This window comes from Papaver somniferum, chromosome 9, assembly GCF_003573695.1.
Source record: "Papaver somniferum cultivar HN1 chromosome 9, ASM357369v1, whole genome shotgun sequence".
Taxonomy (NCBI): domain Eukaryota; kingdom Viridiplantae; phylum Streptophyta; class Magnoliopsida; order Ranunculales; family Papaveraceae; genus Papaver; species Papaver somniferum.
In genome coordinates this window covers 133,681,679-133,753,767 of record NC_039366.1, presented here as the reverse complement: position 1 = coordinate 133,753,767, position 72,089 = coordinate 133,681,679, and the positions used below count along the sequence as shown (strand labels likewise).

The window sequence follows — 72,089 nt, the reverse complement described above, 5'->3', positions numbered from 1 at the left end:
AGTTGTGAAGCAACCTAAGCAAGTTTGGAGAGTAGTGACAAAAAAGAAGATAATTCCTCAAGTGGGTTTTGACATCTGTAATTGTGTTATGTCAGTGGAACTAAGCTCTGTAGCTGAAGAACCAAGTACTCCAGTTTTACAAGTGGTTGAACCTTCACAGAACATACCTAAAAATTCAGGTAAATTTCAAGTATTACAGGATTTGAATGATGAATTTTTTAATTCAAATTTTGAGTTACCATCTCTTTCAGTGGAGAGACTACTAAAGGCAGCTGCTGGTGCTCCTTCCATTAATAATTCTAGCACAATTATACCTCCCATTGGAACACAAGCCTCAAGTGAAAACGTTCATAAAGTTAAACAGAAGACAACCCAGGTGAACACAATTATTACAAGAAAGCAAGCTGCAAATTTGGTGATCAATGGTGGAAAAAGAGAGTTATTGAGAAGAAACTCTTCTCAATCTCAACCTTATAAATGAAAATAGTATTCTGGATCTCAGAGGCCTTAGAAGAATAAGGGCTAGATAAACTTAGGAGTTTAGTAAAATCTTTTAATCCTTCTTTAGTTATCCTTGCAGAATCAAAAGTGCACTATCCTTCAGATTTCTGCAAAAAGTTGAAGTTATCAGGAATGCATTATGAAGCAATACACAATTCTAAAAATGGTAATAAAGGTAATTTATGGATCATGTGGAGTTCTTCAATTCAGAAATCAAAAATAATTCTCTCGTCTGAACAAGCAATAACAGTGGAAGTAGGGGATTCTTTAATAACGGGTATTCATGCTGCATCTTTAACAATAAATAGAAGAAGTTTATGGAATGATTTGGTTACAATCAGTACTTTAGATAAGCCATGGTTGGTAATGGGGGATTTCAATACTATTATGAGAGAAGATGAAAAGAATGGTGGATTAAAGCCTCTGCTTATATCAATGTTGGAATTTAACAACTGTCTTCATAGCTGTAGTATGATACAAGCACCTAAAAGTGGATTGCAGTTCTCATGGTGTAATAATAGAGCTGGTAAAAAGAGAATTGTTTGCAATCTAGATAGAGTTGTTTTTAATGATAAATGGTTAGAAAAGTTCTCAAGTTGGGGGGTACAAAGTTGGTAATAGAGGTATTTCAGATCATAGTACTCTACATGGAGAGTCTTCTGACATTCCAAAACCAAAGAATACTCAATTTAGAGCAATGAAAGTTTGGAAAATTCATCCTGAATTTTTGAATATAATTACTCAGTCTTGGGAAAATGTCTGGAAGGAAATCCTATTTTTGTTTCTATGAGTAAAATGAAAAGATTAAAAATTGACTTGAAGGAATGGAATGGTCTGTATTTGGTGATGTTAGTAAGAAGTTGAAGCATATAGAAGATGAAGTAATGAGAGATACTGCTGCATCAGATACTGATCCTTCAGATACCACTTTACTGAATCATCTTGTTACTGCAAGGGGTAAACAAGAAATTTTACTTCAGCAACAAAGAGATATTGTGCGGCAAAAGTCAAGAGTGAGTTGGTTAAAAGATGGTGCATCTAATTCAAGGTTTTTTCATATTCAGATGAAACTAAGACAAGCTCAAAGTATGATAACAGAACTTGAAAATGAGGCAGGAATTATTCTCTCTGATCAAAAAGATATTGCAAATGAGTTGGTAAATCACTATGAAGCAAAATTCAAATATCAGGATGTTAATATAGATGAGAGTATTTTTACATGTATTCCAAATGTTATTACTAGTTGTTTATGGGTAAAAACTGTTTCTACTGGTTTTGGTAAATTTGAGTGTGTGGATGAGAAACAAATCTAAACCCTAAACAAATGCACTGCACGAGAGTGCTTTTGATTCGAGAGATCAATCTATACAATTCTGGCCTAAACCAAGAAATGGCCGTTCCAGACTTGCTTCGGTCACAAAGTGAAGGAGATGGGGTTGATCTTAGGGAGGGAAGCGAAGAAGGTGTTGAGATTGTGAAGGTGTTGGCTGTTTATGACTTGTATCAGAATGATGAACTGGCTTGCACAATGAAAGCTATCCGTTCTGGGTGTTTTCTGAATACTATGACAACACTTGGTTTCTCTCCGTCTGTGTTGGAAATAGGTGAAGGACCTATTTATACAAGTCATTGAGCGCAGCCCTCATCTCGTAGGAAGTGGAGGAGGCGAAGTGATGGAGTAGTGGGGTCGTGTAGGAGTGGTGATTGTCACACGATCACACATTTTCCCACTTCCCTCATCACTTTTAACCGTCCACCTTTTCCCGACACGTTCTTGTAATGGCGCGTTGCACGCTGTAAACCGCCAGACCAATACCCCAGTAAGTATCCCCCAGTTTGTGACATGCTTGATGTCTCGAATGAGCGGATCGTGGGACCCACGCAGGAAATAGCATACGATGATATGTTATTTAAGGAGTTGGTATCCGTGAAATATCGTGTACATGCATCGAAAACAATCAATATGTATGAAGCATCACTGTTTTAAAGCTTAACCGAATAAGTCGCGGATTAAGCGTCTTAAAATAACATCACGTCCAATCATCTTCGAGTGATTGTTTGAAGGCCGCATGGGCGGGCCATCCCCTGGTCGATCACTCCCTGTGGAAGAGTGGTGGACGGTGATCACCGGGGTGGTTCATTGGTCATCTAGCTTTTAACCTTGGCTGTCCGTCCAAGCTGGCAAAGTTGGACAGACGAGATGGTTTACGACATATATCTACGACCATTAATGGAATTTTAGGGTTTTTAAGAGGTGCGCAAGCATCCCTCTTTGGCTTGATCGAATTCAAGCATGGGCGTTACTTTTGGTGGGACTGATCGGACATGCATGGAGGCGGTCCGTTGTTGTGCACGTCTATACCTCTCAGTCTCATGAAGGCTTGATCTAGGCCACTCAAATTGACTGGCAAAGATGAGTGGTCGTGATCGATTTGCGACAGAAATCCATTGTCGCAACGGATTTGGAAGCCGCGTGACATGCCACCTTCGGGCGTGCGTTTCGAGGCGCTCGGCCATGGTTCGCCTAGGCCGGCCGGTCACACGCACAGGTGGGACCACGGTGATCACGTCGACATCCTTGGGACCTCTTGAGTCTGTATCTACACCCTCCGTTTAGGCTAGCGAAGATGGATGGACGCGATCGAAATGCGATAGATATTCATCGCCGCAAACCCTAATTAGGGTTTTTAAACAGTCATACACGCGTGACTTTGGCCAAAAAGTTTGGCAAGCCACGCTTCCCCTTTGGGAGGACCGACCGTGTGGGTCCCTTGTTGGGCTGACGGTGAACATATCTGCACCTTCCTGATGGTCCTAGATGCGATCTAAGCCATCCAAATACGCTGGCTAAGTTGGATGGTTGTGATCGATTTAAGACACTAGTGGAATTTCACGACCCTTTAAAGCATCACGCCAGCCATGTTTTGAGCAAACGTTTCATTGCTCCATGGCTTTGCCGTGAGAAAACCGATCGGGTAGGGGAGAAGTGGGCCGCTAACGTGTGCGTTAGCGCTTCTATGATCATTCATGGGATGATCTAATCCGTCCAACTAGGCTGGCGAAGTTGGACGGTCGGGATTGTTTTAAGACTATTTTGGACAGTCCATGCTCGATCGAGCTTTCTTCCATAGCAGCGCGGCCACCTTATTTTTGGGATGGCGTTTGGTGCGCTAGGAAGTATGGCGTGGTGTTCGACCGGCTGGGGCATAAGTTGGCCCGCCGGCGGTCATCATGGTGAACGCCTGCTCCTGCTAGGGTTTGGCTAGGCTGGTTAAATCATTCGGCCAACTTGCGCGGCCGTAATTATTTCTGAGACTGATACGGACAGTCCATATTTCCTTTAAGGAAATTAAATACATTCGATCGAGCTGTTTCGCGTCGATTCGAAATTCTCTTTGTCAGAGAGTGATGCAGCCTGTACGGGTATTTCGTGCATGTCTCAAAATTAGCACTTGGAAATTCATGTTACTCTGCGCTGAGAGTGAACACTCAGTCGTCATGCCATGCTAATAACGAGAGTTCGGCTAGGAACAACACATGAAATACTAGGCAAATCATGCATTAATTAGTAATGCTAAAATTCACAGAATATTTGGGATTGTTGTTGCATGCACCATTCTGGGTGAATTTTGTGTATTTATTGAATTGCTTCGAATAAATAAAGTGAAGAGGTACTCATCACTTATCAAACGGCTTTACCCTTTGCAGGATGTCAGCGCATTATCAAACGACTTTACCCTTTGCAGGATGTCAGCGCATTAAATTTGGTTTTACAATTTTAACCCTGAACTAAAATCCACCATCAACATTAAGTCCCCTGCCTAGCACGCAATGGTTGCACTATTGTGGGGTAGGCATTAGATGGTGATAAATAAAGATAAAACTTATGAGACAAAGTTAGATGTTACCAGGAGAGATGGGTCATCCTGTCCTTGGAGCATGTCACGTTTAAGAGGCATCCAGGTGAGCGTTCCCCTAGCATGATGTCGGTTGTCCCCAGTTAGATTAGGCATATGGTTGGTTGGATTCTCAAAAAATTCATGACGAGGTCGAAATCCTCGACTCTGATGAGGACGATCCCTATCATGAGTAATATCCTTAAAAGGTTGTTGAAGCAATTTCTGAAAAAGATGTTGATACAGCTCCCAAAGAGAACGTTGATGTAGCTTCCCGAGCGAACGTCGAGGCGGATCCTGGAGAGAGCGTTGAAGCAGCTTCTTCTGGAGAGAGTGTTGAAGCGCCTTCTTCCTGAGAGAGCGTTGAAGCGGCTTCTGCTGGAGGGAGCGTTGAAGCGACTTCTTCTGGAGAGAGTGTTGAAGCGGCTTCTTCTTCAGTTTGACTTCCCCTTGCGAATTACATGCTTCTTGATTGACCATCTCTCTTGTGTTGAAGAAGTTCTTGACTGACGGCGCAGGAATTTCATGCCGAGCCTCAATCCCCAAGCGTGATTTATATGGTTCCATCTTGGATGGTCGGTGGGTTTACCATAATAAAGATATCGCCATCTCGCCTCCATGACTCTATTATTTCTCCATGGGAAAATAAAATATGCAGAAGTTCGGATTACCTCTGTCCATAGTGGTTTTTTCTATGGTGAAGCTCGGGATTGGCAGTCTTCATATATTGGTAGAGCTTGTCTCGTTATTAGAGGGAAAAGCTAATGATGGAACCGATAGCTTCCTTGATATTGCCTCATGGAATGAAAAATAGGGAGACAGTCCCCTACCCACGAGTATCTACTGAGCTTTCGGCTTGATAGACGTTGTCACGCTGGGTTCATGAGGCCGTCTTTACATCTGCATTGTGTTTCATAGACGTCCAGGAACATCACCGGTCTTTGATAATACGTATGCTCTCTTGAGTATATCCTCGTCTTTGGACATCTTGGAATCATAATGATAGCGTGCTTGCATCTCTCTAAATTCACCATCTTTGAGATGGGCAGTCCTAAGCAGTCCCCAATCACACTCCTTTGTCATTATCATCTTTGGATCGTGTCTTTGAGGAGTAGGGAAGTTCCTTCATGCGAATGACTTAACTAATAGGTTCTGCAAATATGATGAAGCTCTTTTAATGGAGAATCTGTATGTACCTCTTAAGTCCCAGGTGCAATCTCCTTTGGTAACGTAACTACTTCTTCTATGGAAGACGAAATTCTGAAAGCGTCTCTCATTGATGTTTCTGTCGTCGATACAGATATGGAATATCTTGGACGTTGTTTCATCATTGTGGCAGTCGTGCATGTGGTACCGGAGTTGGAGTTGGAAATTTTGGACGCGCAGGATGTTGTATCTCGGTGGTTTTCCTCTTGCTGCTTCAACGAAACTACTTACAGAAGGTTGAAGGTTGTATTGCCTGTTGGTGAGATGTATGCTTCCACGAATATCATGAGGCTCTTCATTACTGGCAGGCTTGTTCTTTCTAGCAGGGCAGGTGCTGTCACAACTGAGCGTTTAGCAGCTTCACGGAGTTCATAGGATGTCTGAAATCCCAGGTTCTTCGACAAAGCACGATAGACAGGTACCATCCTATTGATGCACAATTACACCACTTGTTGTTCAGTCATATTTGGATCGTGACCCTCCAGTGTCTGAATTCGGGACCTCTTGACATAATCATTTGGATGTTCGCTGTTTCGCTGAAGCATTCCTCTTAAGTCTGACAGATTGATTCGCCCAAGCTGCGGATTCTTTCTCGACATGATGATGCGGACATCGCTATCTTCTTGAGGCTTCTCCCTTGAGGTGTCGGCTCCAGTAGATCTGAAGATGTCCCGGGATCACTCTCGTCTGGGCTGACATAATAGGCGAACCTTTTATGATGATTTGGAGATGACAATATTCGTTGAATCTTCCGAAACGCTTCCTGTTGTAGCGCGGTCCAGACGAAACTTGTTCCTTTCTTCAGCAAGGGGGTGAATGAAGCAACGAGCTGGGCCAAACCAGGTATAAAACGTTGAATGTAGTTCACCTTGCCCATGAAGCTTTGGAGCTCCTTCACAGTTCGCGGTGGCGGCATCGTGAGGATAGCCTGAGTCTTGGATGGGTCCACTTTGATCCCCTCAACAGTTACCTGGAACCCAGAAATTTTCCTGACGAGACGCCGAAAACGCATTTTAAAGGATTCATCTTCAATCTGTATTCTCGACACCTTTCGAATACTTGCCGTAGGACTCATGTGTGGTCCGCCCGAGCTTTTGATTTGACTACTATGTCATCCACGTAGTCTTCTACTTGCTTGTGCATCATGTCATGGAAGATTGCCGTCATAGCGCGTTGATACGTTGCACCGTAATTCTTCAAACCAAAAGGAATTACAGTATAGTAAAAATTTCCAAGAGGAGTTCAAAAAGTTGTCTTACTTGCATCATGCTCATACATCCTTATCTGATTATAGCCGTTATATCCATCCATGAAGGAGAACATACCATGTCCGCTGGTGGCATATACTAGCATGTCGATGTTAGGTAGAGAAAAATCGTCTTTGGGACATCATTTGTTCAAGTCTCTGAAACCCACAGAGCACCTGATCTGCCCGTTTTCTTTTTCACCGGAACCACATTAGCCAACCAGGTCGGATGATGAATGGGTTTGATGAATCCAGCAGCTAGAAACTTCTGAATTTCAGTCTTGATTTGCTCTTCTACCTCGTGTCTGAATTGTCTCGGAGACTGTTTGACCGGTTTGGATCCAAGTATGACATGTAGATGATGGGTGACCAATTTTTCATCTAAACCGGGCATATCTTCATACGTCCAAGCGAATATGTCCTGGTATTCTTTGAGAAGTTGCACAGGCTTCGTGCGTTCATCCGTGGACAAAGTTGAGCTGATGGAGATAGGCCCGAGAGATTATTCATTCCCGATATTAACGATTTCGAGCTCATCGGTCGTGGAGTTGGTGTCGTCTTGCAGCTGTCGTGGAGCATCCAACACCTCTTCCTGTGGTTCGTCGTTGTTGTAGCATTCCATTGGGCGGAGAGACTGGGTAACGGTCTCCCCTGCTAATTGCTAACAGCGGCGTCGGTACACAATTTCCTCTTTTTGATCACGGTTCGCCGCAAAAGTTCGCTTCCTCTTAGTATGAACGTGGGTCGTTGCTTCACCAGACGAGGAAGAACGCCTTATCAGCAAAGATGCATCGTGGGGCTTAGCCCTCAATGATGCAAGTCGGTCCTCCTCCTGGATTGACGCCCACGTGGGGAGTGGGATGCAATGAAATTTTTCTGATTCTTCCCGCGGAGCTTCCCCTGGTTCAAACAATTCCACTCCACATATCGGTACGTAAGGAGACAACGATGCAGGAATACGAACGACTTCTTTATTCAGCATAGTCTTCAGGCACTGATGATACGTCGAAGGGACAATCCTATTGTCATGAAGTCACGGTCTCCCCAGTATCATATGGTAGTCCGAATCCTTTTCTATGACTTCGAACTTCACCTTTGACTGGACGGGCCCTAAAGATAAATTCAGATTGACGTACCCGTACGTGTTGGTTTGGTTTCCTTCAAAGTATGTCATTGTAGTAGGCTGCCGTACGATCTTTCCTGGGCGAACCTTGGCCGTCCTGAGAGTCTTGAGAGTAATCACATTCTAAGACGCTTCCGTGTCGATGAGGGCCCTCTTGAACTTTGAATCCTTGATGCGTGCAGTAACATGTAGGGCCCGCTTGTGACCTTCTTCCGCCATCATGTCCTCTTCTGTAAATGTAACATTATTCACAGACATCTCTGGTGTTTTTGAGGCTTCTGAGCGTAAAGGAGTCAAATGCACGTCCAGGGCCATCTGGTTGATTGCAGCTAACGTCTCCGCCCGCTGATTCTTCGAGAGGTGTAAAAGTTCGCATAAACTTTTCACTAGAGAAGCCGCTTCCTGATCCACCGGTCTCTGGTTCATAGCGAAACTATTGACTTGAGGAGGATCGTTGCGAGGATCAGTCTCCAGTGTAGAAATCTCCGTGACAGGAGAACCACTCATATCTGATGTCATTTTGACGAGGATATCGAGTATGTCGTTTATTGTTTCTTTGATCAGGTCCATGTTCTTCGTGTGAATTTCCTGTACCCGTGCAAAACTCGATCAATGTTGGGATTCTTCCGGTTACACCATCAGATACACCATTGGGAAGAGGGGTATCTTCATTGGAGGAGCTTCGACCAGGATTTGAAATTGTTGGGGAAGTCCTAAGACCAACCATTTTGAAACCATCCAAATGGGATTGGGTATTGAAGAAATTGACTTCATAACCGAGAGATTAATCTCTCACTGTGGTCGCCAATTGTTTATGGGTGCAAACTTCTTCTACTGGTTTTGGTAAATTTGAGTATGTGGATGAGAAACGAATCTAAACCCTAAACAAATGCACTGCACGGGAGTGCTTTTGATTTGAGAGATCAATCTATACAATTCTGGCATAAATCAAGAAATGGCCGTTCCAGACTTGCTTCGGTCACAAAGTGAAGGAGATGGGGTTGATCTTAGGGAGGGAAGCGAAGAAGGTGTTGAGATTGTGAAGGTATTGGTTGTTTATGACTTGTATCAGAATGATGAACTGGCTTGCACAATGAAAGTTATCCGTTCTGGGTGTTTTCTGAATACTATGACAACACTTGGTTTCTCTCCGTCTGTGTTGGAAATAGGTGAAGGACCTATTTATACAAGTCATTGAGCGCAACCCTCATCTCGTAGGAAGTGGAGGAGGTGAAGTGATGGAGTAGTGGGGTCGTGTAGGAGTGATGATTGTCACACGATCACACCTTTGCCCACTTACCTCATCACTATTAACCGTACACCTTTTCGCGACACGTTCTTGTAATGGCCGTTGCACGCTGCACGCTGTAAACCGCCAAACCAATACCCCAGTAAGTATCCCCCAGTTTGTGACATGCTTAATGTCTCGAATGAGCGGATCGTGGGACCCACGCAGGAAATAACATACGGTGCTAAGTTATTTAAGGAGTTGGTATCCGTGAAATATCGTGTATGCTCGATGCATGTAATGCATCGAAAACAATCAATATGTATGAAGCATCGCTGTTTTAAAGCTTAACCGAATAAGTCGCGGATTAAGCGTCTTAAAAAAGCATAACGTCCAACCATCTTCGAGTGATCTTTTGGAGGCCGCATGGGCAGGCCATCCCCTGGTCGATCACTCCCTGTGGAAGAGTGGTGGACGGTGATCACCTGGGTGCTTCATTGGTCGTCTAGATTTTAACCTAAGATGTCCGTCCAAGCTGGCAAAGTTGGACGGACGAGATGGTTTACGACATATATCTATGACCGTTGATGGAATTTTAGGGTTTTAAAGAGGTGCGCAAGCATCCTTCTTTGGCTTGATCGTATTCAAGCATGGGTGTTACTTTTGGTGGGACCGATTGGTCACGCATGGAGGCGGTCCGTTGTTGTGCACGTCTATACCTCTCAGTTCCATGAAGGCTTGATCTAGGCCACTCAAATTGACTGGCAAAGATGAGTGGTCGTGATCGATTTGCGACAGAAATCCATTGTCGCAACGGATTTGGAAGCCGCGTGACATGCCACCTTCGGGCGTGCGTTTCGAGGCGCTCGGCCATGGTTCGCCTAGGCCGGCCGGTCACACGCACAGGTGGGACCACGGTGATCACGTCGACATCCTTGGGACCTCTTGAGTCTGTATCTACACCCTCCGTTTAGGCTGGCGAAGATGGATGGACGCGATCGAAATGCGATAGATATGCATCGCCGCAAACCCTAATTAGGGTTTTTAAACAATCATACACGCGTGACTTTGGCCAAAAATTTTGGAAAGCCACGCTTCCCCTTTGGGAGGACCGACCGTGTGGGTCCCTCGTTGGGCTGACGGTGAACATATGTGCACCTTCCTGATGGTCCTAGGTGCGATCTAAGCCATCCAAATACGCTGGCTAAGTTGGATGGTTGTGATCGATTTAAGACACTAGTGGAATTTCCACGACCCTTTAAAGCATCACGCCAGCCATGATTTGAGCAAACGTTTCATTGCTCCATGGTTTTGCTGTGAGAAAACCGATCGGGTAGGGGAGAAGTTGGCCGCTAACGTGTGCGTTAGCGTTTCTCTGATCATTCATGGGATGATCTAATCCGTCTAACTAGGCTGGCGAAGTTGGACGATCGTGATTGTTTTAAGACTGTTTTGGACAGTCCATGCTCGATCGAGCTTTCTTCTATAGCAGCGCGGCCACCTTATTTTAGGGATGGCATTTGGTGCGCTGGAAAGTATAGCGTGGTGTTCGACCGGCTGGGGCATAAGTTGGCCCGCCGGTGGTCATCACGGTGAACGCCTGCTCCTGCTAGAGTTTGGCTAGGCTGGTTAAATCATGCGGCCAACTTGCGCGGCCGTAATTATTTCTGAGACTGATACGGACAGTCCATATTTCCTTTAAGGAAATTAAATACATTCGATCGAGCTGTTTCGCCTCTATTCGAAATTCTCTTTGTCAGAGAGTGATGCAGCCTGTACGGGTATTTCGTGCATGTCCCAAAATTTGCACTTGAAGTTTCATGTTACTCTGCTGAGAGTGAACACTCAGTCGTCATGCCATGCTAATAATGAGAGTTAGGCTAGGAACAATACATGACATACTAGGCAAATCATGCATTATTTAATAATGCTAAAATTCGCAGAGTATTTGGGATTGTTGCTGCATGCACCATTTTGGGTGAATTTTGTGTATTTATTGAATTGCTTCGAATAAATAAAGTGAAGAGGTACTCATCACTTATCAAACGGCTTTAACCTTTGAAGGATGTCAGTGCATTATCAAACGACTTTACCCTTTGCAGGATGTCAGCGCATTAAATTTTTACAATTTTAGCCCTTAACTAAAATCCATCGTCAACACTAGTGAAGACAACATCATGATAAATGCCATCCCTTCTGATGAAGAAATTAAAGCTGCAGTTTTTGATTTAAATCCTGAAAGTGCTCCAGGCCCTGATGGTTTTGCAGGATAGTTTTATAGATTCTCATGGGAAGTAATTGGTCTTGAATTCATAAAGGCAGTTCAGTTTTGCTGGAGTAAAGGCTTCATTCCAAATGGATTAAATGCTAACTTCTTAAAGCTCCTCCCAAAAGTGAATAATTCAAAAAAAACTAAGCAATTTAGACCAATGGGTCTTATGAATTTCAGTTTCAAAGTGTTTACCAAAATTTGGCCTACAAGGTTGGAGAAGGTGATAAATAAAATAGTGTCCCCTCAGCAAGGAGCCCTTCTTAAAATAAGACCAATTCAAGAACAAGTTGCACTTGTTTCTGAGATGATAAATGAAATTGAAAAGGTGGAAATTTTGGTCTAAAGCTTGATATAACTCAAGCCTATGATTCCCTTAGATGGAAATTCTTGTGTCAGGCATTACACAATTTTGGTTTATCAGATAAAGGATTACACTAGCTGCAAGTCCTGTTACAATCTGCAAGAGTATCAGTGTTAGTAAATGGAGGGTCTGAAGGTTATTTTAAAATTGGTAGAGGCTTAAGACAGGGTGACCCACTGTCACCCATGCTCTTTGTAATTGCTGAAGATATTCTTAGCAGAAATATTACAAAAATGATTCAAGATGGCAGTTTGAAAGCTATGGTGAACAGAGGAGGTGTGCAACCTTCACACATTTTGTTTGCAGATGACATCTTCCTATTTTCTAATGGTGAAAAAAGGAATGTTAGTAAGATAATGAATCTTCTTAACAAGTATCAAGGTGCATCAGGGTAACAAATTAACCTGGAGAAAAGTAAGTGCTTCATGGGTGGTACTTGCCAAAATAGAAGAGTGCAAATTCTGAAGAATGTAATGTTGTTTTGGCTGATTTCCCAGATAAGTATTTGGGGGTAATGTTGGTTCAAGGTAGTGTTAAAACTCAACATGTTTGGAGTGTGGTAGATATGATGCAAGAGAGATTGGCTGGTTGGAAAGGTAAGGTATTATCTTTTCAAGAAAGACTTATTCTGGTAAAATTTGTACTGAGTAGCTTTCCAATATATTCAATGTCAGTGTACAAGTGGCCTGAGAGGGTAATAAGGGAATGTGAAAGAATAATTAGGAATTTTTTATGGTCAGGGGACCCTGCAACAAAAAAACTTATAACCCTGGAATGAAATAAGACTTGTTCTCCAATAAGTGAAGGTGGTCTTGGTTTGAGAAGACTTGAGATCATTAATAAAGCTCTTTTAATGAAGCTACTGTGGAGAATTCAAAATGGTAATCAAGATTGGTCAAAAAATTTTCAAGCCAAGTACAAAAATAAAAAGGGTGAATGGATTACTTATTACAAGAAGTCATCAATTTGGCCAGGAATAAAGTGGATAATATGGGAAATGGAGAAAAACACAAGATGGATTGTTGGTGATGGAAGTAATATTTCTGCTTGAAAAGATAAATGGGTGATGGAGAAACCACTGCAAGAATTATACCCTGATCATGCCTATATGTTGCAGTTCCCAGATATGAAAGTGTCAAATTTGTTATTTGATGGTGAATGGATTGTGCCAACTGAGCTCATGAAAATGATTAATATAAGTGATTTATCAGTAGTAAGTGGAAGTGGAGACAAGAGAATATGTACTGGAACTATCACATGCCATTTTACAGTTGCTTCAGCAGTGGAAGTCATGAGACATATATTTCCTCCTTTGCATTGGACAAAAAAGGTATGGCACAAATCTATTCATCCTAGTATTTCTAGTAATATTTGGAAACTAGGTAGAAATATTTGTGCAACTGATGATAATATGAAGAAGAGAAAGTTCCATATAGTATCAAGATGCATATCATGCAGAAGAAGGGAGGAAACAAAAGACCATATGCTTTGGTATTGTAATTATAGTGAGATCATTTAGAGCTGGCTGGGGGGCATCTTTAACTTTAAAAATCCAAGATCTTTTGAGGATATATTTCAGCTGGCAAAAAACAAGAGTCCAGCTATCAAAGAAATATGGTTGTTGTGTGCATTTGTTACTATGAAGGAACTCTGGTTCTTGAGAAATGATTGCACTTATGGAAAGGGGGAAGTTAATATCAATGCCACTAAGAAGAGGATAATGAAAATCATACCTGACTGTGATATAAGAATGAAAGCACATATGTGGAATAGTCAATATGATCTGCAATTACTCAAAAGTTTTGGATTAAAGACCATAAGGGTGAAGAGCTTGATAATTAAAGAAGTCTACTTCCAATTACCAAGTCAGGGTAAATTATTACTTTGCTGTGATGATGCATCTAGAGGAAATCCAGGTATGTCTGGGTATGGGATTGTTGGGAGAACTCACACAGGTGAATTTGTGGTTGCAATTTCAGGAGGATTAGGCATATCAACAAATTTTTATGCATAAGTATTTGCCATACTAATTGCAGGAGAATGGGCAGTGCAGAATGGATTCCAAGAACTTGTATTCAGAACAGATTCTCAAGCAGTAAAGAATGCCTTCCAGAGTGGGAAATTTCCTTGGTTTGCAATAACAATATGGGAGAAGATATGTGCTGCTATGTTATCCTGGAGCTTCACTCATAGTTATAGAGAAGTTAACTTCTCAGCTGACAACATCGCAAAAAAGGGTGCTGCTCTTGGTAGAGGAGAAAAAAGAGTATATGATAGTAAACCATCATTCTTGGGCTGTTTGGAAAGCCCAGATCAAGTTTATTTTAGATTTTGTTAAAAGCCATATAATGGGCTTCTTTTTTACTCTTTTTGCTTTTATATTTCTTGAGTTGTAATTTTTGAACTCCTTTAGTTATTAACAAAATTTTATTGTTAAGCAAAAAAAAAAAAAACATTAAACCAAATCTGCCTCACACAGATTAAGCCTATACAATTAATTTCCTGATTACGATCAAAACAGATGATCAAAATCAAACATATGATCAAGGTAATGTAAATTGATAGCAATTTGACAAAAGTCAAGCTATCCTCAAATCCGGACTTATGCAACCCGAAGTGCATCCTAGATTATTATTCACCTCACAAGTATAAAACTTGTGGAATCAACAAAGTTTGAATCGAAGAGAAATTTGATGATTCCTATCTATCTTGATCGATGGAGAAAGCTCTACAAACAATCAAGATCAGGATACTCGAGTTATCAAGTAAAGATAACTGGACCTGGCTTCACGAATCCTATGAAGTTTTTATAGTCGTTAAACCTAAAAGGGTTTCTGGAGAGGACGAGTCTAGTTACAACTAGGACACACCAAAAAGTAGTGTCAGGATTAATCAAAGATCCCAGTTGTTTGAGGTTCCCCTTTTATACACATTCAAATCATGGGTTTCTTTAGATTTAAGCTAAGATAGCTTTGGAACCAAGGACGATATTCCGTTAGATGAATCTTTGAATATGATTTACACAAGCAAGATATATACTCTAGTTAGGTGAGACCGTATCTGAACCGTATACAAAGACTATGTTCAACATGGTTAGCAAAAACTAGCCGGTTTGAAGTTAAAAACTTAATCGTTATTTTCATGAACACATAAGACATTAATTCTGAGTCACAAACATGTGATCAATTAAGTCTAGTGTTTACAGAGATTTAATAAAATGTTAATTATCTCGTAGAATTAATTTTAACACATTTGAAAATATAATCGACATGGTTAGTAGGTGTACAAGGTAATAATACCATTGTCGTTCGTAAGTCGGTTCAGTCACAGTACACATACCGGTTTGGAAACTTTAAACCAAAACCGAGTTCAGGAGTTCACATAACCTTTTAGTTTTGCTACCAGTTTGCAAACTTTCCACCAAACCAAAGTTCCGGAGTTCACAAAAAATTTAAAGTTTGCGTACCGGTTTGGAAATACTACCGTTTAGTTCGCATACCGGTTTGGATACTTACCCCGCTTCCATAACCAAAGTTCAAGAATGGTTTGCATATGAGTAGGCATATCGATCTGGTTCATGAGTTAAACAGATTTTCATATGATGTGTATAACAATATGTGTATCACAAATCTGTAAGTCGATATGTATAGCAACTCCGCTACCTGTATGAATACATGTAATATGGGTTCAGACGTATAACAGTTACCAAGTTTGTAAAACTGATACCACTCTCTTGTATCTGAATCTACAATAGTTATATACTTGTCTCTAAATCGATCTGAAACATTCCTTAATAACATCAATGACATATATCATTGTTCCAGTCTATTCTCGAATGATGAAACTTGAATCATGATTTTGATTTCGAACAATAAATTTTCCTAAACCGAAATTCATTAAGCATGAACAAATGTTCATTAAGCTTAGTCATTATATTTCGAGAAATTATCAAGATTAACTTGACTTAAAATTCTTGTCCATGCATACTAGTCTAATTAGTTATGCGACATCGTCTCAGATGATTGAAAAGTGAATATAACTTGAGATATAGGTAGTTCAGTCTTTACTTACCTTTTGTTGATGAAGTTCTTGGTAGGTCGGGAAAGGTACCGACAATTAATGCAAGTGCATAACGTCTATTCTAACAGGGAAAATACAGGTCGATCCCACAGAGAGTTGTTACGATGCGAAGTTAAATGTATAGGTTCTATTATTTAAATAAGGGGTGTCAAAACGGAGGTGTGTCGATGCAAATAGGATGGTTGCATAGATTGACTAAGAACGCAAATAAAGTTGTAAACAAGCAGATAAATGAAATTCTAGGGCATTCGAATCCACCTCTTAACCTACACTAAGTCAATTCAGTTTCAAGCTATGTTCCTGTCCCTTGTAATGGGCACCAGTCAAGATGCAAGTCTGCTGTTTATCTAGGGTAATATCAAGTAGATGGCCTAATATTAACTAAGGTAACTACCTAATCCCAAGTATTAGTTGTTGTTGATGGTGGTTTTTAGTTCAAGGCTAAAATTGTAAAACCCTGTATGTTATATGCTTGCTTTCTGCAAAGAAGTAGAGCTGCCAAGAAGCTGATGAGTGTCTATACCTCTCTGCTTACACATGAACTATGTAGTTTAATACCTAAGAAATTTATTTATAATAACATTGGTGCATGTAGCAACAATCCCAAGTATTCTATAAATTCTATTAATCTCCCACCTGCATTTTTCACTAAATGCATGGCTTGCTGAGCATTTTACCTATGCTATGTTCCCCAGCTGAACTCTTAATATTGGCATGACATGACAATTATTGTTCACTCGTAGCGGAGTAGCATGAATTTCCCGAAGTGTCAGTATTAAGATCTGCATGAAGATACTCAGGAATACGCAAGTTGCACCGCTCTCTGATAAAGAGGTTTCTTTTTCCAACGCACAGATAATTTATCGAAAATTGTTTAATTTTGTGTCAGCTCACGAAATTCAATTTTCTAACCTAATTTTACCTATTTGCAAAAATTAGTTTATTTGCGCCCTACGCGATATTTCGAACCCTATTGGTCAAAACTAATCCTAAGAGCACTAGGAAATTGATCCAACATGGAGAAAGTAAGAGCAAACACCTACCAAAAATCAGAAAACAAGAGGAACTGCGGCAAGTAAGAGCAACGGAAAAAGGATGCGTGGCCGCGCCACTTGGCCGACCGATTGGTTTCAACAGGCGCCACCTGTGGCCGGCTGGTCACGCTCCATGTTGCTGCTTGTCGGCCCCCTTTCCCATCGACCAATTAGGTCGCTCTAAATGCGCCACACGCATATTTTAAAGTCGGAATGTTTCCGGACACGCTCCATGTTACTCTTGCCGACCCTCTTTCCCATCGACCAATCAGGTCGATCTAAATGCGCCACACACATATTTTAAAGTCGGGATGTGGCCAGCCACGCTCCATGTTGCTCTTGCCGGCCCCCTTTACCATCGACCAATCAGATCGCTTTAAACACGCCACACTCCTATTCTAGGCGTTCCAGCAAATGTCTCGTGACCATTGGCCGCTCCTCTTTCATAAGGAACAATCGGCCACGCCGCGGCCTACCCATATGGCTTCCAAACGATCACCCAAAGATTGGACGAATAACTTGGATCATTTGGTAAACAATTTTAGTATGATCTACATGCCAAAAGTTTCTTATGGATGTCTATCATAACATATTAAAAAATCACATCAATCGGATTAACGAGCTAAAAGATATAGCTTAAAAGGCGAGGTAGGTCATGGCTGAAAACTGACAGAATTCCTCCTGAACTCTTCCTGAGTTTTTACTGTCGGGATGTTTTCACCTACTAAAAGACCTCAAAACCTAAATATTCCCGCGAAAGAAGATAGGAAATTCTTTTCTGATAAGAATGGAGGGTCGTATCGTCAAAATCCGAGTTCGGATGAGAATTCTACATCAGTTTCAGTGAGGGTCTCACATCTGAATTTTCTGATTACGAAATTTCATGAATTAGCACAAACTTCTGCAAATCATCTCATCCATCCAACTTGGATAACAAACTTAACCGGTTTATATTTAATTTGGGACAAACAATAGGATGTCAAAATGGCTACCAACCACCATTCTCCTATATGGACCGATCACCACATCTTTAATGTACATGGATAGCTCCTGGAAGCTACTCACACATGACCACCCGTCACCTAGCTTGCGCGTGATTGGTCAGAATAACTACGTCTTGCAAACAAGACCCATTCAGCAGCCTGCTGCATATTTTCCACTAAAATACTTGACACATCAAACATGTCACAAACTGGAGGATGTTCATCAGGGTATTGGTCTGGAAGTTTACAGTGTGCGGCGTGCAACACGCCTATTATGAGAAAGTGTCAGGAAACCAGACAGTTAGTGGAGGCGAGAAGTAGTGGGTGTAAACTAACCCGTCTCCCCTCATAGTAGGGACGTGGTTTTCAACATTTACACACTATCCCACTTATCCATCACTCAACCACTTGCACTTCCTATGAAATCAGGGTGCGTTCAACTATGACTTGTATAAATAGGTTTCTACCTATTTTAACCAGACAACAGAGTTTTGGTTAACAACACAAGTATCCAGAAAAACCCCAAGAACTGATATCTTACATTCCGCAAGCCAGTTCCAAATTCTGATACAAGTCATAAAACAGCCACACCCTCAAAATTCAATATTTTGATCCCAACACCTTATTCGCTTCCCTCCCTAAGATCAACCCTTACTCCTTCACTTTGTGACCGAAGCAAGTATGGAACGGCCATTTCTTGGTTTAGGCAAGAATTGTACAGATTGATCTCTCGAATCTAAAGTACTCCCGTGCAGTGAATTTTTTTTAGGGTTTAGATTTGTTTCTCGGCGGCACACCCAAATTTACCATTCCCAGCAGAATCAGTTTTTACCCATAAACAACTGGCGACCACAGTGGGAGCTTAATCTCTCGGTTGCGAAGCCAATTTCTCAATTCTCATTCCAATATTCCCAAACTCAAGATGGTGGATATTAGGTCTAAATTCAATCATTAACCAGAATTCACTTTAATCACTAATCCCAACTTTCCGCTTCATGAGTTACTCCGGCCATCCCAAACACTTCCAAAGCTGCCAATGCTTGAAATCCAATCATCATAGAAGGTATGGAAAAAATATTAGAAGATGTTGTTGCAAATCAAGCTGGTATTATCAAGCTGCAGAATGAGACGTTTGATCTCTTAAAGAGTATGGAAAACTGGTTGTAGAAAGAGCCAACAAAAATTCGCTCGGAGAATGCCATCAATTTTCAGAGATGACATAAAATATGTTGAATCCCTGTGTGAGGTCTGTGCCTCCCCAACGATGATGCAGACATAGTACGTGGCCGTATTCAACGAGAGCAAAAGGATATGGCCAAAACCAATGTACCGTCCACAAGCGCAGTCAACACATCCCATGGCGTTACATCCTCTAGCACCAACACCAGCAACACCGGAAGCATCCCCTCTGGCGTGACGCCTCCTATTACCAGAGCCAGAGCCGCGCGCTACTCCTAATATTTCTTCGAGCATGACGCCTCCAATCATCACCAGGGATGCTACCACTTCTTCTTCAGGACGAGAGACTGGAGGAGCCAGAGGAAACCAACCTCCCATTACCATTATCGATTTAATGGAGAGACAGGAAATTCTTGCCAAAACTCATACTGACATGGCCACAACTCAGAAGTAGCGAAACAACGACAATACGAATGATTATGTCAAGGGATTCAGAATTCAGGCGTTAGATTGTCATGATCCAAATGTGACTGAACATCAATTGGTGGAGTTGTGCATTAATGCTTTTTGGGGACTCTGTTCACAAAACCGTGCATGATGGAGCATGTGTGTGAGATTCTCTATTTTTCAAAGGCGCATCGTCGAGATATATTTTCATCCCTCAACCGTGTTGTGTCGGGCAGGCGATTGTTTTCAATTGGAGAAGCTACCCCGAAATCCCAGTCTCTCTTGGAAGGTACAACTTGTAAACATAACTGGGGACTCCTAACCACTACTCACCTGAAAGGTGTCGAGTTTGAAAGCACACTGATTGACGCATCCTCTGACTTCAACATTTTCACCGTCATGACTCTGAGAGCTAGAAGCTACTCACTACCCGACTATGATCGAAAACTCATAAGGAAGGTCGATAGATTCCTATGGGTACATTAATCTCGAAATCAAGATAAGAGACGCCCTAACACACGCCAAGTTTCATATTGTCAAGGAATACCCGAATCATGATATGGTTCTGGGGCGCTCATGGATACATATCAACAAAGCAAAACTAGGAGTATGTTCCCTGCCAATGCCTATACTAAGAGGGTCTCCAACAAATCGTCCAATCCTGAAGATTATTTGTTGCAGTATGGACAACTCGCAAATGTGACGCAATCGCCTGAAGAGAGTGTAGCTTCGCAGGTTCCACGAGTAAGTCTTGAACAACTCTCTTTACAACCGGCTATTTTTCGTCCCATCAAGACCTGGGGAATTTTGTCCGTCTATCAACCCGTCATCATCCTGATGTCATCACTAACGCCTGATGCTGCTTACTCACGGGAGAGCCTAATATACCCAAAGCCAAATCATGCGCGAAGTACATGCCTAGCGGAGACAGAGCTAAGTAACTATCCTTAAACTAAATGTTTTATATCTATTAGGCATATTAAATAAATTTTAAATATCCTAGTGTTGAGATGTGCTAATTCCTCAACACTCACTATTGTATTGTCAGGCATACTGCCTCAACATGTTTTCCTCTTAGTGTTGAGACGTGCAAATTCCTCAATACTCACTACTGTGTTGTCAGGCATACTGCCTCAACACATCCTTCCTCTTAGTATTGAGACGTGCAAATTCCTCAACACTAACTACTGTGTTGCCAGGCATGATGCTTCAACACATCCTTCCTCTTAGTGTTGAGACGTGCAAATTCCTCAACACTCACTACTGTGTTTCCAGGCATGTTGCTTCAACACATCCTTCCTTTTAGTGTTGAGACGTGCAAATACCTCAACACTCACTATTGTTTTGTCAGGCATACTTCCTCAACACGTTTGCCTCTTAGTGTTGAGACGTGCAAATTCCTCAACACACGCTACTGTGTTTCCAGACATACTGCCTCAACACATCCTTCCTCTTAGTGTTGAGACGTGCAAATTCCTCAACACTCACTATTGTGTTGTCAGGCATACTGCCTCAACACGTTTTCCTTTTAGTGTTGAGACGTGAAAATTCCTCAACACTCACTACTGTGTTGCCAGGAAAACTGCCTCAACACATCTTTCCTCTTAGTGTTGAGACGTGCAAATTCCTCAACACTCAGTATTGTGTTGTCAGCAAAACTGCCTCAACACATCTTTCCTCTTAGTGTTGAGACGTGCAAATTCCTCAACACTCACTAGTGTGTTGTCAAGCAAACTGCGTCAACACATCTTTCCTCTTAGTGTTGAGACGTGCAAATTCCTCAATACTCAGTACTGTGTTGCCAGGCAAACTTCCTCAACACATCATTCCTCTTAGTGTTGAGACGTGCAAATTCCTCAACACTCAGTACTGTGTTGCCAGGAAAACTGCCTCAACACATCTTTCCTCTTAGTGTTGAGACGTGCAAATTCCTCAACACTCGGTACTGTATTGTCGGGAAAACTTCCTCAACACATCTTTCCTCTTAGTGTTGAGATGTGCAAATTACTCAACACTCACTACTATGTTGCCAGGCAAACTTCCTCAACACATCTTTCCTCTTAGTGTTGAGACGTGCAAATTCCTCAACACTCACTACTGTGTTGCCAGGCAAACTGCCTCAACATATCTTTCCTCTTAGTGTTGAGACGTGCAAATTCCTCAACACTCAGTACTGTGTTTTCCGGCAAACTGCGTCAACACATCTTTCCTCTTAGTGTTGAGAAGTGCAAATTCCTCAACACTCACTACTGTGTTTTCAGGAAAACTGCCTCAACACAACTTTCCTCTTAGTGTTGAGACGTGCAAATTCCTCAACACTCAGTACTGTGTTGCCATGCAAACTGCCTCAACACATCTTTCCTCTTAGTGTTGAGACGTTCAAATTCCTCAATACTCATTACTGTGTTGACAAGCATACTGCCCCAACACATCCTCCTCTAAGTGTTGAGACGTACAAGTTTCTCGACACTCACTACTCTGTTGTCAGGCATACTGCCTCAACACATCCTCCTTTTAGTGTTGAGACGTACAAATTCCTGAACACTCACTACTGTATTTTCATGCATACTCCCTCAACACATTATAGTGCTGACGGCTCCACCACCTCAACACTCATCTTTGTATTCAAGGCTCGACTGCATTAACACTCATCGGTCGAGACTCCACTACTTAAATACATCATTTTAGTGTTCCCGGAACCAACGTGCTAGAAGGGTGATTGCTACTTGCCTCGATGTTTCATTAAACACGTTATGCTCAAAGGCCAAGCCGACCTATCTCCTGGTAATGTCTGCTTACTCTTCTCATGAATTTTATTTTCATCTATCACCATCTAGTGCTTACCCCGCAACAATGTCACTGTTACGTGCTAAGCAGGGGACTTAATGTTGATGGTGGTTTTTAGTTCAGGGCTAAAATTGTAAAACCCTGTATTTTATATGCCTGTTTTCTACAAATAAGTAGAGCTGCCAAGAAGCTGATGAGTGTCTATACCTCTTTGCTCACACATGAACTATGTAGTTTAATACCTATGAAATTTATTTAGAATAATATTGGTGCATGTAACAACAATCCCAAGTATTCTATAAATTCTATTAATCTCCCACCTGCATTTTTCACTAAATGCATGGCTTGCTGAGCATTTTCCCTATGCTATGTTCCCCAGCCGAACTCTTAATATTTGCATGACATGACAATTATTGTTCACTCGCAGAGGAGTAGCATGAATTTCCCGAAGTGTCAGTATTAAGATATGCATGAAGATACTCAGGAATACGCAAGTTGCACCGCTCTCTGATAAAGAGGTTTCTTGTGCCAACACACAGAATTTATCGAAAATTGTTTAATTTTGTGTCTGCTCACGAAATTCAATTTTCTAACCTAATTTTACCTATTTGCAAAAATAGTTATTTTGCGCCCTGCGCGATATTTCGAACCCTATTGGTCGAAACTAATCCTAGGAGCACTAGGAAATTGATCCAACATGGAGCAAGTTGGAGCAAACACCTACCAAAAATCAGAAAACAAGAGGAACTTTGGCAAGTAAAAGCAGCGGCAAAAGGAGGCGTGGCCCCGCCACTTGGCCGACCGATTGGTTTCAGCAAGCATCACCTGCGGTCGGCTGGCCACGCTCCATGTTGCTGCTTTTCGGCCCCCTTTCCCATCTACCAATCAGATCGCTCTAAATGCGCCACACACATATTTTAAAGTCGTAATGTGGCCGGCCACGCTCCATGTTGCTCTTGCCGACCCCCTTTCCCATCGACCAATCAGGTCGCTCTAAATGCGCCACACGCATATTTTAAAGTCGGGATGTGTCCGGCCACACTCCATGTTGCTCTTTCCGACCCCATTTCCCATCGACCAATCAGATCGCTTTAAACCCGCCACACTCATATTCAAGACGTTCAACCAAATATCGTCGTGACCATTGGCCGCTCCTCTTTCATAAGGAACTATCGGCCACGCCGCGGCCTGGTAAACAATTTTAGTATGAGATACATGCCAAAAGTTTCTTATGGATGTCTAGCATAACATATTAAAAAATCACATCAACCGGATTAACGAGCTAACAGATATAGCTTAAAAAGGCGAACTAGGTCAAGGATGAAAACTGACAGAATTCCACCTGAACTCTTCCTGAGTTTTTACTGTCGGTATGTTTTCACCTACTAAACGACCTCAAAACCTAAATATTCCCGCGAAGGAAGATAGGAAATTCTTTTCTGATAAGAATGGAGGGGCGGATCTCAAAATCCGAGTTCGTATGAGAATTCAACAGCAGTTTTAGTGAGGGTCTCACATCTGAATTTTCTGATTACGAAATTTCATGAATTAGCACAAACTTCTGCAAATCATCTCAGCCATCCAACTTAACCGGTTTAGATTTAATTTGGGCCATGTCAAAATGGCTACCAACCACCATTCTCCTATAGGGACCGATCACCATATCTTTAATGTACATGGATAGCTCCTGGAAGCTACTCACACATGACCACCCGCCACCTAGCTTGCGTGTGATTCGTCAGAATAACTACGTCTTTCAAACAAGACCCATTCAGCAGCCTGTTGCATATTTTCCACTAAAATACTTGACACGTCAAACATGTCACAAACTGGGGGATGTTCATCAGGGTATCGGTCTGGCGATTTACAGTGTGCGGCGTGCAACACGCCTATTATGAGAAAGTGTCAGGAAACCAGACAGTTAGTGGAGGCGAGAAGTAGTGGGTGTAAACTAACTCGTCTCCCCTCATAGTAGGGACGCGGTATTCAACATTTACACACTACCCCACTTCTCCATCACTCAGCCACTCCCACTTCCTATGAGATCAGGGTGCGTTCAACTATGACTGGTATAAATAGGTTTCTACCTATTTCAACCAGACAATAGAGTTTTGGTTAACAACACAAGTATCCAGAAAAACACCAAGAACTGATAGCTTACATTCCGCAAGACAGTTCCAAATTTTGATACAAGTCATAAAACAACCACACCCTCAAAATTCAATATTTTGATCTCAACACCTTATTCTCTTCCCTCCCTAAGATCAACCCTTCTTCACTTTGTGACCGAAGCAACTCTGGAATGGCCATTTCTTGGTTTATGCCAGAATTGTACAAATTGATCTCTCTTGCAGTGCATTTGTTTAGGGTTTAGATTCGTTTCTCGGCGGCACACCCAAATTTACCACTCCCGGCAGAATCAGTTTTTACCCATAAACAATTGTCTTCTTACAGTACAACTAGTCACAATCAATCGTTCACTTAGATAATTAAACCCTTCCTAATTCAATTAAGCACAACAAGAACAATAATAATAGCATGAATAAAATAGCAGTAGACTAAAGACTTCATCTCAACCCTATCTATAAAATTAGAACATGATGAAAAATACATAAAATAAATCCATACTACTTCTTGGTGCACCGACTACTTCTTGGTGCACCGGCTAATCCGGGCATGAGTTTTACATCATAACCTCCTCTTTATTTATAGACAATGTCTCCCAATTGAGTTTCAATTCAATAATAAATAATCACCCACTTACCATCAATGTCTGAATTTGTTGTCCCCTCTGTTACTTCTCCTCTGCAACTGTTGTCGCCTCCAACTGTTGAATATAACCCTAACCCTAACTCTCTCAATTATGGCTTTCTCTAGGTTTACTGTTTTTGATAAGGGATAAGATAAAGTTGAGAGGGATAAAAACTAAAGGTTTAATTAGTGTTCATTGATAGGAGGTTATGCTCAGAGAGGTAGGGAAGAAAAGGATGGTGGTGCTGGTTCTGTCAGGAAGAAGAATTGATGGAGAGAAGGGAAAATGAATGTGGTGGTGTTTCTGGTTGATTGGGGAAGAAAGAAGAGGCATTTCGATGCAGACCGGTTGTATCAAATCTGATGCACCGGGTGGAAGCTTTGCTGGGTGTTAGGCAGGAGCATCGAATTTGACGTTTGAGAGTGGAAATGGGTTAAGGCCTTGTATCTCTTTAATTCTTCCAAGCCCATATCTTCTATCAAGCGCATTGCGCAAACATATTGCAAGAGGATTTGCAAACGGATTGTAACTGCCTTTTGCGTGATAATTCTTCTACACTTCAGACAACCTTTAAGTGGAGCTCCTGATTTCTGCCTTTGGCCACCAATTACTCTGCTCTTTCTCCTCTTCTAACCATCCAAGATTTATTTACTACCTGAAAATATAAAATTAATTAGTATAAGTATTTATTTATTCTCGAAAACAATGAAATACAGAATTTAGGATAAAATAGAGAGTTCGAGCACAAAAGATGAACTAAATGTCAATAATTAGATGTAGAAATATGCAATATTTGACACTCATCAAATACCCCCAAACCTGATCTTTACTTGTCCTCAAGTGAAACAAAAATTAAGAAATCCTAATTATACTACTTTTGCTGGTCTCTCGATCCTAGGTGTCCCTAGTGGACGAGTTATAGTCTCGTGAGGGTTTACCAAAGGTGTACCCACAACACCTTCTCCAACTTCAGAGTGTATTAGAGTCCCAATCATACAAAGAGCTATGAGGACATAGAGTTTCCGCGTGCTTACCAAAGAACACATTCTCATCCTTAAGAGGTGAGTGAGAAATAACCACACCATTATGAAAGAATTCAGGTTCAAGATCCTTAGCCAACCAAGTAAACTGATTCTTAACAAATCAGTCCTCTCTAGTATGCCTAACTACCAAATGGGATGTTTCATACTTCCCAAAAAACTAACAGCTAAAATCAACTCCATTCAATGTGAATCTTGGTGGGAAAAAGAATCGAATGCTAAAGGTTATTACATAAAATCTTGAAAGTTGATGTGTAGACCAATTTCTATGGGAGGTTTGGGGTTCAAGGACGCCGAAAACATGAACCAGGCAATGATGGCTAAGATTGCCTTGAGAATAATTCCCGAACCAAACTCTTGGTTGTCAAGATGTTTGAAGAAAAATATTTCAGGAAAAAAATCTTTTTTGACTTTAAAAAAACTTATGAGATCTTCCTGGATGTGGAACTGTGCTTTACAAGGGGCACTCCTGATCCATAAGTATACTTGTTGGGAAATTGGAGATGGTCATTCCATAAACATTTGGACCGACCAATGGATACCAGATCTAAACATTAGTCTGGATCATCTCTCATCTGAAAAGAACACCATGTTAACACTTGTATCGGATCTGATTAATCCTGATACGATTAAGTGGAACCATGAACTAATCAATGCATCGTTTCCTTATATAATAGCTCAGTCCATTTTAAATGTTAATCTGTTTGTAGATACGAATGATACCTTGGAACATGATAAACCTAGATGGAAGCTAACTAGGAATGGAATTTTCACAGTTAGATCTTTGTATGGAAAATTATGTGGAAAACAAAATATTAACACTGAAAGGGAGCTATTTTGGAAAAAATTCTGGAAAGCACAATTGCCACAAAGAATAAAACTTTTCCTATGGAAATGTCTAAATGATGCTTTACATGTAACTCAAATTCTTAGTAGACATATGCAAGATATTGACAATAAGTGTATATTCTGTAAGGATAATATAGAAACTATTCATCATTTATTTTTTGAATGCTGGTATGCTAAGTCTATCTGGATGTTGCTACCCTCTCCTAGTGGAGGCCAACATAATACTGTAAAAAACTCTTTCATTGAACATTATAACTGGTGGAAAATGCAGGGAGACAATGTAACTGAAAGCAGTGCTACGAAATATTGGTACATATGAAAGGAATGATGTAACAAAAATTTTGAGGAAAAGAATGCATCTTCTTTACAGACCTCTATAATAATTCAAAGACGTCTAAACTTCTGCAATTGTAATGACAAAAAATTGATTCATTCATCTGTCATATAACAAACCTTAAACATCGAGTACAACGGAAATCTCCAGAGATAAATCGTCTTAAACTAAAGTATGATGCATCTTGGATTTCTGATACTGTGAATGCTGTTTTTGGACTAATACTAAGGGATGACGCATGTAACAGAAGAGCGGCTAAGTCAGGAATATTCCTTGCTTCAAGTGCAGAAAAGGCAGAAGCTGTAGCTCTCTTACAAAGAACAAAATGGTCCAGAGATGAAGGTTGGGAACATTTCTATATGGTAGGAGACTACGAAAGAATGGTTCGATTTATTAATGGAAAGGCGACAATGATGGACTGGAAGAATCAGTCTATAGTAAAGGAGGCAATGCCAATCTTGGCAGGTTGTAACAATTTCTTAGGTTTTAAATTCATCCACATATCTGGCAACTCGGTGGCTGATAAAATGGTGATGGAGACTAGAAAATCTTCAATTTTCAATAGTTGGAGAAAAGATTTACATGCCTTCTTAAATATATTTATTACATCAGATAAGTTAAGTAATCAAGGGGAAGGTAATGACAATGCCAATGATTTGTCGTAACATGTTATGTCCTGATTTGATAACTTGACGATACACTTTTTCCTCTTTTGGTGTTCTATGTCTTTTCGTTTCGGCAATTAATATCACTTTATTCTCAAAAAAATAAAGAGAAGGCAAAAACACATAAAACCTACTCATTACTCCATTTGGGTGACACCAAATGGAACCTCATCTGGCTTAAAAAACATGCCCACATAAGATATCCCACTACTTCAAGATATTGGATTTCGTACTACTACTTCAGGTTCAGGATGAACGGTATAGGTATCAAACGCACCAACCAACCAACCATCTTTGCCATATCATGTGTGTTTTATAATCCACTAGTATCGGATGGTATGTTTGGGATTACATCACTGGACTGGACTGGGTCTCATAATGCCACATCACGTTGCCTGGGAACACCCATTTTTTTTAGGTAAGATCGTACGTTGTGGTTGCATCTGTTTCCTATTTCATTAAATGCAAAAATAAGTAGGTTTTGTTGTTGAGTTTTAATCAAACCAACCACACAATCCCAGTCAGTACCACTCTAACTCCCTAATAATTTGTCTCGCAAAGTGTGCCAGTCTAGCTGCATCATTTGTCGGTAGAATGGAAGACATTTATATTAGGCAAAAATGAAAAGAAAAAAACATGAAACAAAAAAAAAAAAAAAAATGGTTGCCTGAATTAGAACTACTTTCTCCGTCCCACTATTAAGTGACCTAGTTTAAATTTGCACAACTTTTAAGACAATCAAGGGAAAAGAGTACTTTAAATATATTTTACAATTATACCCTTATGGATAATAATTTTTGAAATTTTGAAACATTTTATCTTTCAAACTACGACACGGATGTTCACAAATTTCATACCGTTGAAAAGTATTTTAAAACACTTACGTAATGAATATAAACATGACCATCAAATTATGCATATTTCTTATCTTATAAAAAAGATAATTTTAAAAATATTCATTATTAATGAGGCAAAATATAAAAGTTAATTGGTCACTTAATAATGGGACTATAATTTTAGAATAAATATAAAACTAAAAAAAAAAAATCACTAATTTACAGTTTGTAATTAATCATTATACAAAGCTTTTGGTTGGTAACCTAGCAACAAGCTGGGGTCCAACACCTTTTTAAATAATGGGACGGATGAAGTATTTGATGTGAAAAAAAAAAGACTACTAAACAATATCCCCAATCCGCCATAAGTGTAGTAGGACCGTATTATTGACTAGTTCATGAGGTAGTTGAAAGGTGACAAAAAGGAGGAACAAAAATCGACAACCACCGGAACTTCAAAACATAATAAACGAAACAAAAACCAGAAAAACCAAAAAAACTTTCTAAAACCAAATTTCCTTTACTCACTCCGGAAACCCTAATTCTCATTGTTTCCCTCTTTTGCCAGCAATGGCATTACTAGCCAAAATCTTTGCTCTCTTATTTCTATTATTAGCTGTTTATTGCGCAGTTGATCCTTTTAAACATAGCTCAATTGCTGAATTCCCAAATTTTGTTGCTCATAAAGTTGAAATGTATCCATGGTCAGAGTTACCAACAGAGAGAGATAGTAAGAATTTGTTGCAGAAATCAGAAATTAAGTTTTTGAATCAGGTACAAGGACCTGAAAGTATTGCTTTTGATCCACTTGGTCGCGGTCCATATACAGGACTTGCTGATGGGAGAATCGTTTTCTGGAATGGCGAGTCTTGGACTGATTTTGCTTGTACTTCACCCAACAGGTGACTTTTATAATTGAAAATTTCTGTTTACCTTTTAGGTTTTTGATGATATAATTTGTCAAATTGTGTACATTGATAAGACCTTGAATTTGGTTATCATACTATTTTAGTTGGTGTTTACCACTGAAGTTGTGTTATATGTGGGTTTTAGATCAGAGCTGTGCAAACCACAAGCGTCAGCTTTGGCATATTTGAAGAATGAGCATATTTGTGGACGTCCACTGGGGCTTCGCTTTGATAAGAAAACTGGAGATATGTATATTTGTGATGCGTATCTCGGCTTGATGAAGGTCGGTCCAGATGGTGGATTGGCTACATCACTTGTAACTGAGGCAGAAGGAGTACCATTGAAATTCACAAATGATTTGGATATCGATGATGAAGGAAACATATATTTCACAGATAGTAGCATTACCTACCAAAGGAGGTAAGAGTTTCTTGCGTGCTCATGTTATTACCACCGAAAACATGATTCTTTAGCATTAATCACATTCATCTAGTCCGTGCTAGACAAAATGAGATTAATGCCTGAACTTTAAGCATTTAATTTAATTATAGTGGTCTATTATATTTTGGTAGGAAAAAAGCGTAGACCCCATGGTTCATTATCACTCTTTTCTATGAAGGGTGATATTGTTCCCTGGGCTCTGGATGAGATACAAAAAATAAATAATTGCTTGCGTGTATGCGGAAATCTGGAAATAACTTTCATTTTGAGGTTTCATCGTTTTTGTTGTTATCTTCACTCGTGGAGGTATCATATCCACGTAGGTGAAACGGGAAGATATCCTAATTATGAGATCTTAGATTTATTTGTTGTTTCACCTGTGGGGGCGTTGTAGTTGCATAAGTGAGTCTTTAACTCATCTCTAGCATTTGACCTTGTTCAGCCATGGACTAAACCTGATAATGATCGCATAGAGTTTCATAAAGGGTGTTTTTATTTGACACAGTACTGAGCCCATCCACTGTACTGACCAGGGAGTGAGCTGGAAACAATCTATCCTTCAAATGCTGCTTATTTCCCTGCAAGAGCCAGCATAGACATAGGTTATTTAATAGGTCTAATCTGGATCTATCAGCTGAACTAGATCTTAACCATTTCATAGGGATGGAATTGATTATAAAACATGATCACAAATAAATGCCCAGGACAAAATTAATTCTGCACCTATATCCAACAGCGTTGTACAAATGCTAAATAAGACAGTGCTGTTGGTATACCATCATTGTGGTTTACTCTGATGAAACAACAAGCTTGGCTCTTTATATCAGTTATGATGTTTGGAATATCTTTGTAGTAAAAGTCGATCTTACCTTTGTTGAGACTTGAGAGCATAAGAGCATAAGATTCCACATCGCATGTATATTGTTTTTAGTGTCAGATGCAATTGGGCATTAGACCATGATGTAACCTGCATGTTATTTTTAGGTGAAAAAATCTGAACATTCTCGTGAGGTAGTTGGCCTTGTCTGGTTTCAGCAGCATATCATTTACACATGGCAATGATGTTTTCTACGAATAACTAACACTTCGTTTGCTTGTAGGAATTTCATTCAGCTGGTTTTCTCCGGAGACAATTCAGGGAGGCTTTTGAAATACAATCCAAATACAAAGGAAACCACTGTCCTTGTCAGAGGTCTCCAATTCCCTAATGGGGTATCCATGAGCAAAGACAAGTCGTTCTTCATCTTCTGTGAAGGATCCCTCGGCAGGTCAGTCTCCTCCTGCGTGTAAAAACATGAATTCTTTTTGATGTTTTACTTCTTCCATTGATATATTATATTGACTGTGGTTCGAAAGGGCAGGCAGACCCGGTTAATTACATTCTGTTATCCATGTTTGGTTTGTGTACGGTGAAACTATAGGGTGAGGATGTAACTGCATAGAGCTCCCAATTTTATGTCCTCACTTTTCGTGTTGTTGCTGGTTATCTCTTCTCAAAAACTCTAGGTCATCTGAGTTCACACTCAGTTGAGTTCTATCTCATACTTAAATAAATGATTCTTACACTTGAGTTGCTGATAGGTTAAGGAGATACTGGTTGAAAGGAGAGAAAGCAGGAGAATCTGAGGTATTTGCCATTCTACCTGGATTTCCAGATAATGTAAGAACTAATGAGAAGGGAGAATTTTGGGTGGCTGTCCACTGTCGCCGATCCATATACAGCTATGTTTGTGGTCTTTACCCTGGATTAAGGAAGTTCTTGCTGAAGTTCCCGATTACAGCCAAGATCCAATTCTTGCTCAATATCGGAGGCCGACTTCATGGAGTGCTTGTCAAGTACAGCCCTGAGGGTAAACTGTTGCAAATATTAGAGGATAGTGAAGGCAAGGTCGTTAAAGCTGCAAGTGAAGTGGAGGAGAGAGACGGAAAGCTATGGATAGGTAGTGTTTTAATGCCGTTTGTTGCCGTTTATCAGTTGGAATGACCAGGTAAATTAATGTTGTTGTTAAACTTGTATTTCTTATTTAGACGCGGATTTTCAAAACGGATGGATTCTGGTTGTATTTCTTATTTAGACGCCGATTTTCAAAATGGATGGATTCTGGAAAAGACTATCTAATGTAGCTTGCTTAAATTTTGCTAAACGTAAAGTTAGCTCTTCCCGATAATATTTTTGATCAAGTTGCACAATGAAATGGTTCATGAAAAATTGATAATAACTTCAACCATGGGTTCCGAACATAAATTCCTCCATGAAATTGAGAATGCGAAACTAGGCCTATATACATGAACAGTATTGCAACTGGAAGGAGATTATTGTGTGATGTCTGCAATATGTTCTGTTAAAACTTTGGTAATTCTTTTCTTATTTCATTCATGATACTTTCATAGATATTTATACAATACGGATTGAAGACTCAAAACTTTCCTAAGACACTGATTTGAGACTTTCCTTATAAGTCTCACAATCATGACTTACATAAACAATCCTTTCCTAATATATTACCACTTACCTTCTCAGTCTCAAGTTCGTGACTGATATGGGCAATTCTTTCCATAGACTGACCACTACGGTCTTGGAAAGTATTACGACATTCCTAAGATAACACTTTCCTTAATACCCCCCCTCAAGACGGAGCATGCAGGTCACAAATGCCCATCTTGGACAAAAGACCTTGAAAATGAACTCGGCCTAATGATTTGGTGAAGATATCCGCCAACTGTAACCCCGTGGGCGTATACGAGGGAGAAATAATTTTCTGTACTATCGCATCCCTGATGAGATGACAATCCACTTCTATATGTTTAGTTCTTTCGTGAAATACGGGATTCTGAGCAATATACAATGCCGACTGACTATCACAAAGAAGACTCATTCCCTGTGTCTGACGAATTCCCAAATCACCTAGTAATTGCTTCAACCACTTCAATTCACAAGTAGCTGCAGCCATAGATCTGTATTCTGCTTCAGCTGAACTCCGAGAAACTGTGTACTGCTTTTTGGTCTTCCAAGACACTGGTGAATCTCCAAGAAGCACAAACCATCCTGTCAACGATCGTCTAGTCAAAGGACAGCTTGCCCAATCTGAATCACACCATCCTTTTAAACTTAAACTACTATCAGAGCGCAACAAAATTCCTTGCCCAGGATTCTTTTTCAAATATCTAACTACCCGAAGTGCAGCTTCCCAATGTTCTTGTCTTGGATGCTGCATAAATTGTGACAAAATATGCACAGAATAAGCTAGATCTGGTCTAGTCACAGCCAGATAAATCAATCTTCCGATCAATCGTCGATACCTTTCTGCATCACTCAACAACGGCCCTGTTGCTAAAGCCAAACGATGATTAGTTTCCATTGGAAACTCTGCTGGTTTTGCTCCTAATAACCCCGTCTCCATAATAATGTCTAATGCATATTTCCGTTGACAAACATAAATGCCTTGTTTACTGCGAGCTATCTCCAAGCCCAGAAAATATTTTAATTTTCCCAAATCTTTCATCTTGAAACACTGTCCCAAGTATGTTTTAAATTTATTTAGCTCCACTATATTATCTCCTGCAACAATCAAATCATCCACATACACCAAAACATTAAGTTGCATCTTTCCTTTGATCATAGTGAAGAGAGAATAGTCTGAATAAGATTGCCGAAAACCATAATTCTTCAAAGCTGTTGATAGTTTTGCAAACCAACAACGTGGAGCCTGTTTCAAACCATACAATGATTTCTTCATTCTACATACCATATTAGGATTGCCTTTCGCAAATCCAGGTGGTATTTTCATATACACCTCTTCCTCCAAATCTCCATGTAGAAACGCATTGTGTACATCCATCTGATGTACTTCCCAATTTTTAACAGCTGCAACAGCTAGAAAAGTGCGCACTGTTGTCATTTTGCTACCGGTGCAAAGGTCTCTTTGTAGTCTAAGCCTTCCACCTGATGATTTCCAAAGATCACCAATCTTGCTTTTAAGCGAACCAAATTCCCATTTTCATCATACTTCTCTGTATATATCCATTTACTTCCTAGTGCTCTCTTGCCCTCCGGCAATTCTTGCAAAACCCAGGTATCTTGTTCTTCTAGTGCTCGTATTTCTTCTTCCATTGCTTTCCGCCATCCTGGATGTCTCATTGCTTCTTTAAAATGGCGAGGTGCTGAACTCGCAGTTATAGCTGCAAGAAATTTCTTATATGGTGTAGAAAATTTTTCACAACTAACATAATATGTCAAAGGATACGGCGTACCTGAGGAGGATGATTGTGATGTATGAAGATGAGATGGACCATTTTCTCTAGTGGTGTGCGTCACAAAACCCTTAAGCCTACTCGATGGAATTTTCATACGCTTTCCTTTACCCATATCACCTTCTACTGCAACACTATTGCCCGACTGACTGCTTCAGCAGATCTCTCTTGGACTGCTACACGTTCTTCTTCCGTCGCAGTCATATCTTGAACTATTACACCATCTCCGTTTGTCGCAGTTGCATCAGGTATGCCTACACGTCTCCTGCTGTTGCTGTTATGCCTACACGTCTCCTGCTGTTGCTGTTACACTTGGTACTGCCACACTCTCACTCGCTGTCGCTGTTGCTGTTACCTCTTCATCACTCCAGTCAAACGCTGGATTCAACTGAGCAGTCTCAGCTGATACACCAATCCCTCGGTCTCAATATAATGACCAGGCTGATCACTCTCGGTGCGTGTGCAACTGTTGGATGCTGCACCACAGACGTTGCATTCTTATATGGGAAACTATTCTCACAAAACTGGACATCTCTTGACACTAAGAATTTCTTTCATCCAAGTCATATACTTGCCATGCCTTTTTACCAAATGGATATCCAAGAAAAACACACCGCCTTCCTCTACTTGCAAATTTATCCCCTTTGTTATTTTGATCATGCACATAACACAGGCATCCAAACACTTTCAACTGATTATACGGAGGTTGCTTTCCAAACAATATTTCATACGGCGTTTTATTTTCCAGAATAGGTGTAGGAGTACGATTAATCAAATACGCAGCTGTCAATGCGCATTCTCCCCAAAACCGTATTGGCAAGTTGGCTTGAAATCTAAAGCCCTTGCCACATTCAATATATGTTGATGCTTTCTCTCCACTCTTCCATTTTGTTGCGGAGTGCCTACACACGATGTTTCAAAAACTATCCCATTAGTCTTAAAATATCCACGCAATGAATTAAACTCAGTACCATTATCACTTCTAACAATTTTGATATCTTTATCAAATTGTCGTTTCACAAGAGCTATGAAATCAAGAAACGTTCGTTCAACTGCAGTTTTATTTTGAAGCAAATGAATCCACACACCTCTTGAAAAATCATCTACTATTGTTAAAAAATACTGTGCTCCACAAGACGATGTAGCCCTATAAGGACCCCATAGATCTATATGAATCAATTCAAAAATACAACTGGCTTTACTTAGACTACTAGCAAAACTACTTCTATGTTGTTTCGCTCTTGGGCAAATATCACAAACTTCATTATGCTTCTTCAATCTACTCACACCCGGCAACCTTTGCAATACTTTTTCTGATGGATGTCCCATTCGTCGATGCCACAGCTCGTATGATTCTCCACTGACTGCCATAACTTCAACTTGAGGCACACCACAGAAAATGTATAGTCCACCTTGTCGTTCACCCATTCCAATCACCTTCCTCGTCAACCGGTCCTGTATAAGACATAAACTGTTAGTACATTGTACCGTACATACTAATTCATCAATAAGTTGTGTGACAGAAATTAGGTTACAGGTTATTTGAGGCACATAAAGCACATTATCAAGTCTCAAACCGCCCTGCAGAATAATAGTCCCTATTTTTCAGATTGTGCATATTTCCCATCTGGGAGTCCAACGTACACTTCACAATATCTTTCACATCAATCATGTCATCTCTTCTACACGTGACATGATTTGTAGCTCCCGTGTCAATAATCCAATTCGGTTTAGTTTGCTTACCTTGCAGTTGGGACGTATTTTTCTTTGCATTCAAAAACTCAAGCACCTGTCTGAGCTGTGTTGCGGTTACTCCCATCAAATCTGAGTCTGAGGAATATGTTATTTGACTGCTTTGTCTCTGATATATTTAGATTATGTGCTCGAACCTGATTTCCCGTTCCTTGTCCTCTACCTCCTCTTCCATTCGCAAAACCACCACGTCCTCTACCACCAGTTCTTCCACCTCTACCATATCCTCTTCCACTTCTAGGTTTATCTCCCCACCATTCAGGGTATCCAATAAGCTGAAAACAACCTTCATCCGAGTGTCCTTGTCTGCTACAGTGCTTGCAATATTTATTTGGATCATAAGTGTTATTGAGAGGACGTTGATCAGATTGTACCTTGAACGCCATCACATTGTCATGAACTTCCGGTGTGTAGGCTACATCTCCTTTCTAAGACGTTCCGAGTTTATCATTGTTTGATATGCTACATCTATTGAAGGCAGTGGATCTCTTGCCAACAATTGTTCACGCAAGGAACCATAGACAGCATCTAGTCCAATTAAGAAATAATGTATAAATCTTCTTCTCTCAAAGTACTAACCTGTGTTGCAATATCACATTCGCACTTGCCACACTTACACGTTGGTACCTTCATATATGTGATCATCTCATCCCATATCTTATTCAATCTTCCAAAATAAGCAACCACACTTTCTGTTTGCTTTTGTTTACATTCACTTAAAGATGTCTTCAGCTGGCATGTCGTGTTCCACTTACAACACAAAACCGTCTCTTCAAGTGGTTCCACAACAAGTTGGCATCATCAAAGTCTCCCAAACTGGATCTAAGTGACGGCTCCAATGTGTTGCTGATCCAAGAGACAAGCATCGACTGAATTGCCACCCATTCTTCCAACTGTTCACTTTCTTTAGGTTCTTTGATTGTTCCATCAATGAAACCAAACTTCCTCTTAGCTATTAATGATCTTCTTATGGCTCTAGCCCATTCATCATAGTTATGTCCTTTTAGAACAACCGGTGTGATAATTATACCTGGACCATCACTTGATCCTAGGTGATATACTGGATTCTTCTTTTGCGTATCATATTCTATATTCTTGTCTTTGCTTGATTCTCCATCACCACCCATTCTTCTTTTTTTTTTTTTTTTTTTTCAATCAACTGGCTCGTGATGCCATGTTAAAACTTTGGTAATTCTTTTCTTATTTCATTCATGATACTTTCATAGATATTTATACAATACGGATTGAAGACTCAAAACTTTCCTAAGACACTGATTTGAGACTTTCCTTATAAGTCTCACAATCATGACTTACATAAACAATCCTTTCCTAATATATTACCACTTACCTTCTCAGTCTCAAGTTCGTGACTGATACGGGCAATACTTTCCATAGACTGACCACTACGGTCTTGGAAAGTATTACGACATTCCTAAGATAACACTTTCCTTAATATGTTCCTACTGGTATAACAAAATGTTTAAAGAAAGGGATGTTCAGAATAATCGATGATTGGTGTACCTGCGGATCTGCTTGCAAAGTTGAAGGGAAATATTACCCGCATGCTTCAATTCTCGACTGAAGCGGACATTGATTGGCCTGCCCTCCATCCCTAGAATAAAGAGAAAGGGAGGCAGAAAACTTCTGATAGCCCAAAAGGCCTATGCTCTTCAAACTATTGGATAGATAGCTATAGAAAGGAACGATCTTTTAGGGACCATGGTTTTTTTGACGGGACCATGGTTTTATTAGGCCACCTTCCCTATAGTTATAAGGGGTGTCCTAAAGCATTGAAATGACTAACCTACACTTAATCTAATTTAATTTAAAACCAACCCAATAACCACCTATGTATATATATAACCACCACCTCCTCCCACCACCACCTCCCACCATCGCCGATTACCACCACCACCACCTCCGATTACCACCACCACCACCTCCGATCATCACCACCACCAACCACCGATTACCACCACCACGTCCGATTACCACCACCACCAACCACCACCACCACTATATATATATATATAGATTAATTTAAAACCTTAACAAAGATATTCTCACAAACCCATTACTTGTCATTCGTTTTTGGTTGAATAAATGAGAAATAATCATTAAAATGAGTTGAAAATGGAAGTTGCAGAGAGGTTTAATGGAGGATTTTTTTTTCAGAGAAAAGTTCGGTTATCACGAATTAATTTTTTCTTAACCGAACTCAGACCGAACTCAGAGTTCGGTTGATTCGCAAAAAAATACTTTTAACCGAACTCCTTGTATTAGAACAACACAAGTCCATAAGTTCGGTTCCTTCACAAAATAAGGATATCACCGAACTTTAGTTTACGAAAATAATGAGAAGTCCACAAGTTCAGTTCGTTCGCAAAAATGTTAAGTTTTCTTTGTAACCGAACTCTACCTTTGAAACTTCGTAACCGAACTCTACCTAATTCGCCAAGAAATAAATTTCGTAGTAACCGAACGTTTGCCTAATTGCATATACGCATATATAAGCCCAGTTCGGTTGATTCGAAAAATATGTTGAAATTTGCGAACCAACCGAACTTCTAACACTAGGTTACTTTTAACCTGCAGTTCGGTTGGGAACTTGGTTGCGTTGAAGTATGCGAACTAACCGAACACACATGATGTACCCAAATAAATTGTTAAGTTCAAAGTTCGGTTACCTACCATTTTATCCTAGGTAACCGAGCATTACACTGTACGACCAAAACCTCCATTAACGAGCGAGTTTGGTAACCTGCGTGTTTGGAAAACATAACCGAACTACACTTTCAGGTGTGTTCGGTTACATGTTCTTCACATATGGTAACCGAACTGGCCCAAATCTATATAAAAAATTTCATTTTTTTTTGAAAGTTTGGAGCAATTCAACCAACGTTATATAAGTTTGAAGCATACCTTGGTACCCCAAATACCCTTCCTCCGGTTGTGGTTGGTAAAATCCATCATTTTTCATGTTTTCCTTCTTCATCTTCTCTAACTTTACTCTCTCAATAATTCTACTTCTTTAAAAAAAACATCTGATTTTTAATCTCACTAATTATCTTTAACTTAATCATCTCACCAATCATTACACTAACTAATCATCACCCAAAATCAATCAGGAGGGTAATTTAGGTATTAGTATAAATATCTAGATAAGGGGTTACCTAGATTTACTTCTAATGTCTTTACCCAAAATAAAACCATGGTCCCAAAAAAACCATGGTCCCCAAAAATCGTTCCTAGAAAGGGAGGGCAGAGCTTGTGTTGGCCTCACTGGTTATCTATAGGGCTTCCAATCTCATTTTCTGTACTTGGTGACGAATTCGACACCAGTAGGTATAGGTAGGCTTCTTTTGGTCGTGTACCAATTCAAGTGCAGTAGAGCCATATCAGAAAAATCTACTTTCACTTTGTCTCGCAATAAAAAGTTAGGTCTTTGCAGACAAGAATGAATTGGAAGGATCTATTACCTATTTGTCCCCCACGACAATACGTACTGCGTTATATGAGTCCAATTGCAAAGTCGCACCTAAAATCCCCAGCAACTTTGTATTCTGAAAATCCCGCATTATCCGTAGAACTGTGTAGTGACTTGCACTTTCAGAAACTTGGCTGCCTGAGTAGTGTGTGTTTTCCTGCTTATTAATGACATTAGGTGGTGCTATACTGACGTTGGATTGGGTTGGGCGTTAATTCCAAAGGATATTTAAGAATCAATGTTAACGGATTCATCTCATTGCTGTGTTTATCTTTGAGGCTAACATTGGCAAGGTGCATGCTGAGCTGTGTTGGATATTTATCTTCATTATACTTACTTTCCATATGTATGCCGATGAAGATATACATGGACATCTTCATCACTTACGGTTTCTAGTAACAGAGAAAACGAATTTTAAGTAGTTGAACAACTCGTTTCTTTCTCCACAAAATGGGAATTAGGGATGTAATACCATCATCATCCTATTCTTCTTCTTCACTGGGAAAATGGTTAGGGTTTGTAACAGCAATATGGGTGCAAGCCATATCAGGAAACAACTACACATTTTCAAATTACTCAGATTCTTTGAAATCACTAATGTCTTTAACTCAACTCCAACTAAATAATCTGTCAGTAGCCAAAGATGTTCGTAAAGCTTTTGGTGTTCTTGCTGGTATAGCTTCCGATCGTCTTACTACTCCTGTTATTTTATTTATTGGATCTGTCCAAGGTTTTATCGGTTATGGTGTTCAATGGCTTGTTGTTAGTTAGTCACAGAATTCATCCTCTTCCTTACTGGCAGGTACATATAACAATTTCTACGAACATCCATTGTGTATCCACATCCAATTAATGTGTATATTCAGAATGTTTTTTTTTCTTCTTTTTTTCATTTTTTTGCAGATGTGCATATTTCTGGCCCTGGGAGGAAACAGTACAACATGGATGAATACAGCAATTCTAGTAACATGCATGCGTAATTTTCGTAAAAATCGCGGTCCTGTCTCTGGAATCTTAAAAGGTTTTGTGGGTTTAAGCACAGCAATTCTTACAGATGTTTGTAGTGCTTTGTTTGCTAATAGTCCTTCAAAATTTCTACTCATGTTAGCCATTTCCCGCCGTTGTTTGTCTCACAGCAATAGTCTTCCTCCGTGAAGTTCCGCAAACAATTACAAATACAGCTGCCCAGCAAGAAGAAGAATCCAAATACTTGAACTTCTTCAATGTTGTTGCTGTCATTGTTGCTTTGATATTTCTGGAAAGCACAGTCATCTAATCTCTTTGCTTTTCGCTTCCGGACTTTTATTTCTGTTAGTAGCTTCACCGCTATCTATTCCCTTATACTCTATTTTTAAGAATTCAAACTCTGATAATAATAATAATAATGATGTAGACAGAAGTGTTCATCAGCAGCACAATGGTGATCAAGTTCAAGAAGAAGAAACACAAACAGTCGAAACAGAAATGGGAGAAAAATCGACACTAGTAAGATTTAGAAAATGACCAAGTTGTTGAAATGGAATATAAGAAACCAACTCTCGGTGAAGATCACACAATTTTAGAGGCTATCCAAACATTAGATTTCTGGATTCTCTTCCTTTCGTTTCTTTGTGGTGTAGGTACTGGTTTAGCTGTGATTAATAATTTGGGGCAAATGGGTTTAGCTCTTGGGCATGCTGATGTTTCTATATTTGTATCACTTACAAGTATATTCGGTTTTTTCGGCCTTGCAAATGACAGTCTTTTTGTTGCATATACTATTATTTTGATTGACTCTATTGATTCATAATGCAGGAATCATGCAACACCAAGGCCGCTATGGAATGCAGCATCGCAAATTCCGATGTCTCTAGGATACGTTGTTTTAGCCATTGCATTACCGGGTTCTCTATATGCGGGTTCAATTATTGTTGGTATTTGCTACGGTGTTCGTCTTGCTATTACAGTTCCCACTGCTTCCGAACTGTTTGGCCTCAAATACTACGGTTTGATCTACAACATTCTAATCTTGAATCTTCCTCTCGGCTCATTCTTATTCTCTGGTTTGCTAGCCGGTTTTTTGTACGATGCACAAGCAACTAAAACAGAAGGGGGTGGAAATACTTGTGTTGGAGCTCACTGTTACAGACAAGTTTTTGTGATCATGGCATTTTCGTGTGTAGTTGGTTTCGGGTTGGATGTGTTGCTTGTATTCCGAACGAAACATCTATACAAAAAGATCCAACTCTGTAAGAAGTCTAGCTAGAAAAATCAGGTGTAAATCCGAAGAAAATAATCCTGAAATTAAGTTTCTTTTTGTGTTGCTGTATGTGCTGAAATTAGTTATTCCATCTAATGAGAACTCGATCAGTACTGCTTGGAGCAACCACTATGGAAATGGCAACCACTATGAGAATGAGACCTCACCACTAAGGAAATATCAAGTACACTATGGCAACAAAAAGTCGGCAAAATGTCACATTTCTTTTTTCATTTTTATTTTTTATGAAAGGAGAAAACAATAGAATTAAGAAAAGAGATTTACATTGTTGTGGTTACATAGCCTTTTTAAACAAATAGCCTTTCTCAGGTCGTCCGGTTTCAGAATCTATTGAAATAATATTAAAATCATCGAGTTACTACTTCCGTTTCCGGAAAAATGTTACTTTTACTTTTTCAATTTGACCTATTTTTAGGTTAAAATGAAAAAGTTCAAGAAACGAAGGGAATATATCATTACAATTCCTTCTAATATAATAAAGAGAAGAACCAGCAAAAGAACTATTGATGATTAGCTTTATGCAAAATGGATTTGCTTCTCCTTTTTTTTTTGATAAAAGATCAATCTTCATTAATAATCCAATGTTAAGTTTACAAAGAGTTTCAAGACATCAAGATAGAGTGATAAAGAAATACCATACAATACTAGTACACGACCAAATATTCTAGCAAGAAAAGAGAAAGAACACCGGAAAATAACTAGAAAAGTGTATGTAAGAACCGATTGAATCGGAGGAGAAATGGATTTCGGATAACAAGTCCGCCATTTTTGTTGATTTTCTTCTTCTTGAGAAAGAGATGCTCCAAAATAGGAGTGATTTTCTTTGAGTCTTGAAATTTTCGATGAAGATTCCGGCCGCCGGAGAACATCACCGATGATCTTGAACCCTATGAACATTAACAAAGAACGATCATGAAAGTCGATTGAAGATGCTATGAAAGCATATAAAGAACCACCATGAAGATGGAGACAACTTGCCGCCGGCAAGGAAGAATAAATCCCAAAACTAAACCTAAAAAACATCAAATACCTAGCTAATCTATGAAAATACTTGCTTAAACTAAAAGGAAAAGATGGGTACTGCTCAGATCCACTTTAAAAGGAGCAGATCTGAGAAGTTGGAGGTTGCCGGAGTTAGGGTTTTACTCGCCGGAAATCGCCTGGGAGAGAGGAGGTGAAGAAGAGAGAGAGTGGTCTCTGTTTAGTATTTGCTTCTCCAGTTTAGAGCAAAAAGGTTCTTCTTCATTCCTCCTATGACATTAATATTATCATGGAGGAAAATAAGTTTATTTTTTCTACATGCTCTGACTCGTCTTGTTGCGTCTTTATATGCTCTTGATTCTGCTTTATATGAACTAGAGCACTTTCCTGTCCCACCTGCAAAGTCACAAATGTTTTCTTCATTATTCATCATAACCAAACCATAGACATATCATTTAGAGCTCTTCTGAAAGGCTTTATCAAAGAAGATATATGTGAAATTATTCCGAGCATATGAAGTAACAAATTTAACCCCTAGATGATTACAATTTTCTTAAATCTAGCAGCACCATGACCAATCATTTAATTGTTTATGACATCATCAAGCTCGAATACGAATCACAATTAATTGTTTTTTAGTTGATTTTTTCATGCCAGGTTGTTTGCTGCAATATCTTTATATTTTTGGCGTGAGTGAAGATCTCTAAATTTTCAGAATTCCTAACATCTTTTTCCCTTTTATACTTTTGTTAGAACAAAATACATATTCTTTTAATTTTTGATCAAAATCATTTTTCCTTTACGACCATCAAAGCATACAACACCGACGAACTTATGTAAGATCTCAAATTTGTTGTCAAGTTATGTACACCAAAGACAACCTTATCTCGTACTTTTTGTTAAGGACATATAAGATCTAAAGCAATTAATGGATGGAAAACTACATTTTAGAGGAAATATGCATCCATGCTCTTATATGTAATAGAGGTAAAAGTTTTATTATACTGGAACACTTTTCATCTTTTTCCTTATTTGCTTAGATCTGGTCCTTTAGGGACCGGATTTGATCAAAGATTACGTGCTTTTGATAGCTAATCGTGATTTAGAAGTTATTTCACTGATTATAATAAATTTCTTCGTTATTAGAGCGATTTTGTTTTCGTTATTAGGGAGATTCTATCTGCACTTTCATAGTGTTTCTTTCTTTGGATTTTTTCGTGATTCATTATCTTGGATACAAGTACATCAGGTTTCAACCCAGCCAAGATCAAGTTCTTCATCGGAAATATAGATATAGAGTTTTCGGGTTACTAGCTAGGTATGAAGAATTTTTGGTCAAATTATTCCTCTCCCATAGGAGCACCTCTTTGTAAAGAAGAAAACAAAGCAAAATGGTCAAATTATAATTTCACGTACCATTCCTTCTCTGATCTCTATATACAAGAATTGGGTGTTGCCGTTGTAGATCGCTCTTTGTATTCACTATTTTTTTACGTGTCACATCTTACTTGTATCTATTTCATGTTTTTTATGTACTTGTTTTTCTTGAAAACCATCATGTAAATATTTCTTATATGAAATGAAATACCTATGGTTTGATTTTTATTTTATTATGAAAAGGATGGTTATATTAAAAGAAAAATATTGACAATAAACCCTCTAAAAACATTCTTTTCAGAAAGCCATAGCATAATTATTTGTTTGATCATCATCACAGGTTGATTTGCATTCTTTGTCCTTCCTCCAAAAGCTCTTATACATTTTTCCTTTCACAAATGTCACACCACAGCATACAACACCTTTCACCAAACTGCTCTCGATCTTCCCTTAAGGTTGTTCAATGTCCAAGCTTCAAAATGTTTTCTCACAGTGTTAGGTATAACCCAAGAAACTTTAAAAGCTTTTAGGAAGTAGTTTCACACTTCAGAAGCATATAAACAACCAACAAATATATAATATACTATTTCCACCTCCCTCTTACAGAAGAAGTATTTATCATTCTGAACATTCACTCCCCTGTGTTTAAGCATGCTAAGAGTTGGTAGAGAATCATGAAATTTTTCCCAAAACATTAAACTTACGTTTGGAGTAATGTTCTTTATCCACAAATATTTCTCAAAATCACAACCTTTACCGTTTGGAATTTGTAAGTCATAGCATTTCTTGACTGAGAAACCCCCATTATAACATCATCTTCCTCCTCATTAATACTGTGAATAGAACCAAGCTCATTATATAGAAAATCCCACCTCATCTGCTCATTATGGTTCATCCTTCTTCTAGTTGACAATACAATCTCCCATTCACTATCATGCCTGACACATAAGCTTTCTTGTTACTACACACTTTGTAAATTCCAGGATATCTATCTTCTATGAAGTCCAATCATCCAACCAAAACCTAGTAGCTTTCCCAGTTTTCTGATTTAAACTCACACTCCCATACAGAAAACTTGTAGAATTTACAACGCTCTTCTACATACTTCTCCCTAGTGGTTTAAAATCATCTGTAGGCAAATACACCGCGTCCTTGTTATCAAGCTTTTGTTGCATGACTCTTCTCCATAATGTTATTTTCTCTTTTGAATACCTCCAAATCCGTTTAGCCTCCAGTGCTTTACTCACACTTCTCAGATTCTTAACTCCTAATCCTCCTATATGTTTTGGCATACAAATTTTGTCCCATGAAACCCAACACATCTTCCTTTTATTTTCACTAGAATTCGACATAAAATTCCTCATAAGTCTATTCAATTTATGCTCCACACTTGCAGGCATTTGAATTTTAGAAAAAGAAAATTAATTGGCAAACTTGATAAACAACTTCTTATAAGAACCAACCTCCCAGCTTTTGAAAGAAACTTCTTTTTCCAAGTAGCTAGCTTTACTTCCATTATTTGAATCAGCTCATTCCATACAGGCACACATCTTGCAGTTGCACCTATTGGCAGCCGTAAATACTTTATATGAAGTTTCTCCACCATGCAACCCAATTCTAATGCTAGTGAATCAATCACACTGAGCTCTCCTATAGATTCAGCCTCATAAATGTTAGCAATTCAAAGAAGATAGAATTAATAACAACCTCCTAATCTCTTCTTTGTTTGCATCAACAAATAACAATGTATCATCCGTAAATTGCAAATGAGACACCGTAGTTTCATCATCTGCCACCTAGAATCCATGAATTATTTTCCTTGATACTGCATCATCAACCAACTTAGCCATCACCTCCACCAACAACAAAAACAAAAAAGGAGACAGTGAATCTCCCTGCCTTAAGCCTTGTAAAATCTTAAACTTTTTTGTTGAGCTTCCATCATTAACATAAAAATATTTGAAGTAGATATATACCAATATTCATCCACCCTATACATTTACTCCCAAAGCCATGTTTCTCCAAAATTCCCATTAAAGATTCTCACTTTACATTGTCAAAATCCTTCTCCATATCTATTTTACACATAATCTCAGGTTTCTTGTCCTTCAATCTACTATCAATACATTCATTTGAAATCAAAACACCATCTAGAGTATTTTTTATTGACAAAAGCACCTTGAAAATTAGACACCAACTTATCCATCACCTTATTCAACCTATTTGCCAACGTTCTTGATAAATTTTTGTAAGAACTACCTAATAAACTCAAAGGCATGTGGTGTCTAGGAATGCAGGAGTCCTCCTTCTTAGGGATTAGAGATATAAATGAGCAATTCAACCTCCGTTCCTAAGAACCATACCTGTGAAATTCCTCCAACAGCTTCATGAAATCAAACAATGCTTGTAAAAGTCCATGGATTACCCATCTGGTCCTGGAGATTTATTAGCACCAAAAAGTTTTATAAAAACAAAAACTCCACCTTTTGAAAATTCTTTCTCCATCTTCAACCTCTCCTCCTCCAAAATTTTAGGAAAATGCAGATTATCCAATGCAGAAGCCACATCATTCTTTTCAAAAAATAAATCTTCATAATAGTTCTCATCTCAATTTTAGTGTTCTCCTGCTCAAAGCTCCACCCAATCAATTTCAAGTTTTGTTATTGTATTCCTCTTCTTCTTAGCACTAGAAATTCTATGGAAATAAGAAGAATTGGTGTCACCCCATTTGAAATCATTTTGTTTAACTCTAGCATGCCATATCCTAACCTCCTTAGAAGCCGAATTACTCAACTTAAATAAACAATTCATTCTATCCTCAAACTTCAAATCACAAAGCTTACGTGTTTCCTCCATTTGATCCAAAGCATCAATTTTCTCAGCTAACTAAGACTTATCTTTATTTACAGAACCAAACTCCTTGCTACTCCAATCTTTCAAGAAATATTGGAAATTCTGAAGCTTCTTAAAAAATACAAAACTTGGCTAGCCTTGTTAAACCATAATGTTCCACCATTCCTCTGTATTCTTGAGAATCTCTTTATGCATTAACCAACTGTTCTCAAACTTAAAGTATGGTTTGCATTTGATGCTTGGTTTTGTCACTAGCATAATATGTTTGTGATCAGAGATGACTCTATTTATAGTCATTTGAATAGCATCAGGGAACCAAATCAACACTCCACATAAACCTGTCTAACCTGCAAATCAAGGGATCCTTTTGCATATCTGACCAGGTAAAAGCACCTCCCACCAATGGCTAGTCTACCAACTCCTGTGAAAGAATAAATTTTTTAAGAAAATAGTTGTTCCTACTATCACCTTGACCTCTATTCCTCTCCTACTCAGACCTCACAACATTCACATCACGAGCAACAGAAATAGGACCCCTTCACCAATTCTTAACTTCCTCCAAATCTGCCCAAAACTCTGCCCTCTCATTGTAACCACATGAAGAATACATATTATATACCATCATATCATCTTCATTTTATTCTTGTTCTAGATAGTAAGTACCCACCACTACTCCCCACCGAAAGCAAATATAACCAATCAAAGTCATCATCATACCATAATTGCTTCACCAACCATCTATTCATCATCATAATTTTAGTTTTCTGGACTGAACCATACAAACATCACATTCCCGAACAAAAATCAGATTCTTTAGAACATTCATTTTATCAAATGCATTCATCCCTCTAACATTCCAACTTATTAGTTTAAGATCCATTAACATCTTCAATTTGAATCTACACATTCTTTAACTCCTTTTGTGGTATTGGATCCTCAATATTAACCAGAGCCAACTCCTTCTCCCACACCTCATCTAATTTTTCTCCTGCTACAACATTCATATCTTCATTCGCCTACCTAAATCTCTCTTTGTACTTCAACACCTGTTTCAAAACCACCTCATTTATAGTCATCCTATCACCTTCATATTCTTTACCGTAAGTACAACAGTGAACCAATATCAGCTCAGCTACTTACGTAACCATTTATTCATGCTCTCCATATGATACAACTGAACATCCCCCAACATCATGACGACTCTGTTTTCAATATCGGATAAAAGATTAATCTCCAGAATATCTTCATGACCTCTCACCAACTGACCAACTTCTGAAATAGGTTCATTTCCATCTTCTAAACTTTTCTCAATTAGAGATTCTAACAAACTTACTTCTCCAACGGTCGAATTTTGACTTCTAATGACCAATTGACTAGGGTCGGGTCTTGACTTTTTCTTGGGCTTTTGGACATAAGTCCATTTACTAGCACCAGAAACATCTGACCCCCCCTCCCCAATCTCCATAATATAATTTATTTTGGTTGGTCTGATCTTCCTTATTGAACTTTTTTTTCGTATCTCAATCACTATACTTTATCCTAGAGGAAATCAAGGCGCTACTAGTGCCCCACCAAATCACTTAAAGAAGCACAAAATATGCAAAAATAAAAAGAGAAAGTGATACGACGACTCTAAGATACGGTGAAACTACCATGTTATTTCTAGCACCCGAGCTTTGTGTTTTGGAACTAACGAAGTTGACTTTAGTAATCGGCTTAAGCGACTTGAGTTTTGGAACTAAACATGGCATACTAACGGTTGGTGGATTCAACCAGGCAGTGCTCTAACAAACACCAACTAAAATCTAAAGGAAGGTCATAGTATCTTCTGATGAAGATAATTAAGTGGTAAAGAAGGATATTTATAGGTTCAATGTAAGGAAAATTCTTCCCATTTCTTCTTATTTGGAAACTCAAAAGTAAATGAAATATTAAACGGTTAGAGCATCTCCAATGCTAAGGGTGGAGGTGATCCTATGTGGAGGTCTAAATATCACATTTTCTATGGAGGTCATTCACATATGTACAAAGCAAATAAATTTAACACCTTTCAACCCAAAAAATCATCTCCAATCCTCAAGGTTTTATTTAACAACTTTATAATTAATATAGAGATAAATTGATGATGTGTACTTAGACCCAAGGTCATGGAGAAGGTCTTATTTAGAATTTTTTTTCCACCCCCACATAATCATGTCACAATTTTCAAGGACCTTAACCCTTGCATTGGAGATGGAATTTTGGTAGAAAAAGTTTTAAATCTTAGGTGGCATGGTTTTTTATGACCTCCACCCCTTGCATTGGAGATGCTCTTAGAGGAGAACGAGTAGAGTATAAAGGGAAAAAGGGACAAGTGCAAAGTTTCATTCTCCAATGCTCAAGTGAATTTGCAGAATATTGATACCATTATCTACATAGGTACTTAAAGGCTCAACTACAAGTGCAAAGTCGTCAGCCCAGTTCCATCAGTAGGAACTGACTTAACTAATATACTCCTCATGTAACACCGGATCTGAAGGGTTTGTCTTCATGATTCCTATATATAAAGACTATCTCCAATTTAAGAGTTGAACCTTAATGAATGGGAACTATCTTCTACTTTCTTCTATTGTTTACTTTGTTATGCTTGGGGCGTTGTCTTAATAATATAACTACAAATCTGGATACCAGAATCAAGATTGATAATATGTTTTGTCCTCATAAGTTGTGTTGTTTGGTTTGGGTACCTCGGTTCGTAATATGGACAACTCTAACATCTGACACTGGTTTGAGGCGTGGTTAACCAATCCTATTTGTTGAAATGATGATAATCTTGGGTGGATATATGTGGTAATGATTCCCACCATACATGGAGGGCTCATTGCATAAGGTGTTCAAAGGGTTTTGCACCCCATGCTACTTCTACTTTTCTTATTAAACAAGACTCGCTTACTTGTGCTTCATCATATGAAAAACTAAAGGAAAAAAAGAGAAGACAATTAGGTCAAAATCTAAGTCAAGGGGTCTCTAAAACAAATATGTGAGTGGCTTCACATTCTTTGGATAATGATAAGATTAATAACCGTGATTTTATATTAATGTTTTTTTATGGGTAAGAATACAATTAATTTGTTGTAATATTGCACGTGCATTTTCCGAAAAGAATTCGACTATCTCTTAGTCTTCCAGTGGAACATGCCAAAAATACAGCTGCATTTATGGAAATTCGGTGCACCCAAAATAAAAACATCTAATGATAACAGTAATGTAGTAACATATTTAGTAGGCAAGAATGCCGAAATTGAAAGGCGTTGCAAATCCATATTGGTTTCGAAGCTCTATGCATCCCACCAAGTGCTGAGGTAGCCCATGGCAAGGCTAAGCAATTGTCTACCCTGAGCTGACCGATTCCTCATCTATGTTATACATTTCCAAGCCTAAACAAACAAAGGAAAAAAAATTCCGACCCTCAAATATTTTGTAAGAACCACGACTCACCAAATATTCCCCAAAAAAACTCCCCGACTACAAAATTAATTACGAACGTTCCCAGAAGTTGTCACCGTTGGATTTTCCTTGTTGTGTATATATCAAGAATCCAATTATATGGCCATGTGACCGCATCAAATCGCGTCCGACGTACGTCTCCAGGACAAACACATCAGTGACGTCACATGCATATGTCACACACTATTTTAACATGAATGTCTATTAAAAGTGGCTGAATTTTTTGTATTTATATTATAAATACTAATTAAATAATATTATTACACAAAAATTTTGGTTGGCAACCTAGCAACAAGCTGAGCACCAACACCCCTTTGAATAATAATGCCTAGTCTATGAAAAATAAAACTACCGAAACCACTACTGGCGTCGTTACTGATTAAACAATTCTTCATATGCTTGAAAATACAAATAGTATCTTCACCAAGTTCCCCTAAGGTATAGAAAGCTAAGACTCCCGGACCATGGCCATGTGAAATACATTTGTCCAAATATTTAGCGTGTTTACGTGAAACCGCACTAGATATAGCTTTTCCAGGGACGAATGAGCGGATTCCTTCACCAATGAAGGGTGAGACACCTATGACATCCATACAAACATCTTGTCCATTATCCCAATTAAGCACAAGAATATCAGCAAGTTTTATCTCTTTGTCATCCTCCGTCAGAAAATTGAGAGAAACTTCCTTACACGTAGGCACATTAGCTTTGTAACAAATGTCAGCAACTACATCACGAACAATATCATGACGAAACTTTGGGCCTATATCTTTGGCACGATGAAGCGCGTGATCCCCAAACATATCCATGGATTTGTTACAACTTGGGCACAAACTATTCTCAGCAAATAGAGGGATACCAAGACGATAGCAAAGCACAACTCTGGACTGTCTAGGTCCAAGACATTGATTGAGTCCACTAATGGGTACAACCAATAAATAATCTTGAGCATGGTTAACTCGATTGCACTGCCACAAGATGGAATCTTTTGTAAACATAGTGAATTGGTCTGGGATTTGCTTCTTAACCACATCAAAATAAGTGACTGCCAGTGAGTGCATGGAAGGGGTGCAGTATCATTGACACAGTAATTAGCAGGTAATCCACAAACCTGGATAAATATCTGAAGTGCAAACTGATAAGCAGAACCTTTGTTCGTTGAGAAAGAGTTACCAAGAATCACCTTCTGCACCGAAGTAGTTTGACTCTGAGAAGCAAGGTAACTGTAAGTGCTGGTACCAGCCATGGTATAAATGCCAAGTCCGCCATCTTTGATAGGAAAGGTAGCTAATCGCTGCTGAAAGGACCAAACCCCACGCCATCACCCGTGATTAGAAGTCTCAAGTACTTAAGTAGATGATCATCAAAAAGGACAGTGGCTGGTTGCGAAGCTGCAGGGTTGGTAGTACACATTGCAAAATATAATCTTGATACACCAATGCAATTGCGAATAGAGATGGCAAACGGGCGGGCCGGGGCTGGCTTGTTACGGGTTACACGGGTTTGGGTTAACACGGGTCAAAACCCGCGGGTTGATATTCTTCACGGGTCGTTATTTCTTCAACCCGCACCCGTAACGGGTTAAACCTGCGGGTTCACGGGTTAAACCGTTTATGGTGAGTCAACTCGCCAGAAACCGATTTATGGTGAGTCAACCTGCGGGTTCACGGGTTACAGCCACCTGTAGGAGCATACCATGACTCAACAACATATCATCTTGCACATCAACAAACCACCAGTTCAGTTCATCCAACATTACCCATTCCTACTAGCAATTCAAAGTAACTCATCTTTCTGACAACTACCTCCTCCCTTAACACCACAAAGCTACCATCTTAAAGCAAAACCCCTATCAGTTCATACACCAACACCACCAGCCATATCATCACCTCAGTTATATTTACATTCATTTAAACTTCCAACTCATGAACCTTAATTTATAATATGGGGAAGAACATGAGAGAAACCCTAATTCAGTGAATTCATAATTTTACAAATAACTCAAATTAAACCTCCATATAATCGATTCAACTTTAATTGAACAAATCCATATAAGATTCATCAATTCGTATTCAATTTTACTCAAGATAAATTCAAATTACAAGAACCCTAAATTACCTTTCTCACAAGAACAGCTTCACCTCATCGATTAAACAGCAACCCCCTATGAAATACTTGATTCCACCCCCAATTCATCATAAACTTCAACGAATTCGGAATCTCAAAAACCCTAAAGTAATCCTCAGATCAATACATCCCTAATTCGAACCCAAATCAAAAATAAAAATATTCAATTAAACAAACCCATCTCTAATTTATTCTTAATCATCATCTAATTCGATTTCCAATTAAATTTACAGAAAATCCCTAATTCTCGATTACCCTTCTTCTTCACTCTGAGTTGTATCGACAACTACCTCAGCTCCTTCATCATATGTAAAAACCCATTGTTGATTTTACTCAATCACTTCTCACTCTCATCTCGTAAGCCTCTCACAGACGAAGAACAGGAAGAAAAGAAGAAGAAAGAGATGAGAAGGAGAAATAAAAACGAAGAAGAAGAAGAAAAGATAAAGAATAAGAGAAATGACTCCTGCTCGACACGTTTTGGTGATAAGACCAAATTAAATTGCTAAGGCACCCACGAAAAAGGATAAGGGAAGCCGGGTCGATTATCTGAAAATTGGAAGTACGGGTTTACGGGTTAACCCGCGGTTTTGCGGTCCGGGACGGGTTAACCCGTTTCTCGACGGGTCACCATTTCTACAACCCGAACCCGACTTGTTTAGAAACCAGCCAGTCCGGGTTCGGGCTTTCACGGTCCGGGCACGGGTTAACCCGCGGGTTTCGGCTTGTTTGCCAGCTCTAATTGCAAAGTAATAACATCTCACTTTGGGGGTCCTTAAGTTTTTTGATTGACGATATTAGTTGAACAGTTTTATTCACCCTGATCAACAACATGTTACTGATAAAATTTAGATCTAACCTCATCGGTCCTCCCAAAAGTTTGACACCATCAGAGGGTCTACAATATCAGCTGGGAAAACACCTTCAACTGTGCTCATTTGATCAATAGAGGGCCAAAATACCTCCGTTTTCTTTATGTTGAGATGTAAACCCCTGCATGGTCCTTCTGTTTCGATAATGCTCAAGGCTTTTGCTACCTCCAAAGTATCGCCAATTATTGTACCATCGTCCAGGTACCAAGCATGCAAATCAAGTTTGCATTGAGAAGCAATAGTCTTCACTAAAGGGTGAAGTGTCAAAGCGAATAACAAGGGACCGAGAGGGTCACCTTGATGAACTCCAAGAGCAGAAGACAAAATATACTGGTCGTAGTAAAGTTTAGCAGGCCTCAAGTAACAAAATTCTACCCAGCGAGAAATACCTGGACAATGGAGACGAACTTCCTTGATGAGTTGAGATCTGCTCACCATGTTGAAAGCATTAGAAAAGTCAATGAGAAACATTGACATATTGTCCGAGTGACCATGCTTCTCAAGTAGACTATTCACAGCATGTAAAATACTTTCTCCTCCCGCAGGCACACCAACCCCGGATTGGTAATCGCCTAAATAGGACAACATGTCCTTTCCAACAGAGAAAGCATCCACTTTTGAAACCAACCGACGCCAAATAGTACCAACAACAATAGGTCTAATACCACCCCCAGGTTTAAGTAACGGAGTTAAGGGCGCACTAGCAATAAACTCACCCAAAACCACGGGGAATTTACCAGCCGACCAAAGATTGACAACCCCCGTAATCGAAGAGAGTAACCCATCCGCAACGACATCTGCATCCCCACTCATTGCGTCGACCAAGTGTTGTGCCCGTAAACCGTCACGGCCACAAGATGTGCCTTTTGGGAAGCTCTTAATAGCTTCCAAAACAGCCCGTGAGTCAACTGTGATGGGATCCCCCAAGGAAGCATCACCGGGGATATCACGAAGAGGCATGGAAGGGTGTTTGTCCTGTAAATCTTGCAACGTATTCTCATCACACGGTGCAACCCCAGATGAGAAAATACCTGTATGGCAGCCGTGAAATGACCACAACTCAACTTCTTTTGACAAGCTAACAAAGTAGCAGCGCCTGACTTCTTATCTGCCTTCTTGGATCCAAAACGAACAGGCTATTGGAGAAGCTTATTCACTAGAGTCGCATATCCATTGGGTTCCTTCCAAACTACCAGGGCTTAGTTGATAGCCATAACTTGCAGACACTTTCTGTTTCCAGACTTCTTCTCGGCTGAATTTCTTGGTTGGAACAAGGTAAGAGTGCATATTGGGATAAGAACCAGTTGTAACCAAGCTGACAAGTTCCCAGGGCAAGCAATAACCCTGTCAAGACAATTTCAGCGTTCTCAGAAAAACTAACCTGCATTTATGGGGGATGCTGGTGACGGTCGTGAATTGTCTTCGAAGAACATCGTTGAGAAGGTTAGTAGAAAGAGTCATAACAACCTCATCTTCTGAATCTGAATCAACGTCAACTTCCGAAACAATCATAACCCCATTCTCTGAAACAGCATCAACAACAACATCGTCCACAAAACCGGAGCACTCAACAACATCTCCAGCAGGTTTATCTAAACCATGCAAGAGAAATTCAACCAATGCACTGTTGGAAGGCCCTGCCACGACATCACCATGAACATCTCCTTCACGACCTCGACACGCCTTCTTCCATCCATGTAGATGCATGCGTCTACAACACAGCCACATTCACAAGCATCGCAAAACCTTCTCCCAAGCCAAATAAACATCCAATTTGGTGGCAATTAAATCTCTGCAGAATGTTTTGTCAATGTCGGAGGAAAGATGCCTGTCATACAAATATTTCGCTAAATAATCCTTGGCAAGACCCCTGCCATTAACCCCATCCTGACAACCATGAAGATGTTTGAACGGGCAGTGACAAAAGTTATCATTTGGAGCAGTTGTGTCTGTGTTAGAAGAGCCTGATGTCGCCTGGTAGGCTGGGGTAGCTTTGCAGGAAGAAGCTCTGCTAGTTTTAGGCATTGCGCCGGGAAAATAAAAAAAAACCTAACAAAAAAAAACTGGAACTCACGAACCCTAAAAAAAACAAACCAAACAGTGACCAAAAACTCAAAGAAAAACACACACAAAAACGGGAAAACCGTGGAAAAACAAGAGAAGAGAAATCAAAAACGAAGGAAAAAATCAAAGAAAACATGATGATTTCTGGGAGGAAATCCGACGAGTTGACGCCCGAGAGAGTCGCCGGAGCATTTTCGATGAAAACATGAAAACATGATTGTGATAATTTTTATATTATTGTATTAGTATATATATTTATTTCTATACAAATTTATTATTTATTAATAATTTATTAGTATTGCTGAGAAATTACATTCAGATATACACATTTTAGTGTAAAATATCACTAATTTCGCATCCTAGTTGTTTGTGAATTTATTTGTATCTCTATCACGTCTGCATCGGTGCAACCCGGAAAGAAGACAATCCCTCGTGTTAGTCTTTTGCACAAATGAAGGAGCCAATTCATTGTGATGTTTAGAATTGGTACTGAATTAAACACCGAGGCTATCAGGTCGGTATAGCTATAGGCTTCTTTTTTAGATTCTGTCCCAAATCAAAAGATCAAAATACCGTACCAGCAGAAAATCTGCTTCACTTTTTAACAAAAATATTCTCACCAACTATGGTCCAAACTCAACTGCCAGCCAGGGTTGATCTTGTCTCCATCTATACTCTTACCACTTTGGAAAAAGTAATAATTAATTAATAAAGAAAGAAAGATTCTAGTTTAATATTCAACTTTAATTTTTATATTTTTTTTATCTTTCAATGAACTAAATTCTGTTTCTCCAAAGCTTTTTGAACTTTGAGCTATTCGTGTCTGCAATTCAGCATGCCCAGAGGGCCAAGTTCATTTCCATGTTCAATCTCCGTCTGGGCTCTCTCTAGAACCTCATTTCAGGTACAAATCTTCACTCTTTTTTCTCATTAATCATTTCTTTCTATTGAGATCTGCGTGTATCTACCACACAGGATATCTTTTAAGTTGTGTTTTGGATAAGTCTTGTAAATTTCTATTTCTATTTCTATTTCTGCTTCTTTTTTTCGTTTTTCTTGTTATGATTGTGTACCTGAATTTCGATCAGTATTCAGTAAATACTAGTATCTGATTCTGAATTCTTCATATCTGTACTGTACTGGGGGGATAGGATACACCATTTTTTTCTTCTGGGATAATATGGATTATACAACTTTGGTGATTCACTTAAGTAGAGGAATAATCGCCTAATGGGTGTGTTTCTTAATCTCAGGGGATAATTAATTTGGAATAACTAGCGTATGACAGACGAGGTTGCAAAGTAGAGTTTTTGGAGGGCAGTGCGGAATAGATATTGTGTGCTTAGATATGCAAAAATGGGCAACAAAGAACAAATCTTGGAGTACAGGCAAAGACTTGATAAGACACTAGCATCTCATGAGCTTTCTAATGAGGAAGCTATTAAGTGCCGTCTCAAGAATGAACTCCTACATTCATCTCCTTCTGAGAATCAAGGTTAGTTCATTTCGGGTTTCCTGTTGGTTTTCATTTTATTTATTTTTTGATCCGTTCATTGCTAATTAAGAAACTAGGGAAGAAATCAGTGAATGGAAGTCTAGTTTGATTTCATGTTTTTCACTAATTGATAAACTGCTTGGCTTATTCCAGAGTATGTTGAGAGTGTTGTGGACAAAAATGGGAAACACGTCTCGAGTTGTCTTGACATGTTGAGGAGTGTGGGAGATGATTCATCGATGACAGCAACTCATGATCAGGGACATGGCGAATGGAAGGTACATTGTTTTGTCTGAATAGTCTTCCACTTATTCTTATATTTATCAAATTGCTTAGTAAGTAGCTAGTTATCGCCCATCGTTTCCCCATTCCATTGAACTATGTTAAATGTGAGCCTCTTTTTCTATTGAACCAATAGAGTTTTTACTGACAGTTGAAACAAGATACTGACGAGTATCGTGTTATGTATCGAGAAGGACCTCAAGGGACCCCATTACATTCACTACTTGTTGAAGGCTTTGTTGATGGGCCTATGGATGTTTGTGAGTAAAATTTGATGTACTTGATATTTTTTGCAATGAATTAAGGTAATTTCGTAGATGGATAGCAGAAATAAGTGAATTATCCTTCATTTTTTGGTTGCAGGTTTATGTCTCGCATGGGAAATAGCCCTCTTTCATAGATGGTGAGAATTTTTGGCTATATAGTTCATTTCTTGGTTTGAGATGCCTTATATGTGTCTGGATACTTCATAAGAGTTCCATGTTACCTTTGTGCAAGTTTTATTGGATAGCGACGTTCCATCAGTAAAGATCTAACGTTATCAGCTGTTATTATTGTTATTAGGTGGCCTCAGTTCAACTTTCCTACTTTTAAAATCATAGAATCCAAATGTGTCCAAAAGGTTCGAATTGGTGAACAGATTGCTTTGGTGAGGTAAAACCTACACATTTTGGATCAATACTCACTTTAAGGATTTTCTGAAGTGTGACCCCCTACTGAAGGATACTGATTTTTTTGTTAATTATTTGGAAGAAAGGATGAAGTGTGCCTGGCCGTTATCAGCTAGAGAGGTTGTTGTGCACTACTTTGAAGTAGAATTTCTGGAAGATGATCTTATCATTGTTGTTCTGAATTCGGTAGGTGGTGAAATTGATCATCTTCTGCCTTCTTTCTCAAGGTTAATATTGTTTTTTGAAGTATAGCATAGTCAGGACTTTTCTTTTATTCACGTCCAGGTGACTGATACAGAGAGTGTTGATAGAAGTACACATGGGTTCACCAATGATGGGATACCTGAAGTAAAGGATATTGTGCGAGCAGAGCTGGTAGGAGCCTTTGCTTTACAAAAGGTTACCTCAAACAGAAGTTACTTTCGGTAAGTGTGGGTGTGAGACACATTTTCTTTGAAATTTTATGATCCCTGTACAGGAGACAGGGTCGTCCACTTGATGGGTCGAGTTATACTCTTTGCTCTTGGTGCATGATGCTTTGATATGCGAGAAGCACATTTTTTCCATGTCCATAGATGGTGAAGTTTATGTCAGTTTCCAAATAATTTATTTTCTCAGGCGATGGCATTTTTTTGCAGCACAATAATGACCATGGATATAAAGCTGGATTTTGTTCCCCCATCACTTATTAATTTTATGTCAAGGCAGCTCGTAGGCAGTGGCTTTAAGCTCTATAAAAAGGTCGGATTTCGATTTTGTGATTATGCCAACCAAGTGAATATTTATCTGATATAGTGCCCAATTGTTTTCCTATTATTTCTTATTAGCAAAATCTACTTTCTTCCAGGCAGTTGCATCTGTGGCTAAAGGGGACGAGGATTTTGGCAAGGCCTTAAAGGACACATTGTATGTTCGAATACGTGAAGGTTTGAATCACGAGAGAAGACTAAAAATGGATTCAGAATCAGATCTTACAATGGTTGAGAAATCTGCAGACAAGTGCCATGAAGAACCTGGAACTGAAACTTTACCAGCCGATACAACAGTTACAGGCAAGACTTCTCTTGGTGATCATCTTATCATTCGAAGTAAGCAGGCAGATGTGTCCGGTTCAGGTCGGACGTCTCAATATGAGATTGAGGAGGAAGAGATTGAACAACATACGAAGTCTGAAGAGGATGGAAATGGGATTATATCTATCGACCAATCTGCATCCCGTTTAACGGTGGAACAAATCAGCAATGAGAAGAAGGTGTTTATCAGTCCAGAGGTTGAACATGCTCTTGACATATTAAACAATGTCATTTCCATGGTCAGGGGAAGTGGAATTAACATACAGACTTGGTCTGGATTAGGCTCTTCTAATCAAGAAGTGTTGAATTCTAGAGTGGCACCTCAAGATTGTACTGGGGGTGAAATTTTTGCTGCAGCTGTCAAAACAGACAAAAAAGATGCGGCTGTGGATGGAGCTGAAAATGGTTCCCGTGTTGCTTCATTCAGGTATTAAACCCAAATTAATTTCACGAATACAGGTTGCTGCACTGATTTGAAGATAACCAAGATACTTGCTTTGCGTCTATTTGCTTATATATATCGAATTTTCAACTTGCAGGCCTCATACACCAGAATCATTAGTAAAAGAAGTGTACCCGTATCGAACGGCACCAACAACACCAGAACAACATGTTCTTGTTTTAGAAAAAACTCAAGACGGTGTTTTGAATTCTTCGCGGGGGCGGACGCTGGGAGAGTCGCTGCGGGCACCAGTATTAGAAAACATGAGTAAGGACTATTCTGAAGTTACCGTCAAAGTGAATGGAGACCATGAAGCTAGTAACATTAATGGTAGAGAGAAATCCAGGCAGAAGAAGCACAGGTTTTGTTGCTTCCACTCAACTGCAGATCAGTAGAGTACATTAAAGCCGTTTGAATTGTTGGTAGATTGAGAGTTTCCCACTTTCTGGTCAGTCCACACGAAAATTTACTAAGCTGCAAGATTTGCTTCAACAATACCAAGGATGCAAAAGATGAGGAGGGGTTCTTACCCTATAGCGTAGGATAACTTAAAGCTATACCATGAAGTTATTAACAACTTACATATTGAACTGTTTGATGAAACGAAAGATGAAAACACAATTACGTGATCATGAATGAGAAGCACAATTTGATGTAACCTTCCAATTCATGTAAAGGCAAATTTTTACCACATTGGGCATTGTACTTTGCCCTAAGTTGAGCTGGTCTGGTGTGTTATTATTGCAGTGAAAGATGATTGTTGTCTCGAGTTTATTTCGATTGCTGAAACATGATTTTGTATGTTATGTATGTTAAGATAAAAGCTTTCTTTTATTCATGAGATCCCATTTCCTTTGTAATACGGTATGAGCTAAATCATTCTTGCCTTCTCTATTTAGTCCATAATAAACAGTGTGAAAGTTGATGGAACTAGGGATTATCCCACTGCTTGGCATCTCATATAATAGCTGCAGGGCTTCTTCAGACCTGCCTATCTCACAGAGGCATGTCATGAACATTGAATATGTTTTAAAATCAGGTATAGGTCCTTTTAGCTTCATACGTCGAAAGACATTCCAAGCATCACTAACCATCTCCATGTTCATATAACCACGGATCAGTGCAGAGAACGTAACAATGGTTGGCTCACAACCATCTTCTCCCATTTTCTTGAAAAACTCCAACGCTTTCTCAATTTGTTTCTTCTTAAAGAAGTGGACAATTAGAGATGTATATACATGTACCGTTGGACTGGTACCTTCCTCTTTCATTTTATCCACCTTCGCTAAGGCTTCATCCACCCTACCTGCTCTCAATAAACCATGAACAAGACTTCCGTAAATGTATTGATCAAGTTTAGATCTTTCTTCCCCTACTTCATCTACCATAGCTAGAGCTTCATCTAGCCTCCCTGCACGGCAAAGAGCCCTAATGACCAACGAATAGCTAAGAGGCTTGCTAAACCCACTCTTGCATAAATATTCCCTGCATTTTTGAGCATCTGATACTTTTCCCACTTCACACAGACAATTAAGATAGATTTCAACCAGTTCTTTGTCTGGCACATATTTAGCCCTGATCATGTCATGGAACAGTTTGACAGCTTCATCTACCTTCCGGCCTTTCTTCCCACAAAGAAACATTAGCAGATACTTGAACGTGTTTCCATTTGGTTTACACCCATCACTTATCATTTCTTTAAATTTCTTTATAGCAATCTCAGTCAAACCTGCTCGAGCGTATTGCATTATCATGATAGTCCATGTTTCCGAAGTTACCAAAGAGCCTTTTCTTCTCATTTCCAAATAGAGGTTTCTCATGTGTTTAAAATCTTTCCCAGATCCAGATAATTTTATGGCCATGTTATAGGTCTCTGCAGTGTGGCTATAATCAGACTGCGACCCCACCCATGAAAAGAAATTCAATGCAGCATTACCATAGTGTTGGCAACGTTGCAGAACATCGAGTACAAGCTCAGGAGTGAACTGAATAGTGTGCTTCTCCAGAGCTTCTTGCATTGAGCTCCAGTTCATGGAAGACGATAAAATTCTACAGATCTGGAGGACGGTAAAATTCTCTTGAAAATCACTATTAACTCTACACAGTGGCTCCAAGAGAACTTTTTCTCGCAGTGGATGTAGTTGGGTAGGTTTTAAACTGCAACGGAATTCTGTGGGCTGACATATATCAACCACACTGTTGGTAGCAACATCAGGAGACTGGTGATTGGTGGGTAGATATACTGAATCATTTTCTTGACTGTAAATGGCTCTCCAGATCTGCTTCACCTTTTCAGCTGTCTCTATGGCACCTTTTCTCTCAGATGAGGATATTACCAAACGAAACATTTCATCTGAGATGTTCATTTTTGAGCTCCTCATTTCGTTCAAAAGCTCAAGAGCCTTATATGTTCTTGCAACCTTACAGAGCTCCTTAATGAAGATCAAACAGAATTTTGGAGTGGGTTTTACACCTTTATCCTTCATATGATTAAAAATCTCCCATGCTTCTGTGACATGGTTATGTTGCACATGACCTGTGATCAAAGCTGTAAATGCCACAACATCCGGTTCAACTCCATTCTCCAACATCTCCCTGTAAAGTTTGCAAGCTCTTTCATACTCATTCGACCTAAAAAGGTGTTGTATAAGCTCGGTATAAGTCCAAACCTTAGGAAGATGTCCAGATTCTTTCATTACAGTAAAAACTTCAAAGGCATCCTCAAACTCACCTCTCTTTAAATGCCCAGTTATAACGATTCCATATATTTTTCCGTCAACAAACTGATTTTGCTTCATAATTTCTATAATTTCTAAGGCATCTGCAACTCTACCAGTATTACATAGCCCTTTCACCAAAATTTCATAATTTGTAGGGTCAAGTGTTATCTTCTTACTCTTAAGTTCATGAAGCAATTCTATTGCTTCTTCGATTCTCCCTGAAATGCAAAAACACCTAAGCATGCAAGAATAAACAACCTGCTCAGGTATCTGGGATACATTTATCATATCGTCTCCAATCAGTCGAACAGCTGAGAGATTTCCTGATCGCGATAAGCAATTCAACAACTGTTTATACAAATTCATATCAACCTCCATATTCATAATTACCATCTCTTTGTAGAACTCCAAGGCAATGTCAGCTTTTCCAGCAGCACACAACATACGAACGATCAATTTGTAGGCCATTCCATCAGGTTCGCAGCCATATTTCCTCATACTCTCAAAAACATGTAAACATCTTCCAATCATATTCACCTTCCCATAACTAGAAATGAGAATGGTCCACGTTTTGACATCTTTTGAACATGATTCCATCTCCATTTCTTCAACCAATTTATCAACCAGACCGAATTCTTTCGCTTCTCCAGCAATGTATAACATAGTATTGTAAGTACTAGTGGTGTGATAATACCCATTTTGAAGCTTCGCCCAGTTAAAGAATCTATAAGCTAAATGACCAACTTTAAAACATCTCTTCAATACTTTGTCAACAATATCTGAATGTAATGAAAAACCCGACTTCTCTAAGCATTCCTCAAACGGAACTGTAGCATCTTGACCACGTATAATTTCAGTAATCTTATGAACAATAGGACTCACATCATCTTTTATCATAGATTTTCTTAACTGGGTCTCTTCCAAAGCACTCACTTGGGCACTTCTACAAACACTTGGCATCCGCTCTAATGGTTCTTTCATTGGCTTCAAACTTCTAACATGGGTATCTTGAAAACTAGAAACCCCACATGAGTCAATACTCTCTTCGGGAGTTCCTAGTATCTCTGTAATGCTGTTGAAGATAGAAGGCAACTTATTTGTTTCCGTCTGCGTTTCTTGAGTTTTCGTTCTAGAATTTCGGAACTTTGAAGACTTAGAATGTGTCGAAGCTTTATAATTTTTGAACTTAGTACACTGGAATTGAAGTATGTTTTCAGATGGAATTGAATCTAAATTTCGAAATTTCGATAAATACCTCATTTCACGAAAATTATGAAAGGAAACACTTGTTGGATTGGCGATCAAAATAAAACGAAATTAGTACTATCATTTCGTCCTGATATGAGAAGTTTGATCTCGTGGGCCTGGCCCAACTGTATGTTTTGTTTTTGAATGATTTTTTCAGGGACCATCGTTTTTTTAGGGACCATGGTCTTATTAGGCCACCTTCCCTATAGTTATAAGGGGTGTCTTAGAACATTGAAATGACTAACCTATCCTTAACCTAATTTAATTTAAAACCAACACAATAACCACCTCTCTCTGTATATATATATAACTACCACCTCCTCTCACCACCCCCGATTACCACCACCACCACCAACCACCGATTACCACCACCACCACCCACCCACCACCGCCGATTACCACCACCAACCACCGATTACCACCACCGCCCACCACCGCGGATTACCACCACCACCACCTCCAATTATCACCACCAACAACAACCGATTACCACCACCTCCGTTTACCACCACCACCACTATATATATAGCTTAATTTAAAACATTAACAAAGATATTCTCACAAACCCATTACTTGTCATTCGTTTTTGGTTGAATAAACGAGAACTAATCATCAAAATGAGTTGAAAATGGAAGTTGCAGAGAGGTTTAATGGAGTTTTTTTTTTAGTAAAAAGTTCGGTTATCACAAATTATTTTTTTCTTAACCGAACTCAAAGTTCGGTTGATTCGCAAAAAAATACTTTTAACCGAACTCCTTGTATTAGAACAATACAAGTCCATAAGTTCGGTTCGTTCGCAAAATTATTAAGTTTTCTTGTAACCGAACTCTACCTATAAGCCTAGTTCGGTTGATTCGCAAAATATGTTGAAGTTTGCGAACCAACCGAACTTCTAACACTAGGTTACTTTTAACCTGAAGTTCGGTTGGGAACTTGGTTGCGTTGAAGTTTGCGAACTAACCGAACACACAAGATTTACTCAAATAAATTGTCAAGTTCAAAGTTCGGTTACCTACCATTTTATCCTAGGTAACCGAACATTGCACTGTACGACCAAAATCTCCATTAACGAGCGAGTTCGGTAACCTGCGTGTTTGGAAAACGTAACCGAACTACACTTTCAGGTGTGTTCGGTTACATGTTCTTCACATATGGTAACCGAACTACACTTTCAGATGTGTTCGGTTACATGTTGTTGACATATGGTTAACCGAACTGGCCCAAATTTACATTAAAATTTTCATTTTTTTGAAAGTTTGGAGCAATTCAACCAACATTATCTAAGTTTGAAGCATACCTGGGTACCCAAATACCCTTCCTCCGGTTGTGGTTGGTAAAATCCATCGTTTTTCATGTTTTCCTTCTTCATCTTCTCTAACTTTACTCTCTCAATAATTCTACTTTTTAAAAATAAAAAAAACTCATCTGATTTTTTAATCTCACTAATTATCTTTAACTTAATCAGCTCACTAATCATTACACTAACTATTATTCACACTAGCTAATCATCACCCAAAATTAATCAGGAGGGTAATTTAGGTATTAATATAAATATCTAGATAAGGGGTGACCTAGATTTACTTCTAATGTCTTTATCCAAAATAAAACCATGGTCCCGCAAGAAAAACCATGGTCCCCAAAAAATCGGTCTTGTTTTTTAGATTCTATCATATTTGTCCAATATTAGGAACCAAATGTTCCCGAGGCACACCAATGAGGACGGAATAGAGTCGCTAGGTATTAAAACAAATAACTTTTTATCCACCATATTTAATAATGACATTAATATTTTTATCATTTATATTTTTAAATTATTATTATAATAAACTAGTTCCGGTTCCGGCTCTGACGATTTTTTTGGTGATCGAAAACCATAATTATTCACCAGATTCTAGCGAGCTCATCACGATTTCATGAATTCTCCTTGCGTTTTTCGTTTTCTTCATTATTTTTCCTTCCAGTCGATTTTTTTTTTGGCAGATTTATGTTTGTTTTATCCTTTCGCTTTTTAGGGTTTATAGTTTCGTTTTAAGGTTTTTCTTTCACGCTATGCCTAGAAATATCATGTCTTCTTCCTTTTGGGTTCAGCAATGCTAGCTCTTCTGATATCGCGTCTTATGGATGGTTTTTAGCGTCTTCTTTCTCCTCCGACACACTGGAATATGTTAATGACGGGTACTGCCATTGCCCCTTAAAGGGTTTTGATGGTTGTTGCGATGGGATTAACGGTAGGGGGTACGTTAAAGGATCTTTTCTTCGGCTTTTGCAGGTCAAACATATTTTCAATGAAGACAACATGGTTATTTGCAGAGACTTAATCTCTACGAATTCAAGGGTCTACCAGGCTTGGGAGAAAGTACTTCGTCACCTTCGAATATGTCTTTGCGGTAAATGCATGCATTTGCCTGCCTGAAGGTTGCCCTGCAAAGGAAAAGGAGGGGTGGTTCATGGTGATGTTATTTTCGGGCCTGCAAATGGAGAAAATGCTGACCTTATCCATGACTTGCTTAAACCAGCTGATGTTACTTCCATGACTGCTGCAGATTGTGATGGGAGTCCACGGGTAAGATTACTGAATCCTTTTCTCTGGAGCTGCTTAACTTGGCTTTCTGAGGAAGTTTTCAACTGTTTCCTGCATCCTCCACCAATGTAGACTCGCCTTCTCAAGAACTCTCAAAGGTTGCCTCGATAAAGTTCTGTCCAATCCAGCTGATATTCCATCTTGGATAAGGCTTATTCTCTTTGCCATCTGTACATAGCATGTTTATAGACCCAAGAGTTCAGTTGAGGAGAAATATGAAGTATAACGTTTATCTTTTGAACTTCGTATATAAGACATCGCCATAATCGTATGGATGTTATTGTGATTATGTATGGGTAAAGGTGAAGATTTCATCCTAGGAAACAATGTTTACATTGTTTAAAGGAAGTATATTCATAAACTTGTTTTGTGAATCACTAAGCTTATTGGTATTTTTATTCATTGCAAATATTTGGATTACCAATATGTGATTGTGTAGAACCGGTCATAACTTGTTATGTATCTTGATAAAACTAATCACAGTGCCTGACTTATGTATTGGTATGACTTTTATTAGTGCAACCGATCCTAAGTAATCATCTGAGATGGTATGATCGATATTTGTAACTGGTGTGACCAACTCTAGTCATTGGATAATCGATCCTAGTAAGAAGTGTGACCGAGCACAAAAGAATGTGTAAAATCGATCATAGTAAGAGGTGTAACAAATCTTAGTAATTGGAGTAACCGATCCTATGACTTGTGTAACCCATCACAAGTAATACCATGAGAATGTGGTAACCGCATCCTGGTACTTAGTTAACCAATTTTTGGAAACTATTGTAACTGGTCCTAGTAGCCACATGGAGGTGGAACCGATCCTTGTGTTTGGTAGAACCGTTAAACCTATGATATGTGATTTTATATTTTGATGAATCACATAGTTCTTGGAAATCAGATGAACAAGTTCTAAACTCGTTTGGAAGTGTGGCAAATCGGTTCCAACATTGTGAATATGAAAAAGGATTTACAAATAAAAAGATGTCGACATACTTTGAACAGGTGCAATAATTCTTATATATTATTGTTCAAAGATATTCCTTAATAACTAAAGGAGATCCCTTGACCGAAATAAATTGAGAATCTTTTAATAAAGGTTTTTAGTTTTACATGCTTTTAATTTTCAGCAATTAAATGCATATCTCTGGAGAATAAAAATTAGTAATGTGCATTTACTAATTGGAGATTTTCTAGTGAGATTTCGGGCAATATTGGACAAAGCATTTCCAGGAATCATGAAAACCGATTTTGGGCATTTATTGCATATCTTGAGAATATTCGGTTTTGGAAATTCCTTGGTGTCCAAACTTCCTTTGTCTATGAATACTTTGTGTTTGCATTTCGAGCAAACTAATCCTAAGAGCCAGCAAAACTACCTAGTTGTGTTATTACTTATGGAGTCGTCTATTCGTAGAGAAAAGTACCCTAATTAGGCGAAATCTCTTACGACCGGTCGTTTTAAAAACTTCTTTGGGACCGAGAAGCTCTACAAGTACCGTTGGTGGAAACCAGATAATTGCAGTTTATTATTAGTTTTCAATTGATTTGATTGACTAATGATTTTTGAACTTTGATTGCACCTAGTTTGTTTATGCTTGAGAATCTTCTCTTCTGATATAAGATTCACTCAAACTAGATCGAAGTGTCGACGGGGATCTTTAGACCTGTTTTTAGATCTAAAGACGTCTTGTGATAATCTATTGTTAACAGGCTCCGTTCTGTTCGTGATTTATCTCAAGAGATTCAAGTTGTGTTGTGTGTATGTGTTTATTGAAGATCAAAGAAGATTCGAAGACAAGAAGATTTCTTATTGGATTCATAAACTTTGGTGTGCACAAAAATTGATCAGCTGGGATTCAACTATAATCGATTTATCTTTGTGATATATTTGATTGATTAGTTGTGTAGATCGGCATCGTTATATTTTATCTTTGTGATATAAATATTGATTGCAAAATCTAAACCCAACTACTTTGGTAGTTGAATATTTAGATAGACCTCGAACCCGACAAAGAAGTTTATTGGTTAAACGGAATATCCTTTGTCAAACTCAAATCACTTGGTCGAAAAGAGTTGTTACCGAACAGATTTGTTGTTCCTTTACTGTTTGGAATACGAACCAAAGGAATTGTTCCACTGCATGTACTTATCGAATGTCAGAAGCGTAGGGATACTGAAGAAACTAGGTGAACTGTAGTTTTAGTTGCTTGGTCTCAACTATACGAAGTTGGTTTGATTTTGTATAACATCCTAATTCTGAGAGTATTCAATTCTGGACTAGGTCCCGGGGTTTTTCTGCATTTGCGGTTTCCTCGTTAACAAAAATCTTGTTGTGTCTTTTACTTTTCTATTTCCGCAATTATAATTGTTTTATTATAATTAGAAGTAAAATACACAAACGTTAATTCAGTATTACTTGACAGGGATCCTATAAAGTTTGGTTAAGTCTGAACCTATTATCAAGTAATCACACTTTGATTGTTGTATTTTCTCGATCTCGTATCCATAGACGATCACAAAAAGTGTGAATACCGATTCATTGTATTGTCTCGGCTCAGTCCATAGACAAAAAGTGTGAATACTGAAGGAAGGTATGACTCTCAACAAAAATGTTTGAATGACAGAGAAAAGGTTTTTCTCACTCGAGAAAAAAAATTGGAGACCTATTTCAGTGATGTTCTTGAGAAGGTAAAATCTTTGGAAGAGAATTTGAAAAGATTTATTCCATCTCTACAAAATTATCTTCTATGCTGGGAGCATGTATAGAACATCGTGCTACATGTGGTCTGGGGTATAAAGGTATAGACGCTCCAAGCTCAGGTAAGATGAATTTTTTTCATGCTAGTAACCTTCCTCAAACTAAATTTTTCACTACTAAAAGTGGAAAACACTCTTCAGCAGCTGATGTCTCTGGAAACCAAGCATGTCATCCCTCCAGGACTGCTCAGTTGAGAACGGTCAAAAACATTCCGGTCAACTGCCATTATTTCGGAAAGAAAGGTCACATTGAAATAAGATGTCATATTCGTTTGCGGAATGAAAAACTTCATAACATTCTCGTCTAGATGCCGAAAGAAGTAATTAAACCCGCTTCTCAGTATACAGTTAAAAATTCATCCCTTAATCAAGACAAGTGATGTGATGGCCCAATTCCTTATTATGAATACAACTCAACTTCTACTTACAATTGTAAAAATAACAATGTTATATGGATGACTGATAACTCTGAAAAGTCGATAAAGAGAAAAAGGTTTCGAAAAAAGAAGAAAACTTTGAACTCCTCTCCTTCTCTCAAGGATGACTTTGCTCCTAAAAGATGTGTTCCTGATTACATTCATATCAATAATCGTGTTTCGTAACTCCAAACCAACATCAACGGTCTCAAGCGCAAGATCAAGAAGGCAAACAAAGCAACTGTTTCAGGTAACTTATGTCCTGTTATTTGTGGTTTCGATAAAGTCTCACATATGACTTCTGATTCTTTTCAAGAAAATAAAAAGGAATGTATCAATAGATTCAATACCTATGATGAGCTTCATGTTCATCAAATTACAACTTGACTATTTCCTCATGTGTATCCTCTTTGAAACCTATGAGAAGATACACATAAATCTCAAGAAGATGCTTCCTTCTTGACAATTGGTCTATGTTGTAACCTGTTTTGGTGTTGATCTTCCTCCATGATTTTTACTCAGGATTTGTTTAATAATAAAAAAAAGGTTCTAAAATGTTTGCTCCTTTTTTTTCCCTTGTGGGTCATAACCATGAACCTTGTGCATCCGTCCCGTTACCAGACGTCTACAAGTAAACCTAGGGTTTCCTTATGTTATAAATATACATCAAGATTTTCTTTCGATATATATTGGTGATGTAACGACATGTCCTCTCTTGGATCGACGAGCACAATGGAAGGATGCAGTATAGAAGACAAATTTCTTGATGCCAACGGTGTTGAACTTCACGAAGAACCCATCTCCATAATTTGTTATCAATCAATTGATCATGAAAAAGATCTACCAGTCCAGATGTCCTGTTAATTGGTTGGAAATCTTCTTCATGATTTTGAGGTCATTTGTGAACAACTTGAGATTGCATCGATGAACCTAGCATTTATGAAAAGGGAGCTAAAGAAAGCATCTGATGCATTCGCCCTTGTCCGTTCCTTGGTTGATGATCGTGTCTAAGTCTTTTTGTCTAGGAAACTTATTATGAGAATTTATTCTTGTGTTTTTAAGAAGGATAACTAGGGTTTGGAATACCCATTATTGTGAGTACACGTAGCTATTTCCAACGTTTTCATCTTGCAATGTTTTTAGATTTATTTGTTGAAATTCTAAAGTTTATTTGGAGGATGTTTTTGTAGTATTAATCTTTATGATTTCATATATTGCAATTTGTTATCGGATATGTTGTTTACGTCCGTGAACCTTGACTGTCCCATATGTGCTCAAAAGTTATCCATATTATATCTCGGTATGCAAATATTGATGGAAAATAGGATTAACTTTTTTTGCAAAGATTAACTCTATTATATGTCATTGTGCAAATAGTAATGAAAAATAGAATGAATCTTTAATTATTCCGCAATATTGGTCTTTCCTGATCCACATCTTGTGCATATATTGTGTTTCTCCGTAGGTTTTCTTATGTTGAGCATGACCAATTGATTTGATCATTTTCCATGTGTTTAATTCAATTTATGCTTTGGATTTCAATTTCATGCTTGCATGTTCATTGTATTGTCCAAATAAATCCTTTTTTTCATGGAAAAGTAAGGTCGCTCTTGTTGTTCTTTGGAGAATGACATTTTATAAGGGAGAGTTCTTAATTGAACTTGTACTTAATTGCCAAATCTTTGTGGGGAGTGCCGCTGTGGAATATTTTAGGAGTTTTCTTATATCTTTATAAACTCCTTGATGAGTGCATTTAGCTTCGGCTATATGATTGCATTTAAACAGGTTGATATGTTATTCTATTTTGGTCATGAAGTATCTCTATGAAAATTTCATTATGATCCCACTAGTTTTCGTACCTTTGCCAATTTTATTGACAAAAAGGTGGAGTTTATACTACAAATACGTATGGTTTACGGGTCATTATGTAAGGGGGAGTCGTTTTCATGTGAGATGACGTATTGATTACGGGGGTGGGGGGGGGGGTGGGGTGATACATATCACCATAGCATTGTTGTCAAAGTTGTGGTACAATTGAACTTTGATGTTGTGTAATAATACTATGACACTGTATGACAATGATCGAGAGCAACTGTTTTCTCATTGTTATCGCTCAACTATGATGTTGAATTGAACATCTTTGGAATCATGGGAGTACTTGGAACTGACGAAGATTTCGAGTATCGTTGAAGAACCAAGGAGATCAAGCATTTGGATGAGAAGCTACAAAGTCTTATTTATTTTGTAATCCATATGTATCGATAGTTTTGTCCCTAAAATTGACAAAGGGGAAGATTGTTAGAGTACTGCTCGGTCGAAATCGCAAGCGTTGCTATCTCAAACTTGTTTTTGAATGTTAGTGATCAAAACTATAAGTCTTGATTTCTAGTCTACTTATAGTGATTTCTCAGACTAGGATAGTTTTGTGTAGTTGAGATTTAGACTTCATGGTTCATAATTGAAGACGAAGAACTACTAAGGAGAGCTTGTGGAGTTTCATCAACAAAAAGGTATGTGGAGACTGAAACTCATCTATCACTTGGAAAGTCTATTTCTATTATATATCCTATCTTTGAGACATAAGTCGTATTACGATAGTTTTCGTTCATACACATTTGTGACTTCGAGATGAGTTTAACTCTCTTATCTATTTCTCGAAATATGTGTTGGTAAGCTTTCGCTTCAACCAAGTTCATCTTATATTCTTGGCGAAAGTCAAAAGATG

General features: G+C 38.9%; 3 protein-coding genes and 1 pseudogene across 3 annotated transcripts; 3 read left to right on the top strand and 1 right to left on the bottom strand.

The window, feature by feature from the left end:
• Positions 1-29,259: 29,259 nt before the first annotated feature.
• On the top strand, positions 29,260-32,331 carry LOC113313260 (protein STRICTOSIDINE SYNTHASE-LIKE 3-like). Its single transcript, XM_026562006.1, has 4 exons — positions 29,260-29,721; positions 29,873-30,148; positions 31,270-31,437; positions 31,751-32,331. Exons 1-4 carry the CDS (start codon positions 29,390-29,392, stop codon positions 32,151-32,153), a joined length of 1,179 nt encoding a protein of 392 aa, XP_026417791.1. The 5' UTR covers positions 29,260-29,389; the 3' UTR covers positions 32,154-32,331.
• A 7,778-nt stretch (positions 32,332-40,109) lies between these two features.
• On the top strand, positions 40,110-41,904 carry LOC113312603 (annotated as a pseudogene).
• Positions 41,905-56,318: 14,414 nt separating this feature from the next.
• On the top strand, positions 56,319-60,476 carry LOC113310255. The gene is made up of 11 exons (XM_026558865.1): positions 56,319-56,583; positions 56,933-57,174; positions 57,328-57,452; positions 57,608-57,716; positions 57,820-57,859; positions 58,021-58,110; positions 58,214-58,313; positions 58,413-58,552; positions 58,766-58,868; positions 58,975-59,627; positions 59,740-60,476. The coding sequence occupies exons 2-11, from the start codon at positions 57,036-57,038 to the stop codon at positions 60,035-60,037; spliced, it is 1,797 nt and encodes a 598-aa protein (XP_026414650.1). The 5' UTR covers positions 56,319-56,583; positions 56,933-57,035; the 3' UTR covers positions 60,038-60,476.
• On the bottom strand, positions 60,455-63,643 carry LOC113310254 (putative pentatricopeptide repeat-containing protein At5g06400, mitochondrial). Its single transcript, XM_026558864.1, has one exon. The coding sequence runs from the start codon at positions 63,620-63,622 to the stop codon at positions 60,455-60,457; it is 3,168 nt and encodes a 1,055-aa protein (XP_026414649.1). The 5' UTR covers positions 63,623-63,643.
• Positions 63,644-72,089: the final 8,446 nt, after the last annotated feature.

Coding starts and splice junctions, on each gene's coding strand:
- LOC113310255 (XM_026558865.1), top strand. CDS start 57,036: ATGGGCAACAAAGAACAAATCTTGGAGTACAGGCAAAGACTTGATAAG. Junction 58,553..58,765: donor TCAAACAGAAGTTACTTTCG/GTAAGTGTGGGT, acceptor ATTTTTTTGCAG/CACAATAATGACCATGGATA. Junction 59,628..59,739: donor TCCCGTGTTGCTTCATTCAG/GTATTAAACCCA, acceptor TTCAACTTGCAG/GCCTCATACACCAGAATCAT.
- LOC113310254 (XM_026558864.1), bottom strand. CDS start 63,622: ATGAGGTATTTATCGAAATTTCGAAATTTAGATTCAATTCCATCTGAA.
- LOC113313260 (XM_026562006.1), top strand. CDS start 29,390: ATGGCATTACTAGCCAAAATCTTTGCTCTCTTATTTCTATTATTAGCT. Junction 30,149..31,269: donor AGCATTACCTACCAAAGGAG/GTAAGAGTTTCT, acceptor GTTTGCTTGTAG/GAATTTCATTCAGCTGGTTT. Junction 31,438..31,750: donor TGTGAAGGATCCCTCGGCAG/GTCAGTCTCCTC, acceptor AGTTGCTGATAG/GTTAAGGAGATACTGGTTGA.